At 33.1% G+C, this 60,948-nt stretch overlaps 2 protein-coding genes across 2 annotated transcripts; both read right to left on the bottom strand.

Annotated features, from left to right (window-relative positions):
- Positions 1-983: 983 nt before the first annotated feature.
- Positions 984-3,879, bottom strand: LOC143053588 (uncharacterized). The gene is made up of 3 exons (XM_076226384.1): positions 3,627-3,879; positions 3,339-3,366; positions 984-1,577 (listed from the first exon to the last, which is right to left on the bottom strand). Exons 1-3 carry the CDS (start codon positions 3,816-3,818, stop codon positions 1,189-1,191), a joined length of 609 nt encoding a protein of 202 aa, XP_076082499.1. The 5' UTR covers positions 3,819-3,879; the 3' UTR covers positions 984-1,188.
- A 13-nt stretch (positions 3,880-3,892) lies between these two features.
- On the bottom strand, positions 3,893-27,657 carry LOC143053757 (uncharacterized). Its single transcript, XM_076226535.1, has 6 exons — positions 27,431-27,657; positions 25,006-25,548; positions 24,276-24,382; positions 22,845-23,298; positions 6,427-7,202; positions 3,893-3,898 (listed from the first exon to the last, which is right to left on the bottom strand). Exons 1-6 carry the CDS (start codon positions 27,642-27,644, stop codon positions 3,893-3,895), a joined length of 2,100 nt encoding a protein of 699 aa, XP_076082650.1. The 5' UTR covers positions 27,645-27,657.
- Between the last annotated feature and the right edge of the window lie 33,291 nt (positions 27,658-60,948).

The raw sequence follows: 60,948 nt of genomic DNA, 5'->3' as shown, positions 1-60,948 counted from the left end.
TTCAGCTTTCCAATTGTGAACTTTCCATTGCAGCACCTGCATACGGGGTATATATCTCCCAATTAATACGATATTCCCGTGCTTGCATTTCCTATCATGATTTTCTTGATAGAGGGTTGCTGCTCACAAGGAAGCTATTAAACCAAGAGTTCCAAATGGTGAAGTTGAAATCATCCCTTCGTAAATTTTACGGACGCCATCACGAGTTGGTTGACCGTTATGGAATAACCGTTTCACAAATGATATCGGATATGTTCCTTACGTCGTAACTACAATCCGTTCCCTTTCATAAATATGACCTACCGAATTAGACTATTTACCGGATTTGTAATTACATAAGCAACACGACGGGTACCACATGTGGAGCAGGATCTGCTTACCCTTCCGGAGCACCTGATATTACCCCTTGTTTTTGGTGGGGTTCGTGTTGTTTATTCTTTAGTTTTCTATGTTGTGTCATGTGTACTATTGTTTTTCTGTTTGTCTTTTTCATTTTTAGTCATGGCGTTGTCAGTTTGTTTTAGATTTATGAGTTTGACTGTCCCTTTGGTATCTTTCGTCCCTCTATTATAGTGTTTTCAGAAAGCATAGGTCTTTTTCACTCGCAAAACCATATTGTACTTATCGAAATTTAAGGACAGAAAATGTTTAAAAAGAATTGTTTCAGTCTATATAAAACATAGACAAATAATTATCTGTAAGGATGGGTTGAAATGTTTATTACAAGCAATGTTGAACTTTGATTAAAAAAGACATTTTCGATATACAAAAAAAACATATTTCAACTAATTATTAGTCTACTAAATGGTACAGTTAAAATAGCTATATATACTTTGTTCATCTCTGCTGTACAGTATCAATGTTTATCCATTACCAAGCATCTGATTTAACTTTATATAAATTTTTCAAAAAATATGTAATTTACTAATATCCAAAAATATCTGAAATGGTGATCAAACTGATAGCAGGTAACAACTGGGAAAACTTCAATGCACAAAAATGCAACATTTTTGATGATGAGAAATAAGATATTTCTTTTAATCTTGAAACCAAAATGTCATGGATCATTATACACTTTAGAAACAAGGAGGCCTCATTACAATTGCAAATTCTCTTCTCAGTTATATTATAGTGCATATTTCGTCCAGATTGGATAGTTGTTCTAATTAAATTTTGCAGTAGTTGCTTTCAAGCTATTGCACAAACTGTTGACGTCTTTTGTTTCTGACTCTGTGGTTTCTTAGGAATTGCACCCATTTCCCCAGAATGTCTAAGAGTATTAAGATCTACGTTCTTTAGAACTTCTTGTAAACAATATGCTCCTCTCCCAATGTTTACTAAAGCCTGTACCAGTACCCGTATTGTAGGTTTTACTGTTCTGTCTTCTCTCCATGCGAATAATACCTCTCTATTCTGAGCTGCTAGATCTCTAGGATTATTGCTCTTAATATTTTCAAGGGTTCCAATTGACAAGCCAACTTCAGCGCCAAGTTGAAAGAATACCAGACCAATTTGTGGTGCTAATGCATCTAAGATCTCTTCTGTTGGAATAAAATCTAGGTATTCCAAAGGAATTTCTGAAATGTCAGTATTGTAAAAACAATTTGAAAATTATTTTGAAATAAAGCCTAGCCTGAAACTTTGTAAAATACTATTTGCCCTAAGGAACCACAATCCCACACCAGGAAACCTAGAGAAATTTGCCAATTTGTTTTTTATAATCACTAATTTCAAAATTTTTCGCAACCTATATGTTTTAGCCTGAAATGACTGCAAGGTATAACAAATATCTCTAAGCTTTAAAAGCACTGTTTCAAACTCTATCGATGTGTTGATTTTTGCTTAGCGTTTGTTTAGATTGTAAATTGCATTGCTATACGACGTGTCGCAGTATTTATCCATCCAGCATTCATGCATTTAGTTATGATGTTTCTTTTGTAAATAAAAATAAGATGATGTGGTGTGATTGCCAATTAGTCAACTCTTCCCAAGAGATCACATGACGTAGAAATTAACAACTATACATGTAGGTCACCGTACTGCCTTCAACAATGTGCAATGCACATACCGCATTGTCAGTTATAGAAATGACAAATGTAAAATAATCCAAACGAGAAAACTAACGGCCTAATCTATGTACAAAAAATGCACGAAACAAATACTAGCATGCAACACAGCAACAAACGACAACCATTGAATTACCGGACAGACACAAACATACAAAATGTAGCGGGTTTAAATATGTTAGCGGGATCCTAGCCCTCTCCTAACCCGAGACAGTGGTGTAACAGTACAAAGTCGGAACGCATTATAAAATCAGTTAAAAGACTAAACTCGATCATCAGGAAGAAATACATCTTACAAAAACACAGAGAGGACGTGGCCAGGTACTTGTACATCCCATCAACAAAAAGACACTACAAATCTGAGAGAACTCTTAGATATTGTGTTATGTCTTATCGATTGTGGTGAAAATTCTGTATTTTTGGTATATTTCACATATGTCTTATTTGTCATTTTTGCGTTTGTTTGTACTGTATTCTGATCACACGATGTTGTCATTCTAGCGATACTTTTAACATCGCCATATAAGTTGGAGGCCGGTTTGCATAGCCATACAATGAGGTCAACCCACTTTCTTTTTTTAAATGTTCTTTACCAAGTCGGGAATATATCAGTTGTTATCAAATAGCCCGGTTCTTCGTAAATTTTACGGACGCCATCACGAGTTGGTTGACCGTTATGGAATATCCTTTTCACAGATTATATCGAATATGTTCCTTATGTCGTAACTACAATCCGTTCCCTTTTCACGAATGTGACCTTCCGAATTAGACTATTTACCGTGTTTGTAATAACATTAGCAACACGACGGATGCACCATGTGGAGCAGGATCTGCTTACCCTTCCAGAGCAACTGAGATCACCCCAGTTTTTGGTGGGTTCGAGTTGCTTAGACTTTAGTTTTTATGTTGTGTGGTGTGTACTTTTATTTGTCTGTTCGTCTTTTTCTTTTTTTAGCCAAAGGGTTATCAGTGTATTTTCGATCTATGCATGACTTTAAACGTCCCTCTGGTATCTTTCGCCCCTTTGTAGGCGTTTGCTTTTGTTGCAGGTCAGTGTTTCTGTTGGTCCGTGGTTTCCCTCTTATAGTTTATGTGTTTCTCTCAGTTTTAGTTTATAACCCAGATTCGTTTTCTCTAAATCAATTTATGAATTCTGTATACTACTGTTTCCTTTGTTTAATGTTGTTGGTATCGTTTGTTTGAATGTTGATGTATCGTTATTTTTAATGTTTTTGTCACTGATTTGTGTTCCTATTGTTATAATACTAGTACCTGTTTTTGCTATCCTGACTCTTCTAACCTACAAAAATAATCACTAATCATGAAATTTCATTAATACATGTAATAACTTAAACATTTGGTGAAACTTTTAAGAAACAATGAGCCAATTGTTGTCTTCTTTATAGTTTTTATTTACAAATTACAGTTTTGCACAATTTCTATAACTGTTTCTCCCGTGTATTTTGTATGGTAAATGGTATTACAACAATGTCAATACATATATCATATAACGCATTTTCTAAGGATTAGAATCTTGACACAGTAGTTTTAAAAACTTACTTGGCACAAGACATGTGTTGATATATCCATATTTGTCAGTGCTTCTGCCAAGGCTTTTAAATTGCAACCATCTTCCATCTCTCTCCATTTTGATAGAACCAAAAACTTAGCTACTTCAATATTTTCTGGGTAATTTTGTGTGATATCATTCCATTTTTCATACATATTAAGATATGAAACTAATTCATACATTTGGTTTGAAGGAAAATTAGTAGAAAAACGCAATAGTTCAATATCACTTGGTCTCTGGTTTAAAGCATCATCACTTAAACCTGAAAATAATCATTGTTACAAAACAAAGCATAACACATACCTAGAAGCATACATTTCCCAATTCAGGAGCCTGTAATTCAGTGGTTGTCGTTTGTTGATGTGTTACATATTTGTTTTTCGTTAATTTTTTATACAAAATAAGGCCGTTAGTTTTCTAGTTTGAATTGTTTTACATTGTTATATCGGGTCCTTTTATAGCTGACTGTGCGGTATGGGCTTTGCTCATTGTTTAAGACCGTACGGTGACCTATAGTTGTTAATGTCTGTGTCATTTTGGTCACTTGTGGACAGTTGTCTCATTGTCAATCATACCATATCTTTTTTTTAATATTTAATCTATAGCCTACTATTTCATCCCCTTTCTAAACATGTCTACAACATTGTCAGAACGTTGCAAAATGGACGAAAGAGCCAATGAATATATGGAATAGAAATCAGCTTGACATAAAATAATACTCTGTAAATTTTCACATGGTTCTCAACGAAAGATATTTTTTACAGTTTTTACAAACAAGAATTTTTCAATGTGTATGCTCTATATCAGATACATTTAGATCAGTGTATTTTGTTAGTTGCTGTCTACAGTATTCAATATCTTCAGATAACAGTGTTGCCTTGCAAATAGACTTCTCTTTTAGATTGCTTCACATTTCGTCACTATATCCAATAAAATGCCTGTGCTCATGTGTTAATGCCGTACGATAATCTGTAGTTTTTCGTATCTTTATATGATTTTCATAATGTATTCATTATGCATCTCCTAATTTCGACATATGCAAAAAGATTATACTTAAATGATTACTACTTTCTTGTGTTTTTTTTTGGTCAAATCTCTTAAACACAGATCAAAATTAGGTACCACTTTTGAGATACATAAATACAATCACACAACTAACGAGTTTTCTCGTTTAGATTGTTTTACATTTTCATTTCGAGGCATTTTATAACTGACTAGCGGTATAGGCTTTGCTCATTGTTGAAGGCTGTACGATGACCTATAGTTGTTTTAAAATTTTTGTGTCATTTTGGTCTCTTTTCGAGAGTTGTCTCATTTGCAATCATACCACATATTCTTTTTTATTAATTATACTTACCTGGACAGTTCTCAACACACTGTTCGTTTCTCTATAGAAATGAAATATATACAAATTATTATAACTTTGAAATTCAAAATGACAAAGTGGAATTGTACAAGATCAGATTATAAAGGTTGAAAAAATAAAATATAAGGCATTAGTACATAAAAACAATTACCCTGTCAAAACGGTTTAAAAATTTTTAGCAATATAAAATTGAAACACCAAAAACAAACCAACAGAAAAACTATCAATGATTATGGTTGTTTTAGACACAGAAACCACTTCTCATGTAATACGGTGACCCATGGTTGTTAACACCTATGTCATTTGCTCTTTTGACGAGAGTTGTCTCATTTGCAAGCATACCACATCTTCTTTTTATAATATGAAAAAAAGTTTAAGAGGTTATACAACTCAGTCTGAAAATAAAACTAACGTTTTATCATTAGTTTATAATTGGTTATGTTTCCTACTTACTTCTTGTTTGAAACCGGAGTCTCTTATTGTTGTATTTTCTTTGAATTGATATGGAATTTGTTTAATTTCTGGCTGTTCCAAATATTTAATATATATATTTATCCTGCAATTGGGTGTCCTTCTATACAGATACAGCCCTACAGATATCGCTATGCTGTATCTGTATACATACTATACAGATATCGCTTTAAAGCTCCGCCCACTGCCGGACTGAGTATTGTTTGAACCTGTGTGACCTCAGAATGTGTATTCCAGTTGCATTCCAATGACGATGACAATTGTCGATTTAAACTTGAATGTGTATGATTGTGTTACAAAATCAACCATGTCAATTTCAGCATCCATAAAGCTCTTCAACGATTTTCGGTACTTATACATCTTCGGATTTCAAATGTTTGGCTTTGAGCGTTCCTGATGAAGGTAAATCCAGAAAAGCGCTTCGGACGCAATAAATTATAAAACGTGTTGTTTTCCATTTTTTAAGTGAATGTCAAGTCTGAAGCGTAGGACAACTCGTACACTTCTGTTTCAAATTTGACAATGTTTTGTTATTTGTTTTTACTGTTGAAATTAGTTGTTATGTTAAAATAGATAATAATTCACCTTGAGCGATGTATTATTGTTGACCATTCGAGATTCTTTTTTTGCGAACCCGTCTTCAGCGTAATGTGTGATTTTGATATTACTACGCGGGCCTCAAGGGATTACAAATCGAAAATAAATGCTAAATATGTTAGTTTTTGTGTCTTTCAAAACACAAACAATATACAGAATTAATTGCAGGATAAAAACAATAACTGTTTAGTGTCTTTAAATATCAGCTGTATTTGTACTCGGCCCGAAACAGGTGTAGTAGCTCGCTAAAAGCTCGCATACACCTTGTTTCCTAGCCTCGTACAAATACAGCTGATATTTAAAGACACTAAACAGTTATTGTCTATATATATGTATGTATATGTATGTATGTATACCTTATCTTGGTACCAAATAACCCAGTTTCCTGCTCTGTGTGTTATGTTATGTTCGTCACAAACCCATTCATTGGTCAGCAAAGCTTCCTCTTCACTGATGAAACATTTCAGTTGGGAACATGAATATTCAATATGGAAAGGTGATTCATGGCCACTTTTTACATGAATTGTGGACCGATAGAACTCTGAAATTCTTTCCATGGTTGAAACCAAACATTCCTTAATTCCAGTGGCAATATCTGCGACAATAAGCCCAGCAGAGGTTCTATGGACTATATAAAGTATAATCTTGTTGCCTTCAACACACACAACAATATCATGTGACTTGTCAACTGATACTACAATAAATCCCGAAAAGAGTAGCTTTCTTCCTTCATATGTCTTCACAGTCCACATGCTCAGACATGCGCTTATCAGACGATTAGGTAATGCTGGTGGTATAACAGAACCTTTGAAAACAAATGCTAAACATATAGCTCTCTCTGCTGTGCACTCTTTGTCCATGAAGCTTGTGGTATTTCTTGTTGTAACCATACAGGGAACAAAGAATTTCTCTACTGGTAACCGACTTCCAGTAAATGTATCATATCTCCGTTGCTCTGTCAAAATATCTAAATGAATGAGGAGGTTGAATATAAACTCTTTGAATGGTAAAATTGCCCTAAAGTCCTTTTGTGCCCAAATCTGATACAGGTCTTCACGGCATATGATTCCACTTTCTGACATTTCTCTGAAAATTTCCTGCATTCTCCTTTTCTGAGGCCAGAATCCTCTGTCTACAAAAACATAAAAAGGTAAAATACTTTCTGAGCAATTAATTTTCATTACTAATTTTTATACGACCGCAAAAATTATTTTTTTTGGGTCGTATATTGGTATCACGTTGGCGTCGTAGTCTGCGTCGTCGTCGTCGTCGTCGTCAGAATACTTTTAGTTTTCCCACTCTAACTTTAGTAAAAGTAAATAGAAATCTATGAAATTTTAACACAAGGTTTATGACCACAAAAAGAAGGTTGGGATTGATTTTAGGAGTTTTGGTTTTAATAGTTTAGGAATTAGGGGCCAAAAAAGGGTCCAAATAAGCATTATTCTTGGTTTTCGCACAATTACTTTAGTATAAGTAAATAGAAATCAATGAAATTTAAACACAAGGTTTATGACCACAAAAGGAAGGTTGGGATTGAATTTGAGAGTTAAGGTCCGAACAGTTTAGGAATTAGGGGCCAAAAAGGGCCCAAATAAGCATTTTTCTTGGTTTTTGCACAATAACTTTAGTATAAGTAAATATAAATCTATGAAATTTAAACACAAGGTTTATGACCATAAAAGGAAGGTTGGGATTGATTTTTGGAGTTTTGGTCCCAACAGTTTAGGAATAAGGGCCCAAAGGGTCTAAAATTATACTTTGTTTGATTTCATCAAAAATTAAAAAATATAGGTTCTTTGATATGCTGAATCTAACTGTGTATGTAGATTCTTAATTTTTGGTGCCGTTTTCAAATTGGTCTACATTAAGGTCCAAAGGGTCCAAAATTAAACTTAGTTCGATTTTAACAAAAATTGAATCCTTGGGGTTCTTTGATATGCTGAATCTAAAAATGTACTAATATTTTTGATTATTGCCCCAGTTTTCAAGTTGGTTCAAATCAGGGTCCAAAATTAAACTTTGTTTGATTTCATCAAAAATTGAATAAATGAGGTTCTTTGATATGCCAAATCTAACTGTGTATGTAGGTTCTTAATTTTTTAACAAAAAATAAATTCTTGGGCTTCTTTGATATGCTGAATCTAAAACATGTACTTAGATTCTTGATTATGGGCCCAGTTTTCAAGTTGGTTCAAATTAGGATCTGAAATTATTATATTAAGATAGCAAGAAATTTATAATTGCACAGTATTCAGCAATAGCAAGAAATCTTCAATTACACAGTATTGTACAATAGCAAGAAATTTTCAATTGCACAGTAGTCAGCAATAGCAAGAAATTTTCAATTGCACAGTATTGCCCAATAGCAAGAAATCTTCAATTGCACAGTATTGTGCAATAGCAAGTATTTTCAATTGCACAGTATTGCGCAATAGCAAGAAATATCTAATTGCACAATATTGCGCAATAGCAAGGAATTTTCAATTGGAGTTATCTTTCTTTGTCCAGAATAGTAGTTGAATCAACTTAAATTACTGTTTTATACAATATACAATGTATATTCACTTTTACTACCACATGATAAATTAAAACAATCTTTACCATTCAGTGATAACAAGCACTTTTTTTACATTATAATATTTTATGATGTATTTAAATGAGTAGTCAATTTTTCTCATTTCAGATTTCATAAATAAAAAGAAAATTTCTTCAAACATTTTATTGAGAGGATTAATATTCAACAGCATAGTGAAATGCTCAAAGGCAAAACAAAAATTTTAAGTTCATTAGACCACATTCATTCTGTGTCAGAAACCTACATGTATGCTGTGTCAACTATTTAATCACAATCATAATTTAGAGCTGAATCCAGCTTGAATGTTGTGTCCATACTTGCCCCAACCGTGCAGGGTTCAACCTCTGCGGTCGTATAAAGCTGCGTCCTGCGGAGCATCTGGTTTAAATTTATAAAGAAATTTACTTGACTTAGATATAACAATGTACTCTGGTAAAGTCAACAAAAGCAGTTAAAACTTGCGAGTTATCTTCTATTTTATTTGAGAAACTCATAAATCATCTATTTATGGTATGTCCAAGTGTCACTAGCTACCTGATATATAAAAAATATAAAGTTTGATTTTTTTTGTTCAATCATTAATAAATAGAAATAGAAAAATAATTATTCCTTTTTAGCAGCCAGAATGGTTAAATTTTGTCAACATTAGCGAAGAAACCTTGATGGTGAATTATTCACTTGCGTATTCGTGTGAACTTCAATTTAACCCCTTAGCTAACAAAGGTTGATCATTTGATGGACTGATTCGATCCACAAAAAAAATTATTATACAAGTGAAAACGATGAAAAACATATATTTTTAATCTATAATATGAAATTAAACAGACCATGAAAAATTGTACGAGTTGCTTAATCTATTTATATCTATAGTTATGTTTATATTCCTTATATGGTTATCGGTGGTATTCGGGGGTCAATTCGATAGATAATTAAATGGTATCTAGACTAACATACACACGAAATGAAGCTACATATTATCAAGATTACGACCTGTAAACTGTTTATTTAAGACTTTCAATAGTTTGGATACATGTTTTACATTGTTATAAATCCAATATGATTATTTTAGTGAAATCAGTGAACATGAAATTGACAGGTAGTGTACCTTTAAGGCAACACGCTTGTTTATGTTCATTTAATATTGTATTGACCTATTATGCATGCAAAATTTAATGCAAGTTTCTTATAATTACTTTGTGATTACTTGATAGTCATTAATTAAAACATATTTTTTCATGTTTATTTTTCTGGTTCAAAGAAAAGCGTATGGCTGAATCAGTTGGACGACAAACGCCTGAATCTGACAGATAAAGGTCAAGTTGTCGACACAAAAAGGACCCGTATGTAAAATGTTTACGCCCACAAACAGCGCCCCCTATATTTTTTTCTACGGCATCTTTGAGAACGATGTCCCGTTCTGTAGTAAATTAAAGTTAACTAAAACATAGAAAAGTAAGTGTAAAAAACAATTGAAAGATATATTTGCAGATGACTGGTTATGCATGATACGCTGGCAATGTGCGCAATGTCCTTTAATCTAAGATTGAAAATTAGTTTGTTTCCTACGTCAAAATGGCGGATTTCAATGTTTACATTTTTTCCTCTATTCATAATCTGACACAATTTCGTATCCAATCATTTATTAGCAATTTTATTATTGATCTTTGAAGATCATCCAATCACATTTACCGTTAGAAAGTGGCTACACGTTACCAGCCATCGTTACAAAGAAGCCATGTGTTTTGTGGGGATACCTTGGGAATGTTGTGTATTCAAAAGTTACGGTAAAAATCAATGTTTTCTTCATTAAATTTCCATGCAATTCACAAGTCATAACAGCAAATCCATTCTTAACAGACCTGATAAGGTAAACAGACATGTTTAACTGTCTGCTTTAGCAAAAAATCGTGTAAATAAGCCTGATGGGTCGTTTTGAATTCAAGCACAGCAGACAAACACGTGGTAGATTGTTTATGTTTGATAGTTTATTTACCTTAATTGCACGTTGATGTTACTATATACTTACAACCTTTATCGTGTTATACTTTCAATAGTTATATAATACATCTTGCCTAAGAAACACGTCTAGCTAGGTGCAAGGACTTCCTTTACTAGGACTTTAAATAATGAGGGTGTAATGATGTTTACAGATTACCATATTTACATTACAGCATTTTCTTTTGCATTTGATATATTTCATATACATGTACATTGTATGTACACAAAGAACAATAGAGTAAATGAACATACATGGGTTTAATTTCCACCCTAGGTATAAATTTTGATACTCATTATAGGTTAGAACAAATAGAGCAGATTGCAATTGACCATAATGTAATGTCTAAAATGCTGATTTATGGGGCCAAGTCCTCAACATCATTTTTTCTAAGTATACAGCAGCTCCTATAAGGATTAGTAAGGGACGTAGCTACCCGGAGGCACGACAGCACGTGCATCCACGTCGTTTTCACAAAAAAAAAAAAAAAAAAAAAAGCAGAAGAGAGAGATGAGTTGGTCAATCGGAATCGGAGACTGTTGGTGTCTTTTCCGTCTATCCCGGATATTAGTTTGACAACCTAGTTACAAGTGTTGATGAAGCTGTTTATTAAGAAAAAGATCGTAGCTCCGAAGTTGCGTGCACATTGATTCGGCATGCAAAAAAAGAAAAGGCAAAATAAAAATTTATAAATTGAATGTTAAAGGAAACACCTATGTTGTCACTTTTTTTAATTGATGAAATATCATTAAAAAACGACATTTGGTTTCAAAATATTTTTTTTTTTTGAGATTATGACAAAATCGGAAGGTTACTTGTATCTTTTACAAGATTTTTACTTTTGAATTTGTAATACTCAGTCTAAGATATGTAGTTTTGGAGCACATTTTACAGTGTACAGTTCATCAGTTTGGAATGAGATGTACCAATCGGCATTAGAATTATCAGATCCCTTCGATATCGTTGAAAATATGCCGAGGCGATGTGGTTGACAGACTACCGGAGCCAATCACCCTGCAACCACGCCAAAACAGTATTGGAAAGTCTCATTATTTTTTGCGTTCATAGACCATATGATAAGGCAACTGGAGAGTGGAGTCGCGTCAAGTTATCAGAAAATCGCTTCTTTGTGTTGTATCTGCTTCATCGTGTTGTAGGAAATATCACAAACGAACAAATCTCAATATTGTCTGAAACATACGAAACTGACCTAGCATGTAATTTTGACGAATTCAATTGGGAGGTCGCTCGATGCCGAACACGTACGCTGGTTGATAACATCTCGCAAGTGCTACCATGCCATGATGGCCCTGAGATCTATCACGGTCACGGTACTACGTATGTAATTGAAAACAAATGTACGATCAACAATGAACAACGAAAGATACATAGCATTACTGCATATTCATCGGGATTTCAGTGTGAATGTTGACAAAGTAATAGAGAAGTTTGTTTCTGCCCAGACCCGAAGAGCAGATTTTGGACAATTTTGAGTAAATTCTGTATCACAAATATGTGTTGTTTATGTATTACTATATTCAGAAGATTTATTAATAGTTTTACATTCATAAATTTTTATCTACATATAGCTCCTCTTTTAACCGTCCTATGACCGAAAACCGAAAAAAATAAAAAATTCTGCATAATATATAGGGTCCCAAAATTTTTTCGCATCGCTCCGCTCGGCGGTAGTTGCTTCCACATCGTTTCTTTCTAGCTACGCCCCTGTAGTCCAGTGGCTTAGTCCTGTCTTTTTTGTCTCTGATATTTCCTTATTTATATTATCATTTCTATTATTCTCTTGTACATGTAGTAAGACAAAAGCTATTGTTACTCTTATATTCCTCATTTGCCTGAAAACAACGGAATTTATTCATTGTTGATGTACATTTATGTAAAGTGACTTGTAATTTAACTGTCACTGCTAACAGACACTTGGACTCTGGTGATAAGTTTCTAGACTGTTATCTCATTGGCAATTATACCATATTTATGTCAGTTTCCCCTTTATAACTTTTTAAGAAAAGAATTTAATGATAATACAATAATAAGTTGTAAAAATTTTGAAAAGTTAAGCACAAGTGCCAAATTTAATTGGCTTTTTATTCAAGAAAACCTAGAGGTATTGAAAAGTGTTGCAATTTAAAATAAATTTTTTAAGCTCAGAAAACTATCAATAAAGTGCAGATATTGTTTTAATTAAGACTTTGAGAATATTTGCCTGTTAATACATGTAGAATATATAATTGTTATGTGCCTTTTTTCTAATATATGTGTGGCTCTGATCTGGCTGTGGTTTAATATCTAAACATGGATTTGGTTATATTCATATTTATCTGATTTATATCAACATTATTGTGTCAATTATAAAAATCATTAAATACATTACTTTGCTCTTCATGGGCCTTTTAATTGGAATAACATAACATATATCTTATCTTTTATTACCACATCTCTTTATTTTAGTACTGACAGGTTAACTTTTAAAAGCATTTAAAGTAAGTGAGATGTTGACAAGCTTAGTCAATGATCATGATGATTGTAAATCCAGATAATATCATGAGATTTTTTTATATAAAAGTAAATAATGTGATTAAATTGATTATCTCAATTCTAAGAACTGAAATTCTGATTTGATACTATGAGATTATTTCTGATATCAGAATAATAAATATCTCATTGTTGTCCTTTAAAAAAAAAAAATCTGAACATACTGTATTTAAGTCAGTTTTGTTTTTGTCTGAGACTACTATAACATGGGAAGTGACCAATCTCTATGTTATACATTGTAGTAGTCTCAGGTTTTTGTTTTTGTAGTTCAATTGACTGTGCATTTTAGGGCAGGAAAATATGAATTTGGATTAAATTTGAAGTTGATTCAGTATATTTTATGACATAATACCACTATTTTATTTTAACAAAGCATTTTCAAACTTTATTTACTGGTTAGCTTAGCTTATTATTCAATCAATAATTTAATTGAAAGGACTCAACAGTTGGTTAATTGCAGGACTTTTGAATTCAAATGTAAGAAGGAAAAAAAAATGAAGCAAAACTTGAAATAATACAAATGATAGAAATGATGAGATCTGCATGATCTCAGATTGCAATACAGCTTTTTTCAGTTATCTTTGTGTTGATTATAATGTTTTAAATCCCTTTGTGGTTCTTTGGGTGTTCAGATTTTTTTCTCTTGATTAAGGCAAGCTATAGAACTTGTACATCTTATATAGTTTCTTATCTCAGGGTGAATCCAGACAATTTTAAACATTGGTGGTGGTATTCTCAACCACTGTTCTCAAACAAGGATAAAAAGGAGGGTTCCAACTATATGATCCTATATGATCCCATTCAAATGCATTAATATTCCATAAAAAGAGGAGGTTCCAATCTCCAGACCACCTGGGATCCACCACTGTATCTTAAAGCAGATATGATAAAACAAAAATTGTACATGTACTTCTGTCCACTGCAAATTGATTTTATTTTCATTCAATGGTAATGTTCACAATTTTGAAGACCATGTTTCCTTTTTTCCATATTTTTGTTTCAATGTAATGAAAAGTTCAATTCTATTGTTACACAGGTTCTGCTGACAAATGACTGATAAACCCTTCTTGTATCCTTCTATCTACCAAAAGGTGTTTGAGAATATACAATAAGTCCAAGTTTCAGAGAAAAGTCAGTTAAATGTATAATTTTCTTCTTTGGAAGTGTTCAATAACCTGTAAGTACTTGAACAAAATGTTATATTCAACCTTTCCATAACTATTTTAATGTTACAACAGTAGAAGAACATGGAATATTGAAAAATTATTCAAGAAATCGTCGAAATATATCTGCAATCATTAATTTTACTCGAATTTACTGTTGTGAACTTGCAATATCCAACGATGCGCGTACCGAGTTATCTCCCTTTGATCTCCGCTTCGCCACGAATAAGCTGACACAATTGCGTATCCGGGGTTCAGAATTGACCACTTTGGTTTTTTATTAATGTACGTGACGTGTACAAATAAGTCAATACGAGTCCAAAAACCACGAGGCATGCACGTTTACAAAACAATCGTAAACTCTGACCTTTTATCACGTGACCAATGTCTTGACCTTAGAAGCCATTACATCGTTTGCCGTCCAACTGTGCATTATTTATATTCTGGATCACATTCGCAATTATATTTACTATAAAGTCTATTGGATTGAATTTTCAGACATTCATATTTTCCGGAAATAATCTGGACTTATCCGTATTTTCACTACCGTTTACTTTCTTTTCCTCGCCTGTCTATTGCAAATGGATGCCACGACAACACTGCTCTTGTGGATATTGTGACAAATCACCGTCAAGTATGTTTCAAATCGATTATAAACTGTTAAATATATATTCCGTTAACTTGACAAACACGTTTATTCAACAAATATGAACTGTAATTGTTTATTACGTTGAATTGAACTGAGAATTCTACTTTCGTTTTTGACTGGATATTATTATTGCATTGAACTTTCAAATATTTCTTTCGTACATATTGTAAATATTGTATTTTTATTTCTTTCAGTTTACCAAACAATACACACTCTGTAAAAACTCCTGTATCATTTCTGGTGGAATTATGATCTACAATCTTCACACACAAGTTGTTATTCTTTATAATTTGCCGAGCTTGCGATACAATCACATGGTTATACTAGCTGAGTCAGGCTCAGCATAGTAAATTGACGACAACCTGTCTTTACATATCCAGACAAGGAACGACAACGTAGCAACGTACATACCTTCACACTGACAGTGGACTACATATCCTGTGTGTACTAGGCAGCAACCTAACAACGTTGAGTCAACATGGATCCCAGTCATGTGGAACAACAAGAATAGATTCAGCCCCCAGAGGGAGATGTCCCTGAACTATTAGAAAATCCGTCTAATACAACACAGTCAGATGAAAATCCCGAGGCTAGGCGAGTACGTGACCTCACGGAAAAAGGAAAAGGAGCTTTCACTGAAAAACGTGACAAGTTCTGTCAGGAACAAGAGGCTCTCTGGACAGACATTGAATCCCAGTTATTGGAAGTCACAATGCCTCCTAACGAGCTCCAGCAACTCCTAACAGCCCAGGACAAACTTGTTAAAGCCTGTAATAATTATCGTAGGCTCACAGATGAATACCTAGACTTTCTGAAAAGGACCAGAACATTGGAGAGTCAAAAAGAAATTGATGCATGTAAACTCTCTTTGGATTTTCGTCTGTCCAAAGTGGAACTGGTTATGGAAAAACTACACGAGCATCGTCTCGCCCTAACAAAGGCCAAATCCACTAAAACAAAGACCTCAAAGGGTAAGAAAACCTCACACAGGGGTAGCTCTAACGTGTCAGACATGTCAAGTCTAGCACGGAGGAAGCGTGCCAAAGCAGAGGCCGCTAAATCAAAAATAGCCTTTGTTGAACAACATTCACTTATCCTAGCTACAACAAGAGGCAATGTTAGAGGAACAAGCCCTGTTCAGACAATCTAAAATGGAACAGGAAGCAGCACGCAAAAAGGCTGAAATGGAACAAGAAGCAGCACACAAAAAGGCTGAGATGGACCAGGAAGCTGCACGCAAAAGAGCTATAATTGAACAAGAAGCAGCACACAAAAAGTCTGAGATGAACCAGGAAGCTGCACGCAAAAGAGCTATAATTGAACAGGAAGCCACACTTAAAAAGGCCGAAATGGAACAAGAAGCCGCACGTTCAAAGGCTAAAATGGAACATGAGGCAGAACAAGAGGCCATACGCAGAAAAGCACAAATCAAACAAGAGGCTGCACGTGTAAGCCGAGAAAAAGTCGAGCTAAAGGCCAAGTTAAACCTTCTAGAAGCACGCAGAGAGTCTGCAGCCGCAGAAGCCGAGGCTCGCATCCTGGAATACGATGACAGCCAAGCGTTTAGCGATCTCCCTGACAAAAAGGAAGACCCGCTCCAGCGTGTGCAAGATTTCGTCAATAAACTTCCTGTATCAACCGCTGTAAAGGAAGTAACAGGACCTCAAAAGAAAAAACAAATTCCTGTTAAAATTGAGCTGAGTCATGAAGCACCAGCGTTCGTGCAATCCGTGGCGCTGAACTTGCCGTCACAGACATCTGCTGTCTTGCCTTCCGATACTAAGTCACCGGAAGTTACCTTTATCCCAGATCTGGGAATAGTAACCGGCATACAAAAACTAGGCCTTTCAGATGAGATCCTTGCTGAAAACAAAAAGCAAGGTGTAAAAGAAGAAATCCCTGTTGCACACCAGCAACAAATCAACCCTACATCGGAGATTACTAGATTTCTCCTGCGTAAAGACCTGCTTTTCTCCCAATTAACAAGCTTTAACGATCGGGCAGAATCCTTCCATACATGGAAAGCAAGCTTTAAAAATGTGACAGACGAGTTACAAGTATCTGACTCGGAACAGATTGATTTATTGATCAAGTGGCTTGGTCCTGAGTCTGCTAAACATGCCATAAGCATAAGAGCGTCGAACGCCAATAATCCTACAATAGGTATACAAAGATTATGGAAGAGGCTTGACGAGCGGTATGGTGCTCCAGAAATGTTGGAAGCCTCTCTCCGGAGTAAACTTGACAAATTCCCAACCTTGACGAATAAGGACAACGCACGTCTTTATGAACTATCTGACATTCTATCAGAAATAGAATACCAAAAGGAAAATCCCAAGCTGGGATGTCTGCTAGCTTATTTTGAATGATTTACCGACCGGAATAAACCCTGTCATTGAGAAACTACCATATGGACTTCATGAAAAGTGGATTACAAGGGCGTCTAGATACAAATCTAACCACGGCTCTGCCTTTACTCCTTTTACAGCTATCTGCATTCATCAGTGAAATCAGTAGAATTAAAAACGATCCCGGATTCATCTTTGGGTCAAAAGTCACACCAAATACAAAAGGTGCTGCGCCAAGGTTCACGTCTTACCCCAAGACTAAAGTTGGTACTCATAAAACAGCGGTTGAGCAGCAATCTGGAGACTCCAGCAAACAAGGTCTTTGTATCCTGCACAATACAAATCATTCCTTAAATGAATGTCAAGCGTTCCGAGCCAAGTCAATAGAGGAGCGTAAAGGTCTTTTAAAAGAAAACAATGTATGTTACAAGTGTTGTGATTCTACAACACACAGGAGCCGGGAATGCAATGCACGCATAAGTTGTAAAGAATGTGGAAGTAAACAACACACTACCTGCAAGTTCTCAGTATAGCTCGTCTAAGCCAGCCTACGGCGGGGAGCCAACAGAAACCGTTGAAACTAAATCAACCTCAGTGAACTCTACCTGTACTGAGATCTGCAAAGATACATATAGCGGGAAATCTTGTGCTAAAATACTTCCTGTGAATGTTTATCACAAAGATAACCAGGACAAAGTTATTCGCATGTACGCCATCATTGATGACCAAAGCAATCGGTCACTAGCATCGCCCGAATTCTTTAATCTTTTCGATGTCAAAGATAAACCGGAGAACTATACTTTATCAACATGCTCCGGCAAAGTAGTAACTTCCGGGAAAAGAGGAAGAGGTTTTGTCATGGAATCAATCAATGGTAATGACAAGTTTGACCTTCCTGTACTGATTGAATGTGATCATATTCCAAATAATAGGGACGAAATACCTACTCCTGAAGTAACAATGCATCACCCTCATTTAAAAGAACTTAGGGGTAGCATTCCACCAATAGAGGAAACTTGCCAAATTTTTCTCTTAATTGGCAGAGACCTTATAGAGGCACACCATGTCCTCGACCAGCGCATAGGACTACCCAGAACTCCATATACACAACAATTGAAACTGAGTTGGGTAGTGATAGGAGAAACCTGCATTAACAAGCAGCATGTGCCTCTTGAGTTAAATGTCAAAATAACCAACATTTTACCTACAGGACAACCTTCAGCCTTTCAACCTTGCACAAGCAAGTTTGACATCCGGGAAAACTACACAGACCCTGTAACGAAAGATTTACAATCGCCACTCTTTGAAAAAACAAGGGACGATGATAAGCCTGGACAGTCATATGAGGACAAAATGTTCATGAAGCAGATGGACAACGAATTTGTGAGAGACTCGGAAGGAAGTTGGGTAGCACCGTTGCCGTTCCGAGTGCCAAGACAACAATTGCCAAGCAACAGACAACAAGCTCTTCATCGTGCTTATATGTTAGACACCAGTCTGAATAGAAACCCAGTTAAGCGGGAACACTTTCTTACATTTATGAGTAAGATCCTAGACAATAATCATGCAGAGCTCGCTCCACCATTGCATGAACATGAGGAGTGCTGGTATTTGCCATTGTTTGGTGTTTATCATCCTAAGAAACCCGATCAGATAAGAGGTGTGTTTGATTCTTCCGCCAAATGTAACGGAGTTTCACTTAACAGCGTCCTGCTTACAGGTCCAGACTTGACCAATGATCTCTTGGGAGTACTGCTGCGTTTCAGGAAAGAAATGGTCGCAGTAACTGCAGACGTTCAACATATGTTTCACTGCTTTGTGGTCAGAAAAGACCACCGAAATTACCTGAGATTTTTATGGCATAAAGACAATGACCTACAGGAGAACCTTGTCGAATACCGCATGAGAGTTCATGTTTTCGGAAATAGTCCGTCACCTGCCGTTGCTACGCTTGGACTCCAAAAAGCCGCTCAAGCATCACAACTAGAATTTGGCAGTCACGTGACTAGCTTTGTTACAAGAGACTTCTATGTCGACGACGGTCTAACGTCATGTCCTACTAAAGATGAAGCTGTTAAGCTCATGAAGGACACACAGCAAGCATTAGCAAAATATGGAAACTTACGTCTTCACAAGTTTGCCTCTAATTGTGCGGAAGTTATGTCTGCATTTCATGTCAGTGATTTGGCTTCAAATCTTAAAGATCTAGACTTAGAATGCGACAGCAAATTCTACAACGTAGTCTTGGTCTCAGCTGGGACGTAAACACTGATAACTTCTTATTTCAATTATCATCAGAAAACAAACCGATCACTCGAAGAGGAAGTTTATCAACGATAAACAGTCTCTACGATCCTCTTGGATTTTTGGCTCCGGTGATTATTCAAGGGAAACTCCTATTAAGGAAAATAGTATCAAAAACCGTCGATTGGGACCAACCTCTCTCTGATGAAACAGCAGCGGAGTGGAAATCTTGGAGAGATACTCTAATTGCTATCGAAACATTACGTATTCCACGTACCTACGTGCCGTATCTCAGCAAAACCGCCACAAAGGAGTTACATGTATTCTCTGATGCATCAGAAAAAGCCATAGCAGCTGTTGCATATCTACGCACGACCGACAGTAGTGGTGAACCAAACATAGGTTTCATTCTTGGGAAAGCTTAAGTTACACCAAAAAGTGGTCATACTATTCCACGCCTTGAACTATCTGCTGCAGTTTTAGCAGTCGAGATAACACAGACCATCATGGATAATTTAGATTTACATATAGACACCGTAAAATTCTACACAGACAGTAAAGTAGTCCTAGGCTACATCAGTAACGAGACAAGAAGGTTCTTTATCTATGTCGCCAATAAAGTAGAGAAAACAAGAAAATTTAGCTCTCCAAGTCAATGGAATTATGTACCAACTAACCGTAATCCCGCAGACTCGGGAACAAGGTCCGTACCAGCCCATAAAATTCACAGCAGTGAATGGTTATTGGGACGAAAACATCTTCTTTCCTCAGAACAGAATTCTGAGGACATATACCATCTAATAGACCCAGAAGAAGATAGAGAAATCCGTGCTACTGTTAATGTTGCAAAAACATTTTCTACACCAGAGTATAAAGGTATTGGAACTGATAGATTCAATCGATTCTCCAACTGGACATCACTTGTGCGAGCGATAGCCTTTTTGGAACGTTTCTCCCGTTTACACGGGTCAAAACAGGCATCATCAGTGACTTCTCTGGATAGTTTTTCGAACGCCAAAAATTTCATCTTAATATCTGCACAACATGAAGTTTATGGAGATGAAATCGATTGTGTAAAACGTCAGACACAGATTAATAAGCGGAGCCCGATAGCTAACCTTAATCCGTTTTTGGACGAACAAGGACTATTACGAGTAGGAGGCCGCATTGCCAAATCTGACTTAGACCTCCGTGAAAAGAAACCATTGATCGTCCCAGGACGCCATCATATAGCGACATTATAAGTTCGACACTACCACAACAAGATAAAACATCAAGGTCGCCATTTCACAGATGGAGCGATTCGATCCGCAGGATTTTGGATCGTAGGAGCAAAACGCTTGATCTCATCTATTATTCACAAATGTGTGACATGCCGCAAACTCAGAGGAAAAACCGAGTATCAAATTGATTTGCCAGAGGACCGTCTTGAACCTTCACCTCCGTTTACTAACGTTGGAATAGACACCTTTTGGCCCTTGACAACTGTTTCACGTAAAACACGTGGTGGATACGCCAACTCAAAACGTTGGGCAATTTTATTCACATGCTTAGTGACAAGAGCTATTCACATCGAATTAATCGAGTTTTTCAGCCTTCATAAACGCTGTCAGGAGATTCGCCGCTATAAGAGGCCAAGTTCAGATTTTTCGCATTCTCCCACATGGGTGGAGCCTGGGAAAGAATGATTGGTATCACCAGGAGAATTTTTGATTCTAAGCTTCTTAAAGCAGCCGGAAGAAGCCTAACACATGACGTGCTCAACACACTAATGGCAGAAGTTTCAGCAATAGTGAACTCTAGACCTCTGGTACCGGTATCAACAGACCCAGAGAATCCGTTAATATTAACTCCGGATATGTTATTGACACAGAAAACCGACTACATATTCACCTCAGATCATCTTGGAGAATTCGATAAACGAGATCTATGTCTTGCCGAATGGAGACGAGCACAGGCTCTTGCCAGTGTTTTCTGGTCCCGTTGGAGGAAAGAGTACCTGCCGTTACTACAACAACGACGAAAATGGACCGAAGATCGCCGTGATCTCATCGAAGGAGACGTCAGTCGTCTAAAGGACAAAAACATTTGCCGTCCCAATGGCCCGTTGGAATTATAGTGAACTCATTTAAAAGTTCAGACGAGCATGTCCGAAAAGCAGAAGTGCGAGTAATCGTTAATGGGAAAGCAACAACCTACACACGCCCTATCGTGGACATGATTCTTCTCATAGAGAACAACCCAGTGTAATTATATGTATATATTTTGGATTAATATAGTGACATTCATATGTGTAATTATACTTTCTGGAATAGTGATATCAGATAGATTTCAGACGGGGAGTATTCTGAATCACATTCGCAATTATATTTACTATAAAGTCTATTGGAATGAATTTTCAGACATTCATATTTTCCGGAAATAATCTGGACTTATCCGTATTTTCACTACCGTTTACTTTCTCTTCCTCGCCTGTCTATTGCAAATGGATGCCACGACAAAACTGCTCTTGTGGATATTGTGACAAATCACCGTCAAGTATGTTTCAAATCGATTTTAAACTGTTAAATATATATATCGTTAATTCCGTTAACTTGACAAACACGTTTAATCAACAAATATGAACTGTAATTGTTTATTACTTTGAATTGAACTGAGAATTCTACTTTCGTTTTTGACTGGATATTATTATTGCATTGAACTTTCATATATTTCTTTCGTACATATTGTAATTATTGTATTTTTATTTCTTTCAGTTAACCAAACAATACACACTGTGTAAAAACTCCTGTATCATTTCTGGTGGAATTATAATCTACAATCTTCACACACAAGTTGTTATTCTTTATAATTTGCCGAGATTGCGACACAATCACATGGTTATACTAGCTGAGTCAGGCTCAGCATAATTTATGTCATAATATAATTAGTAAGAACATATTACATCTAGTTCGGACAATAGTAAACTACAAGAGGGGAGGATAAAAGTTCTGTCCGAATTTGTGGGACAATTAAAAATTAAATGAGGGAACCATATGAATTACTACAAAACGCACAATGGAATGCATAAGGAAATCAGAATAAACGAAATCCAACATGAAAACAGACTAAAAAAGCAAAAAAATGGATCTTACCCTATGCACAAAACGTAAGATCGTAATAAAATTGAATAATATATAATGACACAAATACCAACAATAGACAAAAAAATAAAAGATTGCTTCTTAATTTATAATTGATATATACCTGTCACAAAAGATCGCATAACTTCCACCATGAGAAGAGGGTTAATGATAACATAATCTCTTAGTTGTATGCTATCAAAGTACACAATCTTCCCCAGCGAATGCTGAAAATGAAGGAAATCTTTAAGTTGTCCCGGACTCAGTACCGACACCTTGCTGATGCCATTTAATTCTTCAAACTCATTTAAAGACAGAATTTGCTTCCCTTCAGCTACTAACTCAGCTATCTCCAATTCAAGGGGGACACAAGCGTTCGGCATCTTCTCCCCCCAACACGGATGGTCGAACGTGAGCTCAGTGATGGTTTCCTTCAGTACTTTGAATTCTGGGTCTGTTTTATCAGTTGCATTGATAAATATTTGTTTGTCATAGACAAGATGATTTCTTCCTTCGTGGTCCTTAAATAATTCATCTACTTCACCGTACAACAGTTCACGTCTGGTCTCTATATCCTCCTGTCAATATAATAGACCAAATGAGGAAATAATCTTTATATGGCATGACATCAATGTAATATGAACCAGCTTTAGGACATTATGTGTTAGAATATTTTTTATCATAAAATTGAGAATGGAAATGGGGAATATGTCAAAGAGACAACAACCTGACCAAATAGCAGACAACAGCCCACGGCCCCAATAGGTCATAACCTTTGTAGGTTTATGTATTGGTTGTGTTTATAGCCATATATGAACCCTTTCTCAGAACATGGAGATTGTTATAGATTTTTATCTATACAAATAACACTTTTTGTTTAAAAGTTATAAATACAAAGTACACTTTATGCTAAGTGAATTTGTTCATTGTAGAATATGTTATGGAAAATTGCAAGCATAATCAAAACAAATTATTCATTTGATTCCTTACCCATATACGTTTTTGTTTATTTATAGCTTTTTGTATTTTTTATAAGCTTTTGATTTAAAATTATATTGGCCTCTAGCATCACGGAATAGAAATAGAATTATGGTTGAAATACGATTATGATACGGAAAATTGGCACCGTTAATATAATTATAATACAATGTGTTCTTCCCTCAAATAATGTATATTATAATGAAAATATTTTTTATTAATAAGGAACTATTACTTAACAAAATATCGAAAAAGTAATTGTTACATAAGGACATTTCAAAAAGAATGAGGTTCAGTCCCAAATTCACAGCAGCGGCCTTTGAATGAAATAAAGCCGAGAAATATCTCAGAGTTTGAAAGACCATTGATAAATTGCTTATCAATATTTTCATAAACAACTTCATTGACCTTGGCTAATGACGTCATACATTTTTATTCTACTCGACTGAATATTTTTTTTTATAATAGAGTAGCACAAAATGGAATATAATCACAAAAAATGTCAAGGGAACATTGGGAAAAAAGCTAATATGTCATGTATTTTAGATGATTGATTATTTATGTCTAGGTCACTTACTGTTGGAACTTTGTCTTTATGGGTGGCCACAAACAAGATTTTCGGGATGCCAGCATACACCACCTTACAATAGGTCAGGATTGAGTTCACCCAGTGAAGTAAGAAAACTGAAAATAGAATAGAGCTAAAATACAAGATGTAGTTATAAAAATACGTATACAGTTTCTTAATAATATCTTAAAATATGAAATATATTATGATTATTTTTGTATAACTCTATATCAAGTCAATCGCCTTGGTAAATAGCGATATTATCAAAATTTGAACTACAAAACATAAAAAAAAACCCAAAGAAAACTGATTTCGTTAAGATAAAAAAGAAATAGGATAAAATTACTAACATTCCACAACATACTATATAGAAAACAAACAATTGATCAAGATGAACCTCCAAAAAACAAATTCAGAACTCAGGAAGGGTCAGCCGTTCCTTATAGTGGCAACAACTGTGTTACGCATTGCTATTCAAATTTAATTGCTTTGACAATTTTTGACAGATAGTTTTATTCTTTTAATGCTGTTTGACAGAGGTAGCATTTTCATTAGATGTTTTAGAAATTTAACAACCATAAACTTCTACATTTAAAAATGCCTGTATCAAGTCAGGTATATGACAGTTGTTGTCCATTCGTTATTGATGTGTTTTGGCAATTGATTTTGCCATGTGATTAGGGACTTTCCGATTTTAATTTTCCTCGGAGTTCAGTATTTTTGTGATTATACTTTTTACCTGCCGGTGTTGGTGTCATGTGCTGCCCTGGAAAACACAGTACATCAGGAATTTCTTCATTCAAACCTTCACTACCATTAAATACTACTAGAAACAATGCCCTGAAAGTCATGAATGTCTGGTGTGTTGTATAATAGACATACTGTCCACCAAAGTCCCAGAAGATGAGTCGGCCAACCTTCATTTTATAATTTCCACTTTTGAGGACTTTTTCCATTTTCTTTCTTATTTCTTTTTTGGTCATTTTCGTCTTCATTTTCTGTTTATTTTTTTGTTTTTTAGGCACACTAGAGGTCGACTGGGATGCCAACGATGAAAATTCTGGTTGTTTTGTAGAGGGCTCACAGGTCAAAATTGACTTGCTAGCTTTTGGTTGTGAAGAATTGTCACCTTGGATGTTATCTTTATATTGACCATCTACAGATGTCTCGTCTGATATTCTTCTAACTGGTTTGTGTGGTTTTTCTGTTCGTTGACTTTCATCTTCTTCTATAGTGGTCATTAATACCTTATTATACACAACATCCATGGCATCATACGTTTCTGTATAAAATAATATTATATCTTTTTTGTTATTATTAAAAACATCTGCAAACTCATGATATATGGATTAAAAAGATCCGACACTATTAAAGAGTTTCGGTATTTTAAGCTTAGAATTGTCATCTCAAGATGTCTTCCTTAATATAATCAAATATAGAAATCTGTGAATGGTTCCACAGAACCCTGTGTCTCGCCTGCAATCGCTGCTGTCAGTGTGAAACTGAAATGTTGACTTAAAAAGTAAGCCCAATTTATCAGTAAATAACAGATTTTAATAAAAATTAGGAACTTTTTCTTCAGATGCTAGTTCATGGTCTTGTAAATGAACTCCTGTCAAATTTTCATTTCAATTAACGAAATTTTACAAATTTATCACGTCAAAAATGTTTAACTCGAGACTGTAAATGTTAGCAATAAAACAAAAATAAGTTCATCTATCAGGAAAATATTAAGAAAATGAAAAAAAAATATTTATGTTTGCTTCAGACATTATCATTTAGTCCTACAAAAAATTCTGCCAAGTTTCATAAATTCTAGGAGAGTAGTTGATGTGTAACAATCTTCAACATCGGACTGTATCTACTTGTTAAATGTAAAAAAAAAACAAACAACGTTAAATACACGAAAAATAAAAAAATTAACATTTAAAAAAAAAATCTGCTCTAAACTAAAATTCTGACCAAATTTCCAAAAATTCTATGAAGGAATGACAATGTTATTGATGACTGAAAAAAGTTATTCACATGGCAATTTCTGCGTGTTAATTATAAAAGAGGCTAACTTAGTCCATTTATCAGTAAATTACGGGAAACATTTAGCTGTCTTTTGGTATTAAGCAAGCTTCTGCCAAAAATTTGTTGTAAATGTCATAAATTCACAATTGAAATTTCGTTTTGATAGCTTAACAAAACTCTTTATTGCATGTGCAGCTCTTTTGCAAACTATCTTCATTTCCCATTCTCTCATACTGTAGAAATGGAATTTTGGCTATTTACAATTTATTTCAAAACGTCGTTCAGTTCATATTTGGTGATTCTGTTAGGTATGTGCCATTGTTAAGATTATATTTGGTGGCTGATGCATTTGAAGGTTTACACATAATATAAAACTTGAAAAGCGATCCATTCACATTCATGTGGGTTAATAGGCGGGAATAATATAGCAGCTATAAATTAATTTTGTTGTTTAAAAGTCGCATTTGTTGTGGTGGAATTAGTTAAAAATGTACCAGGTGATCAAGTAATCTTAACTAATCTTAACTCAAGGCTAAAGCTTTGTCCATCAGAACAATGTATTTAACATGTTTAACCCCGCCGCATACTGTAAGTATGTGCCTCTCCCAAGTCAGGAGCCTGTAATAAGGTGGTTGTCGTTTGTTTATTTGTTACATATTTGTCTTTCGTTCACTTTTTATACATAAATTAGGCCGTTAGTTTTCTTAGTTTGAATTGTTTTACAATGTCATTTCTGGGTGTTTAATAGCTGACTGTGCGGCATGAGCTTTGCTCATTGTTGCAGGCCGTACGGTGACCTAAAGTTGTTAATTTCTGTGTCATTTTTGGTCTCTTGTGGAGAGTTGTCTCATTGGCAATCATACCACATCTTTTTTTTTATATTTATAGCGTTATATATTATTCATTGATGAAAAAGTTTGAAAATCATGAACATATTATTATGCATGCTATAAATATTGTTATCAAATTGAAGTGTTATCGAGTTAACAATGACCAACTTTTAAACATTATTTGAACGGACAGTCATGTTTGTGCTTGCATGTTAAAAAAACATAAACATGATGTACACACACTACACATGCATTGGGGGGAATGAACACACTTAACACACTCAAGTCAAATTTAATTATTTGACTGAGTTTTCTTACCTGGATCAATCGTGATCCAATTTCTGGTTTCTATATCCAGACCACATCGACCTTCAACGAGGGAAATGCCATCCGTGCTGTATCTTCCTTCTGGGATGACAACACCTGCTAAAAGCTTGACTAGACTTGATTTTCCAACACCGAACTGCCCAGTCACCATACAGCGCATGTCAAATGATTGATAGCTTCCACTACCAAGCAATCGGTTGTACATGACTGATCGGAGAGCATCTGAAAATTTTCCGAATATAAACATGCAAAAAGTATAGATGTGGTGTAAATGATGTCTAATAAATGTGAGCATACATCATAGAAATACTACCATTCATCAGACATAATGGATGTTTTATGCTATTTCAAATGTTTTTCTTGTATTTTATATTATTGTTGACCAATAATTCCAAATTGGTACATTGTTCCCCGGATTCACAGCGTGTTGCAGAAGGCCGACAAAAACAATTTTGTTTTTCTAAAAACGTGTTCAATGCAGAACCCCCTCCCCAACCTAACACGTCCGAAAAAAAGTTTACAAATATTCACATTTACCATGCACTGCATGGTGAGATAAGCCATTTCATTTTATATTTTATAGTGTGTCTTTCTATGTTGTTACGTTACACTATTGCTTCAGATAAGGGTGAAGAATGGTACCTATCAAAACTTTTAAACTTGCTGCTTTTGTTTTTACCTGTCCGAAGTCAGGAATCTGATGTTCAGTAGTTGTCGTTTGTTGAAGCGGTTCATAAGTGTTTTTCGTTTTTCGTTTTGTGTAAAGATTAGACCGTAGGATTTCCCGTATGAATGGTTTTACACTAATCAATTTTGGGGCCCATTATAGCTTGCTGTTCGATGTGAGTCATGGCTCCGTTTTTAAGACCTCACTTTGACCTATAATGGTTTACTATTACATATTGTGACTTTGAAGGAGAGTTGTCTCATTGGCACTCATACTACATCCTCTTTTATCTATATGTGTTTGAACGGATAAACGACATTTTCAACTCAAAAATATATTTTGATTTTATACACATAGAATAAACGAGTCGAATATTTATCGATAAAACCAAACTATCACTGCAATACACGTACATTGAGTGGCACTAGTAATGTAATTTACGGTTATTGCCGATAATTTCTTTCTTCCAAGGTTAAGCAAACAAACTATTTTTAGTCTGCTCTAATTAAAAACAGGTATCGATTTTAAACTAGTGTGTAAACTAATCTAGTTACTTTCAAAACCTATTATATATATTATAAGCTATAATCAAAAGAAGATTCTGGCAAATATCAGAAAGCCCAAATGTGTGAAAATGTGTATGGTGTATGTGTATGGACAGTCATCATGGTCATATGTAAATTTTAATTTTACTAAAATTCGACATTGCAATTCAAGGATATGTATGTCAACGACAAAGACTTGCAAAAGAAAACTGTCTTATATTTTGAAATATAGCATAACTTAAAAGTGTTTCTCTTTATGATTGTTTGAAATAAAGTTAAAAGATCAATACCTTCTTTTCCTAATTCAGTAGTCACACTTGAAGGGTTCTGAAAAGATCAAAGATGGACTGGCATTATATTCGAACTCATCTCGCATGGTGAAATACATCTACACACTCATTTTTCTATAAGATGTTTCATAAATAGTGACTGAATTCACATAAAAAAGTTATGTGTGTTTTTTTTTCTTTCAATTTGTCAAGTAGTTTAATAGAAGACTTTGTGTTAACTTCCTTATAGGTGAGAAGTACATTTGTTTAGCCAAATACTTGAAATTTTGAATAATATGTTAAGACACTAGGTTCTATTATTTTGCCTAGTAATTTTAAAATAAGATTTTTATAGGAAATTGGAATAGCATGTGAAGATACTAGGCATTATTATATTACCAAGACCTGTTCCTCGGAGCTCAGTATTTTTTTTTTTGCAAACGGATATTGCTTATCATACAAAAAGTCCCTAATCAAATTGCAAAATCAAAAGCTCAAAAAGATGAGGAATCCTTTTTAACCCAACTTTCGTTTTCCAAAATAATATCTTAATTGCACTTTTTTATGCAGTTATGACAATTACTCGACCTACAGCATTTGTCCTAGTATCCCTGTGAATTATTCTCTGGATAACCCAGGAATAATTTAGTGAATTCATATTTATAGATAATTTGCTAGTTTTACATACTTATTACAAACATTTTTGCAAATAACATTGTCTCATAATTAAGGAAACTGTACAGTTTTGTCCGATTCTGTTTCTAAAGATCAGAACTTTGTGATCATTGACCTTAACCTATTGTTGAATATAAAAAAGAAGATGTGGTATGATTGCCAATGAGACAACTGTCCACAAGGACCCAAAATGACTCGGACATTAACAACTATAGGTCACCGTACGACCTTCAACAATGAGCAAAGCCCATACCGCATAGTCAGCTATAAAAGGCCCAGATATGACCATGTAAAACAAGTCAAACTAGAAAACAAACGGTCTTATTTAAATTAAAAAAAAGAACGTAAAACAATTATGTAACACAAAAACAAACGAAAACCACTGAATTACAGGCTCCTGACTTAGGACAGGCACATACATAAATAATATGGCGGGGTTAAACATGTTAGCGGGATCCCAACCCTCCCCCTAACCTGGGACAGTGGAATAACAGTACAACATTAGAACGAACTATAAAAATCAGTTGAAAAAGGCTTAACTCATGAGATGGACAAATATACAAGTTGACATGGCCGGGTACTTGTACATCCCGACAACAAAAAGACATTGAATCAGAGCTGAGAGTACTTGCAGTTATCTGACAGCAAGTGCAAAGCCACTTACAACTAATTAATAGAAAAAACATGCATCTAAGACTAAATTATCAATCCGTACACATCCAACATCCAACGGATTTAGTGTAAAGTCGTCATAAACAGTCAGAGAAAAACATGACCTTGTGCAATGCCAGTTACAGGTATCGATAGATTGTAGATAACATGAATGTGTATATATGTATATAACATACTAGTAATATTTAGTTTGCTTTTAATTTACTAATAACAAAATTAATATTTATACCAATAAAAACAATATTCAATGATCGTATTACAGTGTTGAATTGGTAACCTTTTAGAATAAGTTTATTCAAAGGAGCGATAAGTTTACAAGGATCATTTCTAAATTTCCGGGCACTGTTAACAACATTTCCGTAAAAATGAGGATGTGCTATGAAATGAAAACCGTAAAAGTTGGTTGATCAGTGGTCCTGAATTATTTAAACGTTTTATTGATTTTCACGAACAGCTTAAACTTTTGTTAAATGGTGTATGTGGTAAGTCTCGACATTCTAATTGAACATTCATTTGATTAATTATACATCAGTGAGTTTGGAGACATTCTGTACATTCGTTTTCAGTAAGCATGCTGTTTTGGTTAAACAAAAAGTAAACTCATAAAATACTAAACTTAGAGGAAAATCTAATCGGAAAGTCCATAATCACATGGCAAAATCAAATAACAAAACACATCAAAAACGAATGGACAAGAACTGTCATATTCCTGACGTGGTACAGGCATTTTCAAATGTAGAAAATGGTGGATTAAACCTGGTTTTATAGCGCTATTCCTCTCACTTTGATGACAGTCTCATCAAATTCCGTTATATTTACAATGATGCGTGAACTAAACAGGCATAATAAATAAAATAGTCAAACTATGGGTACAGCAGTCAGCATCGTGTAACAATTCTATAACCTCGTGTTCAGATACATTATAACATTTTGCTAAATTTCCCTATACATGAAAGTAGTTTAAATCTAGCCCACATAGTAGAAAGGGATGGTTGTAACAAGTAGGATTACAACCAGACATCAATGCATACTTATTTTGTTAACTACGACCGTGTTAAAACCGTGCATTACTAGTTGAATCTGTATATGTATTTCTCTAAACGCCATGATTTCAATGTGAAATTTAAATGATTTTATTGAAATTTTATGAAAATATTTTTATCTTCGTCATTTACACAAGTGTGAACTTTAAAACAACAAAGTATTAATATGCATCACTGTTTATGGTGTCCTGTGATGTCGATAATGTAAGAATTTCGTTTTATTGTGCATTATATGCATTATTTATTCATATATGCATTTCTCTGTTCTGAGTGCTGTTTCGTTTGTTTGTACTGTATCCCGGTTACTTAGTGTTTAGCGATATTTGTTAACATTGTCATATAAGCAGAAGGTTTGACTAGTCAGTTACCGAGGTTCAACCCTTCACTTTTTCTTAAAATGTCCTGTACCGATGCAAGTGAGGAATATTGTAATCGTAATCAAATATTCAGTTTCTATGTGTGTAATAATTTATTGTTTGTTTTTGTAGCTTGTCAGTGTTTCAATTGTTCCGTTGTTTTCCATCAAGTCAGATGGAAATACGGCAAAATTTATTCCAGGCCGGCTTGTGTAGGATCAAGCAGACGTCAAATGTCAAATGTTTTTTTTTCTCATAATTCATTAATAAACTGAGGATAATATGTTCTTTGAACTTTACATATACATATTTCAATAATTCCACCAATTTCCATTGTCTGATGAGCGATCAATCATTTGGCATTATCTAAGGCTAATAATGTTGGACTATGGTTTGTGAAAAAAGGTTTACATTTCAACCCCATGTCACTGTTTCTTTTCAGAATTTAAACCAAAGCAGAACATTATTTATTGGAAAAACAACTTCTTGTTAGTCTTCTGAATTCATTTCTTGTGTTTCAGATATGAGAGTGAAAACTAAGTTCATGAAAGAATATATGAGAAGGCTGTTATGACAAAGTATATCAAATGACCAAGTCGTATGCTGATGACAAGGCTAAATCAAATTGGCAAGGTTTCACCTAATAGTGATGTAGATAAACTCATCATAGAAACCAGGACTAAATTTAGTATATACGCCAGACGCGCGTTTCGTCTACAAAAAAGTACGTAGTAGAAAGTAAAATCACAAAAATACTGAACTCTTAGGAAAATTCAAAACGGAAAGTCCGAACCTGTCTTTAGTTAATTATTATCAATGAAGTTATACAAATAAATTCAATTTTATCTTAATGTAGTTTTCCTCTTTTATAGTTAGATAGTGAAAGACTTTGGTTTGAATATTTGTTAAATAGTTTTATATTCGTTTTAGCTTGCAATTGGTGTTTTAGAAATTAACTACTATTTTTAGTTGTGTTACTCAGATTTTAGATTTGTAAACCTTTCTATGTTTTGTCTTGTATGATCAAGATCTGTACAACTATCGTCTGTTAGGTTTACTACCCGAGCGTTATGTTTGTATACCTATCAATTTGATAAAATGTTTTTTCCAAGCTTCATATATGTTCAAATTGAGAATGGAAATGGGGAATGTGCCAAAGAGACAACAACCCGACCATTGAAAAAAACAACAGCAGAAGGTCACCAACAGGTCTTCAATGTAGCGAGAAATTCCCGCACCCGGAGGCGTCCTTCAGCTGGCCCCTAAACAAATATATACAAGTTCAGAGATAATGAACGCCATACTTATTTCCAAATTGTACACAAGAAACTAAAATTAAAATAATACAAGACTAACAAAGACCAGAGGCTCCTGACTTGGGACAGGCGCAAAAATGCGGCAGGGTTAAACATGTTTGTGAGATCTCAACCCTCCCCCTATACCTCTAGCCAATGTAGAAAAGTAAACCTATCTTCGTATTGAATTGAATTGCCAAGTCATGAAATCGCTTCCCAAACGGTGACATTTTGCGGTCATGCCCTGTAAAATTTATTCTAGTCCAGCTTGTGAAGGGATGAAGCAGACATCAAATGTTGGTTTGTTGATTGAACATAATTCAGATAAAAGAAGAATGAAACGATCTTTTTTATTTTCCTTTTTTTACGTACCACAGATAAACTTTTTGGGTCATAAAATTAACATGAAGATTAAGTATTATAAATCATTTCTTTTTTGATACCCCCTTTAATACATATAAGGTTATTATTATCATGGTTGATTCGTTGTTACAATTAAGATTTACCGAGTCATATTTTCTTCGGAGTCTGGTATTTTTGATATTTTTTCTAGTTTATATCAGTTCACATAATCTATATCAAAACTACTAACTACGTGTCATTCAGTGTACTTGATTGCACACTGATTACCTTGTTTGACTTGAAGTGCAGAATCTAAATACAGCTGATTTAGATTTTAGACCTCGTGAACCTTAATTTGAATTATACTATTTTAAATCTCAAATGATCAAGTCTTTTACATAATTCAATTTAGTAAGAAAACAGAGAACAAAAAGTCAATAGACAACTGAACTTGAAATGAGACAAATCTTACCTTAAAGAATCCGTCCATCTGTTTGTTCTTTCACAAAGATGAAAAAAAAAGTTGTTATATAATGTTCATTTGTTATTTTTAACGCGAACACATAATACATCTTTCATGTTATGGTTAAATCGCTACATATAATGTATTCACATTCAAAATTGTATTATAACATAAGGAGATGTGGTATGATTGCAAAAAAAAATTTAACAGAGTCTGAATAACGAAGAAATAAGCAATAACAATGCACCGTATTGCTTTGAACAATAAGAACACCAAATATCGAGTATAACTATAAAAAACCCCATTGAAGATCTGTTGGTGACCTTCTGCTGTTGTGTGTTCCATGCATGGTCGGGTTGTTGTATCTTTGCCACATTCCCAATTTCCATGTTCAATTTTACCTACTATGGCTAAGTTTATAAAAAATCGAACAAAACACCAGCATCCTGATTTATGACAAATTATTATGAGAAAAATAGCCAAAATACACAGAAACCAACTGACAGCAAAAGAAATACAGACTCTTGACATGGGAAAAATAGAATGTGGCAGGGTTAAACATGTTATTTGAACGCTCCATTCTTCCTCACCTTGGAACAATAGTGTAAAAGTACAACATAAGAACGAAGTGCCTAAAAAGCTGACTCTCCACATCTGCACAAGTCTTAGATTTGTACACTTTACTGTGTATTACCGATGACTCAAAGTTGTACACCTATCTTAAATTTGAGTTGTATTACCAGAGACTCAAGATTTTAATTGCTATCTATTTTCTATCAAAGCTTTAGATGTGTACTCCTTTTCTTGTTTTGGGATGTTTTACGCAAGTTTTAGATTTGGCCGAATTTATTTGTTTTGAGTTGTATAAATCAAGCGTATGATGTACGCAACGATCCTTATATTCTGATACATTACCCAAACTAATGATTTGTATACTTATCTATGTTGAGTTGTGTTTATCAGATTTAACATTTGTACACCGATCTCCTTTTTCTTTTTTTAAATTACCCAAGATTCAAATTCAAACACCAATCTTTGTTTTAGCTATTAAGCCCACGCTTCTGATTTATACGCATGTTTATTTAAGGTTGCATTACTCAGATTTTAGGTTTATACATTTATACATATCTTTGTGTTGTAATGTAAAACCTAGACATTTTTTGTACACCTTTCGTATTTTGTTTTTGGGGAAGGGGGTATAACACCAAGACATCAGAACTGTACATCTATCTTTTATTAGTTATATTGACCACGCTTTACATTTGTATACCTATCCTAACGAAACTATGATAAATGTTTTCGGAGATCACCTGCAATATCAATTTTACAAAATCCAGTGGAGGGATAAAACAGACATCAAATGGTTGTTTGTCAATTGAACATCATTAAGATAAAATGATATAACGAGAATAAAACGATCTTTTTGACTTGACATTTTCTATATCACCGACACATTTTCTGGTCATAAAAGTGAAATGAAGAGTAACTAATAAACACAAATAAAACCATGTTCAATTTAGATACACCTCAACAAAAGTTACTACATTTTTTTGAACTACCAACGCTTACTCGTTGACAGCTTACATTTGCATGTTAATGTACTTAGTTAATAATGTATCAATTAATATTAGTTCTCAGAATTAATATAAAATATACTGAGTATGACATCGTCATGTCATTCAGTGTACTTGATTGATAAATGATTACCTTGATTGACTTCCGTTGCAGACTCTAACTACTACGAATTGAGAGCTGAATCCTCTTGAATCTAATTTGAAATTCTACTAGTTTTTATCGCAAACTATTAAGTCTACTACATAGTTTTCTTTCTTTACGAAAGTAGAGAACACACGTGACAAATGACAACTGCATGTCAAGTGAGACAAAATCTTACCTCGCGTGTTGTTATCTCCTCCTAAAAATATAAAAAATATCCCTAAAATGTCCTATTAAGTTATAATTTGTACTGCAAATTTAAAATACACTCCCTTTCATGAACTGGTACAAAGTCTACATATGATTTATTCAGATTTATATAAAAGGAAATGTGGTATGATTGACAATAATTCAAATAATAACGGCCTTGTTTATAACAAATACATAAACGAAAAACAGATATAACACACACAGGTTCCTTTCTCGAGACAGACACATTTAAGAAAGTAAGTGACAGGGTAAACATGTCGGTAAGTTTTCTCAATTCTCCCACAACCTAGGACAATAGTGTAACGATACAGTAAAATAACATTCTTTTAAAATCAGTTGGAAAGAGATCAACTATCAAGATCTGAACACAGCACTTAATTTGGCCACCTATCTTTGTTTTGTGCTTTATTGCCCAAACGTTAGTTTTGCACACCTGTCTTTATATTGAGTTGCTTTACCCAAGTTTATAATTTGTGTTTAATAAACAGTACATCTGGACTGTACTACTATCTTTATTATAACCAATTTTGCAATAGTATTAAAACATTATAATTTTCTACACTGAACACAAGTATTCCCAATTGAAAACTAATACACAAATACAAAATAGTCCTGCTTTGTTTCACAAAAGATAGAATGTCAACGTATATACAAGTATCTTGTCATAGAGAGAGATAAGTCTTACTTTGTATAAAAAAAAGTTTAATTCAAACAAAAAATTCTCTTAAACTGACATTATCAAGATGCTTGATTTCGTGATTGACAACACATTTGTTACGTATAAAAACGTGTTTTTCAATGAATGATTGGCATTTCCATAAGGGAACCAACTGCATCCCTCTTCCTACCGACTTGTTCCTTTATTCATATGATGCGGACGTTATACCGGAATTTATTTGGAATGAAAAAAGAAGTATAAAGTCTTTCCCTAATATAGATGATGTTCCCTCACAAAATTCGTATAAAATATATTATGTACGATGGGTGCGGTATTTTTTGTCGCTGCGTTGAAGACCCATTGGTGGCTTTCGGTTTTCATCATCTATTTAGCCGGGTTGTTATCTCTCTGACATATCGTCGCTGGGCTTCTAAAATGTCGTATATGACTTTTTTGGCTAAAAATGCTTTTTGACACCAATGGTCTGGGCGGGAGGAAATCTTTAGTATCACAAAATAGCATACAGTTAGACCAATCAAAATGTGTGAAATAAGACATATTACAAAATTGCCAATGTCAGTTGTTTGTAAAGTTTGCTTCCAAAATGTTGTATGAAAACTTGAAAATCGTTGTAGAATGGCTTTGGGAAAAAAATAATTGTACATTTCTTTATTTTTGTGAAAATAATTTAAGTTCTTGGATGGTCCAGAAATGTCAACGTTTTTATTTCACTGCTATTTACAAAAATGTTCAAGTTCACATACGACATCTTGGAAGCATGCATTTTACCAAAATTTTCAAAGCCTGTTTGTAAGAAAAAATATCTTGAAAAATTTGTAATATACAACATTTCAGAAGCCCAGCGACGATATTCCTCATTTCCATTCTCAATTTTATATCATGATTTCTGACAAATAATTTTAAGATAAACAACTATAACAAACAACAACAAACGGACAAACATAGAGCAACAGACTCCTGACTTAGGACAGTCACATAGAAAATGTCGCAATGTTAAACATGTTTTGGGCTCTCAACTCAGCACTATACTGCAACAATAGTGTAACGGTACAAAACAAGAACGAAATGTTAATATCAGTTTGATATGGCCTGACTCTCCAGATGTTGACGAAGTTTTAGATTTTAATGTGTTACCCGTGCCTCAGATTTATACACCTGTCTTTGTTTTGAATTGAATAACTTAGACTTGATATTTTAAAACCTATCTATTTTAGCTGTATACCAAAGAATTATATGACTTCTTCTATCTCTGTTTTGTGATGTAATACCAAATTTTAAAAATTGTTCAGCTTTATTTATTATGAGTTATTTTACCAAAGCTTTTGATTTACGCATCGATCATTGTATTGTGATGTATTACTTTAGCTTTCGATTTATACATCGATCATTTAATTGTGATATATTACCAACACATTTGATGTATACACCGATCCTTTTATTGTAATATACTACCCAAGCTTTCGATTTTTACATCGATCATTGTATTGTGGTGTATTACCAAAGTTTTTATTCATTCACCGATTCTTGTATTGTGATTGTGACATGAAAATTCATTAATATAACAACAAATCATAATCAAATACCCGTCCACCAAAAAGGTTTTTACTATCAATGTTAATTTGTTGACATTAAGGATATTTACTTGGTCACATAAAATAACAAATTACTAGTAAATACAACTTCATGTCAGCATTCAGTCATCGTCATCATGCCATTCCTTGTTCTTGATTACTCAATGATTACATTTATTGACTCCAATTGCAGAGTGTAAATACAACTTCTTGAGATTAGAGCCTTACTGAACATTTTGAGAATTATAATAGTATTTATCTCAAATAATCAATACTTATGCATAATTATATTTTCAGTAAGAATATAACAAAAAAACAAAGAGACAAATGCCAATTTCACTTCTAATGAGATAAAATCTTACCCTACGTTGTTTTTGCCTCTCCTACAAAAAAAAAAATACACTATTAAGTTATAAATATAATTGCCAAATGTAAAAAAATATAATTCTCTATGAAGTTGTAAAACGCCAACACATGATGTATTCAGATTTAAAATGTAATCCAATTATATACAAGTTTATGTCAGTATACAGTACAACGTCCTCATACAATTCGTTGTTCCTGATTACTAAATGATTAAATTTATTGACTTCATTTGCCAAGTGTAAATACAACTTCTTGAGATTTGAGCCCTATTGAACATTTTGAGAATTATAATAGTATTTATCTCAAATAATCAAGTCTTATGCATAGTTATATTTACAGTAAGAATAGTAACAGAAAACAAAGAGACAAATGCCAATTGCACTTCTAATGAGATAAAATCTTACCATACGTTCTTTTCGCCTCTCCTACCAAAAATAAATGATATTAACTATTAAGTTATAAATATAACTGCCAACTGAAAAATATCATCCTTTATGAAGTTGTAAAATGCCTACATATGATGTGTTCAGATTTCAAATGTAATCCAATTATTTACAAGTTTATTTTAGTATACAGTACAACGTCCTCATGCCATTCGTTGTTTCTGATTACTAAATGATTACATTTATTGACTTTAATTGCAGAGTGTAAATACAACTTCTTGAGATTTGAGCCATATTGCACATTTTGAGAATTATAATAGTATTTATCTCAAATTATACAGTCTAAGGCATAGTTATACATGTTATATATTCAGATAGAATATTAACAGAAAACAAAGAGACAAATGCGAACTGCACTTCTAATGAGATAAAATCTTACCATATGTGCTTTTCGCCTCTCCTACAAAAAAATTATGATATACACTATTAAGTTATAAATATAACTGCCAACTGAAAAAATATCATCCTTTATGAAGTTGTAAAATGCCTACATATGATGTGTTCAGATTTAAAATGTAATCCAATTATTTACAAGTTTATGTCAGTATACAGTACAACGTCCTCATGCCATTCGTGGTTCCTGATTACTATATGATTACATTTCTTGACTTCAATTGCCAAGTGTAAATACAACTTCCTCAGATTGGAGTCCTATTGAAATTTTGAGAATTATAATAGTATTTATCTCAAATTATCAAGTCTAATGCATAGTTATATATACTGAGTGCCAATGAAAACGCAACACTTTTGTTTTAAAAAAAACCCTCTTATAATCTTTATTTTATTTATATTAGAACTTTGTATTGTTGGTTGAAAATGACTTTTAAGACAATTGTCGAAAACTTAACGGTTGAATGATTTTTAGAACAAATGCGAAGTAAGGGTAATTTTGAACGGACATAAACCGAGTTCACCGCTTCTCAACATACGCACCATTTTCACAATTTTGTCATTTAGAGCTTGGCTAATGTCATGAATTTTCCCACCCTTATTGTTAAGAAACTGCAATTAACATCTGAGTAAATGCCAAGACTTTCTGACATTCAGCGACATGCAGTATTTGGCATTATCTAATGAAGCATTTCTGAAGTTGTAGCCTCTACAATAACCCAAATCATCCACAAATTCAACCAAAATGAATCATTCAATGATAAGCCATATCCAGGGGTACAAAAGCCATAAACCCTCAGCAAGACCGATACATTTGGTCTTTAACATATCCAATATCGACTCTGATGGCTGTCCGAAGATCACGAGTGTTCAATGGTGGCCACGGTAGAACCTTTGGAGCAATTTCAGCAAATCACCATTTGCGCAGAAATTGTTAAAGAGCACCTCAGTCTTTCCTTAATAACATCTAAACGGCCGTCTGGCATGAACATCGAATTCTGTAGACCAAAAATCATTCATTATGTACCAAAAACCGTCAGTGATGGTTACATAGAAATTTGGCACCCGCCTTGGCCAAAAGTCATGATTTTCGCCGGATTTTGGTCCGATTGAGCAGATTTTGCACCAGATTTTATATGGTTTAGACGACGAAAAAAACACCAATATCATAAAGTCAGCTCGGGATCACATTAAACGTCCGGGATGATCAATTCCATGGCGCTGTCGAGATTGCGCTGCACCACGGGGTTGTATCATTTTTTGTTAGGACTATGAGTTTGTAATTCGACATTGGATGTTTCGTTTACCTATTGCGCCCGAAAGATGACAATGAAACATTTTTGTTTTATATCGATCTATTGTTAAAATTGTTAATTTTCCAGAATAAATTATTTTGATAGATTATCATTTCTAATATAAATTTCAATTTTGAATAACCAAGTGTTGCATTGCATTGGCACTCAGTATATACTAGTCAACAAAAGAAACGATACACGACTTTGAAATAAAATTTATCAAAAAGTATGTGATATAAAACAAAATGAGATACACTATTTTTAAAAGCTTCCATTTGCAATGTATGTTCATGTGATAATGACAATCAAAATCAGTCGGAAATGATCTAAATTCCGTGTAAACGATCATAGGGGGCAAATTAGTTTTGCGGAAGCGGAAAGTTGAGAAAAAATCTACACGTAATTTTCTAAGCACTAAATCAAATTTTAAATTTGTTTAAAAATATTCAATATGATAATCAAGTTATGTTCAAAATATTGATTTTTCAATTTTTTAGGAAAAAAGTGTTTTTTGAAATCTCAAAAATGCCAAAAATTATTTTTTTCATTTTCGTCTCAAATCAATGCTTTAGATATGAAAACAACACACAATAAATTTGGAACCTTTCTGATTAGTTTTATAAGAGTTCTACCGCTTTTTGAATATCACTTTACAGATACTGTCAATGCTAAATCAGTTGATAATGTATACATTTTAACAATTTCTCGTGGGACCGAATTTTGCTTAACAAATAAACGAAGAAACTATACGATTTTTAAAAACAAATTGATGGCAAACGGTGTCTTTACCTTTAAATGAGAGGTTGGCATCATTAGTTGGCAATATGTTTTTTATATTGTCGTTTTATGTAAATTTTGTAAAACATAAAAAAAATCGCGAAAAAACGTCAATAAAGCCAAAAAAAAATTTTTTTAACAGATTTATATTTCCATAATGATTAAGTAATACTACCTTCAATATTGGGCCAATGAACGGAAAACTTTATCTTTAATTTGAAAAAAAAATCTTGTATCGTTTCTTTTGTTGACTAGTATATTAAGTAAGAATATTAACAGAGAACAAAAAGTCAAATGCCAATTGCACTTCCAATAAGACAAAATCTTACCATATCTCTTTTTTCCAGCTCCTACAAATATAAAAAAACCAACATGATTTTAATTCATGGGTATCGAAGCAAATAGAAGTTGATGTACCGTAAAGTCAACTGTAAAAGGTCGAGACATGAAAAAATGTGTAACAATTCAAACATAAACAAAAAGGCCTGATTTATGACAAAAATATGTCAATCAGATATATCAAACAGCATAAAATGACAACCATTCTATTACATGCTCATGACTTGAGTAGAATGGGGCATGGTTGCACATGTGTGTAAGTGTGCAATTCTCGCATCATCTGGATCATTAGTTAATGTTATAGCAAAAGAACAAACGTATCAAATCAGATGGAAATACGGCAAAATTTATTTCAGGCTGGCTTTTGAAGTGATAAAGCAGACGTCAAATGTTTTATTTTCCATAATTCATTAATAAACTGAGGATAAAATGTTCTTTTAACTTTACATATGCATATCGCAATAATTCCACCAAGTTCCATTGTCTGATGAGCGATCAATCATTTAGCATTAACTAAGGCTAATGATGTTGGACTATAGTTTTCGAAAAAAAAAGGTTCATATTTCAACCCAGTGTCACTGTTTTTTTAGAATTTAAACCAAAGCAGAACAATTTCAATTGGAGTATAAAAATTAACTTCTTGTTAGTCTTCTAAATTCATTTCTTGTGTTTCAGATATTAGAGTGAAAACTAAGTTCATGGAAGAATATATGAGAAGGCTGTTGTGTTATGACAAAGTTTATGAAATAACCAAGTCGTATGCTGATGACAAGGCCAAATCAAATTGGCAAAGTTTCAACTTATAGTGATGTAGTAGAAAGTAAAATCACAAAAATACTGAACTCCCAGGGAAAATTCCAAACCGAAAGTCCGAACCTCTCTTTAGTTAATTATTATCAATGAAGTTATACAAATATATTCAATTTTATCTAAATGTAGTTTTCCTCTTTTGTATTTTGATTGCATATACTTGATATAAATTGGTATTGCTTGTCTGAATTTAGAGTGAAAGACTTTGGTTTGAATATTTGTTAAATAGTTTTATATTCGTTTAAGCTTGCAATTGGTGTATTAGAAATTAACTTCTATATACAGTACAACGTCCTCATGCCATTCGTTGTTCCTGATTACCAAATGATTACATTTCTTGACTTCAATTGCCAAGTGTAAATAAAACTTCCTCAAATTTGAGTCCTATTGAAATTTTGAGAATTATAATAGTATTTATCTCAAATTAGCAAGTCTAATGCATAGTTATATATTAAGTTAGAATATTAACAGAGAACAAAAATTCAAATGCCAATTGCACTTCCAATCAGACAAATCTTACCTTACGTCTTTTTTCCAGCTCCTACAAATATAAGAAAAAAACATGATTTTAATTCATGGGTATAGAAGCAAAAAGAAGTTTATGTACCGTAAAGTCAACTGTAAAAGGTCGAGACATGAACAAATGTGTAACAATTCAAACATAAACAAAAAGGCCTGATTTATGACAAAAATACGTAAATCAGATATATCAAACAGCATAAAAAGACAACCATTCAATTACACGCTCATGATTTGAGACAAATTTGTAGAATGTGACATGGTCGCACATGTGTGTAGGCGTGCAATTCTCGCATCATCTGGATCATTAGTTAACGTTATAGCAAAAGAACAAACGTTTAGAGTCAGATGGAAATACGGCAAAATTTATTTCAGGCCGGCTTGTGCAGAGATAAAGCAGACGTTAAATGTTTTATTTTCCATAATTCATTAATGAACTGAGGATAAAATGTTCTTTTAACATTACATATGCATATCGCAATAGTTCCATCAAGTTCCATTGTGTGATGAGCGATCAATCATTTAGCATTATCTAAGATTAATAATGTTGGACTATGGTTTTTGAAAAAAGGTTCATATTACATCCCAATGTCACTGGTTTTTTTTTAGAATTTAAACCAAAGCAGAACATTTTTTAATTGAAGTATAAAAAAATAACTTCTTGTTAGTCTTCTGAATTCATTTCTTGTGTTTCAGATATTAGAGTGAAAACTAAGAATATATGAGAAGGCTGTTGTGTTATGACAAAGTATATCAAATGACAAAGTCGTATGCTGATGACAAGGCCAAATCAAATCGGCAAAGTTCTACCTAATAGTGATGTAGTTGAAAGTAAAATAAAAAAAATACTGAACTCCGAGGAAAATTCAAAACGGAAAGTCCGAACCTGTCTTTAGTTAATTATTATCAATGAAGTTATACAAATATATTCAATTTTATTTAAATGTAGTTTTCCTCTTCTATAGGTAGATTTTGATTGCATATACATGATTTAAGTTGGTATTTCCTGTCTGAATTTAAAGTGATAGACTTTGGTTTGAATATTTGTTAAATAGGTTTATATTCGTTCAATCTTGCAATTGGTGTATTAGAAATTAACTACTATTTTTAGTTGTGTTACTCAGATTTTAGATTTGTAAACCTATCTTTGTTTTGTCTTGTATGATCAAGATCTGTACAAATATCTTCTGTTAGGTTTATTAACCGAGCGTTATGTTTGTATACCTATCATTTTGATAAAATTTATTTTCCGAGCTTCATATATCTTCGTATTGAGTTTAATTGCCAAGTCATGAAATCGCTTCCCAAACGGTGACATTTTGCAGTCATGACCTTTAAACATTTATTCCAGTCCAGATTGTGAAGGGACGAAGCAGACATCAAATGTTGGTTAGTCGATTGAACATAAATCAGATAACAGGAGAATGAAACGACCTTTTTATTTAACATTTTCCGTACCACAGATACGCTTTTCGGGTCATAAAAGTGACATGAAGATTAAGTAATATAAATTATTTCCTATTTCGATACACACTTTTATACATAGTAGGTTATTATTATCATGGTTGATTCGTTGTTACAGTTAAGATTTACCGGGTCATAATTCCTCGGTGTTTGGTATTTTTGTTAATTTTTCAAGTTTATATCAGTTAACATAATCCATATCAAAACTACAAATTGGCTCTAGTTGCAGAATTTTAATACAGCGAATTTAGATTTTAGACCTCGTGAACCTTATTTTGAATACACTAGTATCCAAAATAATCAAGTCTTTTACATATTTTCATTTTCAATAAGCAAACAGAGAACAAAAAGTCAATAGACAATTGGACTTGAAATGAAAAAAAGATCTTACCTTAAGGAGTTCTTCTTCACTTTTCTACAACATTTACAAAGATGAAGAACAAAATATGTTATATCATGTTCAGTTGTTATTCTTAGCGCGAACAAATAATACATCTTTTATATTCTAGTTAAACCCCTTCATTAAATGTACTCAGAATCACAATGGTATTATAACATAAGTAGTTGTAGTATGATTAAAAAATATCCAACAGAGTCTGAATAGTGACAAATTAAGCAATAAAATGCACCGCATTGCTGTAAACAACGAGAACACCAAATATCGAGTATAACTATATAAAAGGCCCTACTATGGCTTAGTTTATAAAAAAAATAAACAAAACACCAACATCCTGATTTATGCGAAAAACAGCTAAAATACACAGAAAACAACGGACATGTACAGCAACAGAATACAGACTCTTGACATGGGAAAACACATTAAGAATATTGCAAGATTGAACATGTTTTTGAACGCTTCATTATTTCTCAACTTAATAATAGTATAACATAAGAACGAAGTGCATAAAATCCAAAAAACTTGACTCTCCACATCTGCACAAATCTTTAGATTTGAACATACTACTGTGTTTTGTCATCTATTACCGATGACTCAAACTTGTACACCTATCTTAGTTTTGAATTGTATTACCAGAGACTCCAGATTTTAAAAGCTATGTATTTTACGCTGTATATCAAAGACATAGATGTGTACTCCTTTCCTTGTTTTGGGATGTTTAACGCAAGTTTTAGATTTGGCCGAATTCTTTTGTTTTGAGTTGTATAAATCAAGCTTATGATGTATACAACGATCCTTATATTCTGATGAATTACCAAAGCTTATGATTTGTATACTTATCTATGTTGAGATTTGGTTGTCAGATTCTACATTTGTACACCTATCTCCTATTTTTTTAAATTGAATTACCCAAGAATTAAATTCAAACACCAATCTTTGTTTTTAGCTATTAAGCCCACGCTTCTGATTTATACTCATATTTATTTAAGGTTGTATTACTCAGATTTAAGGGTTATACAATGTAAAACCCAGACATTATTTTGTACACCTTTCGTATTTTTTTAGGGTTATATTTCCAAGACTTCAGAATTGTACAGTTATATGAGCCAAGTTTTAGATTCGTATACCTGTCTCCGTTTTAGAATTGAACAACTAATTCTGGATATAGCAAAACAATAATATTTTTTGACGAAGATGACCTGGAATATGTATTTTAGACAATCCTTTGTAGGAACGAAGCAGACTTCAAATGTTTGTTTGTCAATTGAACATCTTATAGATATAATGATATTACGGAAATAAAACGATCATTTTGACTTGACATGTTCTATATCACCGACACACTTATCCGGACAAAGTGATACGAAGAGAAACTAGAATAAAACCCTGTTCTATTCAGATACACCTTAAAAAAATTACTATGCATTTCAAATGAGACAATATTTACCTCGGGCATCTCCTCCCTCTACAAATACAAAACAAAAGTTATATACTATTAAGTTAAAATTGTTACTTCAAATTGAAAATAAATCCTCTTTTAACTGAACTGATACAATGTCTTCATATGATTTATTCAGATTTATATGAAAGAAGGAGAGGTGGTATGATTGACAATACTACTACTGTCCAAGATAGTCTAAACCATGGCCATTTAATTTTAAGCGAATATAGTTCATTGAACGGCTTAACTATCAGAAAAACCCGAACCGTAAAGTCAGCTGTAAAAGGTCAGGACATGATAAAAATTGAAATAGATAGAAAGTCAAAATATAACGTCCTTGTTTAGAACAAATACATGTCCTATCGTTAATTATCCAATTTAAGATGGTGACGTTATATGGTCGGGTTGTTGTCTCTTTGACACATTCCCCATTTCCATTCTCAATTTCATAATCGAAAAACAGATATAACACACAGCATTAACAGACAACCAGTGATTACCTGTTTCCTTACTTGAAAAAGGTACATAGGAAACTAAATATGTTAGTAAGCATGCTCAATTTTCCCACAACCTAGGACAATATTAAAACTATACAGCAAAAGAAAAAAACTTTAAAAATCAGTTGGAATGAGATCGACTCCCCAAATCTGCACAAAGCTTTAAATTTGACCACCTATCTTTTTTTTGTGCTTCATTGCCTAAAAGTTAAATTTGTAAACCAGTCTTTTGAGTTGTATTACCCAAATGTATAATTTGTTTACCTATTTTTTTGTATTTCTGAAATTTTAATTTGTAGACCTATCTTTGTTATCATTTGAAATATATGTATACGATGTATTACCCAAGTTTAAGTTCATACACAGTTTTTTTTGTTAAATCACATAGACACCAAAAATGTACGACTATATTTAGTATATACAACTTAAGACACTTTCATCTTGCCATAATATTTAAACATTTGAATTTTCTACACTTTACACAAGCATTCCCCGTTCCAAACTTAAAGATAAATAAAAAAAGTCGGTACAGAGGTTTCACAACATAATAATGGCCAAAGTAGATACAAGTATCTTGTCATAGGGAGGATATATCCTACTTTTTAAAACAATCAATCTGATTCAATGAAAGTATTCTCTCAAACAAACATTGTCGAGATGCTTGATTTTTTAATTGAACACATTTGTTACGTTGGAGAACATGTTTTTCAATGAGTGATTTCCATTTCCATTGGAACAAACTGTGTCCCTCTTCCTGCCGACTATCTTTGATATATGATCTATTTTCAAATCCATATATCTGTACACATATCTTTGTTTTATGATCTTTTTCTAAATCTCGAGATTTGTATAATTTTTATAAATTTCCTGTGTACAAAACTTTGAAATTTCCAAAAAAATGAGGATTTTTTTATCCCAGGCTTTGATTACCTAGCCGTATTCGGCACAACGATGTGGAATTTTGGATCCTCAATGCTCTTCAATTTTGTATTTGTTTGGCTTTATAATTATTTTGATATGAGCGTCACTGATGAGTCTTATGTAGACGAAACGCGCGTCTGACGTACTAAATTATAATTCTGGTACCTTTGATAACTATTTACACCACTGGGTCGATGTCACTGCTGGTGGACGTTTCGTCCCCGAGGGTATCACCAGACCAGTAGTCAACACTTCGGGTTGACATGAATATCAATAGTGTGTTCATTTTTATAAAATTTCCTGTGTACAAAACTTTGAAATTTTCAGAAAACCTTGGGTTTTCTTATCCCAGGCATAGATTACCTTAGCCGTATTTGAAATTTTGGATCCTCAATGCTCTTCAACTTTGTACTAGTTTGGCTTTATAATTATTTTGATATGAGTGTCACTGATGAGTCTTATGCAGACGAAACGCGCGTCTGTCCTACTAAATTATAATCATTGTACTTTTGATAACTATATATAAAAAGTAAAAACACAAAAACACTGAACTCCGAGAAAAATTTAGAAAAGGAAAGTCCCAAATCAAATAGCAAAATCTATAGTTCAAACACATTAAACGAATGGATAACAACTGTCATATTCCTGACTTGGTACAGACATTTTCTCATGTAGAAAATGGTGGATTGAACCTGGTTTTATAGCTAGCTAAACCTCTCACTTGTATGACAGTCGCATCGAATTCCATTACATTGTCAACGATGTGTGAACAAGACAAACAGACACAATAAGTAAAAATGTCAAAATAGGGGTACAACAGTCAACATTGTGTTATCATCTTAATCACTATAAAAACAACAAATGTATATATATTGTATACTTTTTTTTATATAAATTAGACCGTTTGTTTTCCCGTTTGAATGGTTTTGCACTAGTAATGTTGGGTCCCTTTATAACTTGTTGTTCGGTGTGAGCCAAGGCTCCGTGATGAAGGCCGTACATTGACCTATAATAGTTTACTTTTTTAAATTGTTATTTGTATGGAGAGTTGTCTCTCTCATTGGCACTCACACCACATCTTCCTATATCTATCTATGCTTTATGATCTATTTCCAAATCTCTAGATTTTGTACACCTATCTTTGTTTTACTATATATTTCCAAATCTCCAAATTTGTACACCTATTTTTTTTTTTGATTTTTTTTTTATCTATATCCCAATCTAAATTGTACACCTATCTTTGTTTTGTGATGTATTTCCAAAAATGTAGATTTTGTACACCTATCTTAGTTTTACTATATATTTCCAAATCTCTAAATTTTTAACTTTTTTTTTTTTTTTTTTTTTTTTATCTATTTCCCAATCTAGATATGTACACCTATCTTTGTTTTGTGATCTATTTCCATAAATGTAGATTTTGTACACCTATCTTTGTTTTCATTTAGATAACTAATACTTCGTTTAGCTACCGACACGATGATATTTTACGGACATGACCTGAAAAAAACGTTTTTAGTCCAGTTAGTGTAGATATAAAGCAGACATCAAATATTTGTTTATCAATTGTATATAATTGAGATAAAATGAGAATGAAACAATCTTTTTGACTAGCATTTTCCATATCACAGACACCCTTTTCAGGTCAGAAAAGTGACATTAAGAATAATTATTATACAACCATGTCCTTTTCAAATACCATCTCATCGCAATAGTTATAAATATCAAGGTTGATTCGTTGACAGTTAAGATTTACCTGTTCATGTAACTTTACTATTGATATTTAAGTTAATATCAGTTACGAAAATCCATTTAAAAAATATTATGCACGACGTCTTAATGGCAATTATTGTACATTATTGTACAATGGTAACTTTGATTTGCCTCAGTTGCAGAATCTAAATACAAATTAATAAGTCCTGCATGGTTTTATTTTTAAAATAAGTTCATTTATTTGTTTTGTAGTTCAGTATGACGTCCATTATCAATGAGTTAGTACACATTTTTATTGAGTGGCAAGCTGATGCCCACCTCCGGGTGCGTTTTTTTTTCGCTGCGTTAAAGACCCATCGGTGGCCTTCGGCTGTTATTTGCTCTTTGGCCGGGTTGTTGTCTCTCTGAAAAATTCTCCATTTCCATTCTCAATTTTAAATCATGAACTCTGACAAATAATTTTAAGATAAACAGCTATAACACACAGTAATAAACGGACAAAAATAGAATAACAGACTCCTGACTTAGGACAGTCATATAGAAAATGTCGCAATGTTAAACATGTTATGGCTATGGGCGCTCAACTCTGCACTATACTTCAACAATAGTGTAAAGGTACAAAACAAGAACGAAGTATTAATGTCAGTTTAGTATGGCCTGACTTTAGATTTTAATGTTTTACCCGTGCTTCAGATTTATACACCTGTCTTTGTTTTGAATTGGATTAATTAGACTTGATATGTTTAAACCTATCCATTTGAGATATATACCAAAGAATTATATGTGCTCTCCTATCTTTGTTTTGTGATGTAATACTAATTATTCAAATTCATTCATCTTTATTTATTTTGAGTTATTTTACCTAATCATTTGATTTACGCACCAATCATTGTATTGTGATGTATAACTTTAGCTTTTGGATTATACGCCGATCATTTAATTATGATATATTACTCATGCTTTTGATGTATATGTTTCGGACCATATAAGTATTTGGACTATACGCGTATGGTCATGACCATATGGACAAGTACTCATATGGTCCGACCGTACGCGTATAGTCGTGATAATTAACACGTTCACTTTAAAACTTCATAAGGTTTGACCCTTCTATATTTGTCACTTCATTAAAATGACGCTTTCAAAGGCCATTATTAACTAAATAAAAATTAACAGTTTCATACAGTTTCTTTTACGCACTAGTTAAAACTTAAGTAAACATATTTTATACATATGGTCATTACCGATTTGTTATTTCAAGTGCATGGTAATAGGTCGACGTGGGAACTTCAAAAAATATCTTAATGAAGTGTCACACATAGTTTACTGTTTTACTAACTGTCGAAAAGTCGACAGGATAAAAACTCTAATAATTAACAATAGAGAAGGGGACAGAAAACAAATACACACAGATTTACACAATATGTGACACATATTGTAAAACAAAGTTTTGTTAAGGAACGACCATAAACGTCAGAGGGAAAAGGGGGTGTTTACGTTATTTTTCCAAAAAAAACAACGGAACCACATATAACAATTTGATTATCAAAAAAAATATTCTGGTCAAGCAGAGGAAAAAACAAATATTCGAATCCTGATATGCCCCTTATACTGTTGTGTTAAATTTTGAGAAATTTTTTAATTTTAATTGATACGTAAAACTAAATAAATATGTAAAAAGAAAATCTTACTTTCTGCTCTATTACTTTACGTATACCAAAAGTTGACTGGACGTCTGGTGATTCACCACGTTTATTGTGTATAAAAAAAGGTTGGGTCAGCGACAAGGACCATAGTTTATTTAAGTTGTGAATTTGGTGTACTGCGTTCATGTTACGATATTAGAGATCTAGAGCTTCCTAAAAAACATTGACATATCGGAATCACCAAAGACCTTGGTATCTTTGAACGAAGCTACTCAGAAGGCTAGCTTTCAACTTGTAAAGGCGTAACTGCAAGGCATCGTGGTCAACAAAGAAGTGCAAATGTAGAAAAGCTATGGTACCGCGCGGAAGTAAATGTCACCCTAAGCAAACATATAAGAATACAATTAACGATGAAAACTAACTACGGCATCAATATTCAATGGGTATGAAGCCTTTGAATTATAAAATAATACATTTTCATGTAACTATCATCGTATTTTTAAGATAAGTTTATTATATTGTTGAAATGTTTCTAATGTACATTTGAAAAAAATACCTATACGGTCCAAATACTCAAATGGTCCGGCCCGTTAATAACCAAACGAGTATATATACTCATATGGTCCGACCAGACGCTTTCGGTCGGACCATACCCGTATGGTTGAACCAAATGAGTATACGCATATAGTCATGACCATACGCGTATGGTCCAAATACTCATATGGTCCGGAATATATACACCGATCCTTGTATTGTAATATACTATCCAAGATTTCGATTTTCACATAGATCATTGTATTGTGGTATATTAGAAAAGGTTATAGATCATTGTATTGTGGTATATTAGAAAAGGTTTTTATTAATTCACCGATTCTTGTATTGTGATTATGACATGAAAAGTAATTAATATAAAAACAAATCATAATCAAATACCAACCCACCAAAACTGTTTTAACTATCAATGTTTATTTGTTGATATTTAAGTTTTACTGGTTAACATAAACGAACAAATTATATACAAGTTGATGTCAGTATACAATACATCGTCCTCATTGTATTCGTTGTTCTTGATTACACAACGATAGCATTTATAGACTTCAATTGCATAGTGTAAATACAACTTCTTGAGATTTGAGTCTTATTGAATATTTTGAGAATTATAGGTTACACTTTGTAAATACAGCTGTTTCTCAAACAACGCCTCTTTTGGGAGATCTAGAATATTTATAGAAAATAAATTTTGTTTACATTCTGGTTCCCAGTTATGCTCTCTTTGTTCCATCTCTTAGAGACATAACTTGGGAATGTTACCAGTAAATATACATGTGCATATTGTTTACATTGAAATCTGTGGTAACCCTTCTTTCGAGGTAGGGGTAGTTTTGTGTAAGGTTAAACTCTGAAATGTTCAGGTCATATAAACGTTGAAAATATGCCGAACAGCCCTATATGTTGACCTTTGATAAAAAATTGTAGTGCACATGAACTTAAAAAAACTAGAATAATTTTTTTTTTCAAAACTTAAAAGTAAAAGTGGTACAGTTTTAGCCATAAAAGGAGTTCTTATGGAAATTGCATTATTTACAAAAATGCAACCTTATAATAGTATTTATGTCAATTTATCAAGTCTAAGGCATAGTTATATTTTCAGTAGAATAGTAACAGAGAACAAAAAGACAAATACCAACTGCACTTCTAATGAGATAAAATCTTACCATACGTTGTATTTCCAGCTCCTACAAATAAAAAAAAAATCATGATATACACTATTTAAGGAAAGACTGTAATATTGTTTCATTCTATGGAGAAATACATAAAAAATGTGGTTCACAGTAAATAACCCATGTAGCAAGTGATTTTAAAGTGTGCACCACATTTTTTATGTTATTTCGAATAGACAGAAAAAATATTACAGTTATTTCTGGTAATTTAAAAGTTGAATTATAGTTTACACATGTTTTGATAAATTCCGTTGGTATGAACTTCCCCTGGTTTTATTTTCATTAATGATAAGGTCAGCTTGTAAGCTTGTCAGCTTGGCAGTTTTGTTTTAGTTAAGAGATTAATGGAAAGGTAATAGATCATAGATAGGAAACAGCTTGATGACAGCATGAGTGTTATCAGAAAAACATCTGTATATAATTTTTATAGGATGGTCAGTTGTTGCTTGATCATTGATAGCATTGATATTTTTACTTGTGGATAATTAATTCAGCCCACCCACCGAATCCCTAGCTGCACCTTAAAGAATTTAATATTCTTATTTTAATGTCAATTATTTTTATATGTTTATTTAAAAGGGGCTACTCATAACAATATGTGTTTTGTTCGTTTTAGTTTTATGTTTTTTGTTGTTTCCTTTTCATTTAATTTGGCCCACTTAATTTCACGGAAATTATTTTCCCCCAATTCATTGATACATTTTATAAATTATTTAGGCTTTGTTTTATTTAAGGGTGATATTTAAGTTATTTGCTTGTACCTGTTGGGATCTACCGCAAGAATTCTCATCTTTCAAATTTATACTTATCTGGGCTCTGCCAGTCAGGTTCGAAAAGTACCTGTTGGTATCTACCGCAGGAATTCTCAGTTTTCAAAATTTATACTTGTTTGGGCTCTACAACTCAGGTTCTAAAAGTACCTGTTGGGATCTACCGCAGGTATTCTCATTTTTCAAATTTATACCTGTAAGGACTCTACTAGTCAGGTTTCTAAAAATAATTTTTCACCTGTCAGGGTTCTACTGCAGGTTCTTAAAATTGCATAATTTAGACAATTTACTTTCTTTTTTTACGGATTTTTCACGGACGTAATACGTCCGTAGCTATTTCACCTGTGTAACAGAGAACAAAAAGTCAAATGCCAATTGCACTTCCAATAAGACAAAATCTTACCATACGTCTATTTTCCAGCACCTACAAATATAAAAAAAAAAACCAACATGAATTTAATTCATGAGTATCGAAGCAAATAGAAGTTGATGTACCGTAAAGTCAACAAAAAAAGGTTGAGACAAACAAAATTTGTAACAATTCAAACAAAAACCAAACAGCCTGATTTATGACAAAAATACGTAAATCAGATATAACAAACAGCATAAAAAGACAACCATTCAATTACAGGCTCATGACTTGAGACAGACATATGTAGAATGTGACAAGGTTGCACATGTGTGTAAGTGTGCAATTCTCACATAATCTGGATCATTAGTTGACGTTATAGCAAAAGAACAAACGTATCAAATCAGATGGAAATACGGCACAATTTATTCTAGGCCGGCTTGTGCAGGGATAAAGCAGACGTCAAATGTGTTTTTCATAATTCATTAATAAACTGAGTATAAAATGTTCTTTTCACTTTACATATGCATATCGCAATAGTTTCACCAAGTTCTATTGTCTGATGAGCGATCAATCATTTGGTATTATCTAAGGCTAATAATGTTGGACTATGGTTTTTAAAAAAGGTTCATATTTCAACCCAATGTCACTGTTCTTTTTAGAATTTAAACCAAAGCAGAACATTTTTAATTAGAGTATGAAAAATAACTTCTTAATAGTCTTCTGAATTCATTTCTTGTGTTTCAGAAATTAGAGTTAAAACTACGTTCATGAACAAATATATGAGAAGGCTGTTGTGTTATGACAAAGTATATACAATGACCAAGTCGTATGCTGATGACAAGGCCAAATCAAATTGGCAAGGTTTCATGCAATAGTGATTTAGTAGAAAGTAAAACCACAAAAATACTGAACTCCCAGGAAAATTCAAAACGGAAAGTCCAAATCTGTCTTTCGTTTATTATTATTAATGAAGTTATACAAATATATTCAATTTGATCTAAATGTAGTTTTCCACTTTTGTAGATAGATTTTGATTGTATATATATATAAGTTGGTACTGTTTGTCTGAATGTATAGTGAAAGACTTTGGTTTGAATATTTGTTAAATAGTTTTATATTCGTTAAAGCTTTCAATTGGTGTATTAGAAATTAACTACTATTTTTAGTTGTGTTACTAAGATTTTAGATTTGTAAACCTTTCTTTGTTTTGTCTTGTATGACCAAGATCTGTACAAATATCTTCTGTTAGGTTTATTAACCGAGCGTTATGTTTGTATACCTATCATTTTGATCAAATGTATTTTCCAAGCTTCATATATATCTTCGTATTGAGTTTAAGGAAGCTCGCTTGTCATGTTTTGGAATTTTGGTAAGATTTTCGGAATCCTCTGGTTTTACCAATTTGAATGCATTAACAAATTTTGACCGGTGACCCCCATTTTTAAAACGAAAAACGGTGACATTTTGCAGTCATGACCTGTACAATTTATTCCAGTCCAGCTTGTGAAGAGATGAAACAGACATCAAATGTTGGTTTGTCTATTGATTATAAATCAGATAACAGGAAAAAGAAACGACCTTTTTATTTAACATTTTCCGTACCACAGATACGCTTTTTGGGTCATAAAAGTAACATGAAGATTAAGTAATATAAATCATTTCCTATTTCAATACCCCCTTTTATACATAAGAGGTTGTTATTATCATGGAGGATTCGTTGTTACAGTTAAGATTTATCGGGTCATATATCCCTCGAAGTCTTGTATTTTGTTAATTTTTCAAGTTTATATCAGTTAACATAATCCATATCAAAACTACTAATTACGTGTCATTCAGTGTACTTGATTGCACACTGATTACCTTGATTGAGTCTAGTTGCAGAATTTAAATACACCGGATTTAGATTTTATACCTCATGATCCTTATTTTGAATAAACTAGTTTCCAAAATAATCAAGTCTTTTACATATTTTCATTTTCAGTAAGCAAACAGAGAACAAAAAGTCAATAGACAATTGGACTTGAAATGAAAAAAAATTACCTTAAAATGCTTAAGGAGTTCTTCTGTACCTTTCTACAACATTTACAAAGATGAAGAAAAAAATATGTTATATCATGTTCAGTTGTTATTCTTAACGCGAACAAATAATACATCTTTCATATTCTAGTTAAATCCCTACATATAATGTATTCAGATTCAAAATTGTATTATAACATAAGTAGTTGTAGTATGATTTCAAAATATCCAACAGAGATCCACAGAGTCTGAATAACGACAAATTAAGCAATAAAATGCACCGTATTGCTTTGAACAACGAGAACACCAAATATCAAGTATAACTATATAAAAGGCCCTACAATGGCTTAGTTTATAAAAAAATCAAACAAAACACGAACATCCTGATTTATGACAAACTATTATGAGAAAAACAGCGAAAATACACAGAAACCAACGGACGTGTACATCAACAGAAATACAGACTCTTGACATGGGAAAACACATTAAGAATGTGGCAAGATTAAACATGTTTTTTTATGCTCCATTCTTTTTCAACTTGGTATAATAATATAATGTAATAGTATAACATAAGAACGAAGTGCATAAAATCCAAAAAACTTGACTCTCCACATCTGCACAAATCTTTAGATTTGAACATACTACTGTGTTTTGTCATGTATTACCGATGACTCAAAATTGTACACCTATCTTAGTTTTGAGTTGTATTACCAGAGACTCCAGATTTTAAAAGCTAGATATTTTACGCTGTATATCAAAGCCATAGATGTGTTCTCCTTTTCTTATTTTTGGATGTTTAACGCAAGCTTTAGATTTGGCCGAATTCTTTTGTTTTGAGTTGTATAAATCAAGCTTATGATGTATACAACGATCCTTATATTCTGATGCATTACCAAAGTTTATGATTTGTATTCTTATCTATGTTGAGATGTAGTTGTCAGATTCTATGTTTGTACACCGATCTCCCTTTTTTTTTTAAATCGAATTACCCGAGAATTAAATTCAAACACCAATCTTTGTTTTTAGCTATTAAGCCCACGCTTCTGATTTATACGCATATTTATTTAAGGTTGTATTACTCAGATTTTAGGTTTATACAATGTAAAACCCAGACATTATTTTGTACACCTTTCGTATTTTTTGGGGGTTATATTTCCAAGACTTCAGAATTGTACAGTTATATGAGCCAAGTTTTAGATTTGTATACCTATCTCCGTTTTAGAATTGAATAACTAATTCTGGATATAGCAAAACAATAATAATTTTTGACGAAGATGACCTGGAATATGTATTTTAGACAATCTTGTGTAGGAACGAAGCAGACTTCAAACGATTGTTTGTCAATTGAATATCTTATAGATAAAATGATGTAACGGATCGTTTTGACTTGACATGTTCTATATCACCGACACACTTATCCGGACAAAGTGATACGAAGAGTAACTAGAATAAAAAAATGTTCTATTCAGACACACCTTAAAAAAATAATAACTATGCATTTCAAATGAGAAAATGTTTACCTCGCGCATTTTCTCCTCCCTCTACAAATACCAAAAAGTTAAAATTGTTACTTCAAATTGAAAATACATCCACTTTTAACTGAACTGATACAATGTCTACATATGATTTATTTAGATTAATATGAAAGAAGGTATGATTGACAATAATACTACTGTTCAAGATAGTCTAAATCATGGCTATTTTATTAGAAGCGAATACAGTTCATTGAACGGCTTAAGGTGGTATGGGAGTCTAAAATAAAAATGATAGAATTTGTTCATACTTTGCCAAAACGTAGTATCTATTGATATATGCTCAAAAATATAATAAAAATGATAGGTCACCGGGCATTTTCTCAAGCTACAGGTGGTGACAAAATGACACATTTTGTATGGATTATACAGGAAAAAACCCCATTTTGTGGTTAGAAGCTAAACTAAATGATAGAATTGTAAAATAAATTACAAAAATATAGCTTTCAGACAATGCTTTGAGGATATCAAAAGAAAAGATAGGGTCACCGTGGGTTTTTCCCGGCTACAATACAAAATAGGAAAATTCCATGTAGATTCCTTCAGAAAATGCACTGTTTTAGAGTTACCTCCCCTTAAAATGCCAATTTAAAAACATTTAAAAACAACCAAAAATAATGTACACTTGTAAAAATATTAATATGTATCAGTTATATTCTTATAAATTTGTTCTTTTTAATGAAAATTCACATTAAATACTGCATTCCTGCATCAAGTTGTGCTAACTTAATAGAAAATCTGGACCTTAGGTTCTCTGTTTTTTACAATCCAAGATGGCGAAAGACACCCATACCACCTTAACAAAGAGAAAACCACTAACCGTAAAGTCAGTTGTAAAAGGCCAAGACATGATAAAAATTAAAAATAGTTAGAAAAATCAAGATATAACGGCATTGTTTAAAACGAATACATTTTCTATCGTTAATTATCCAGTTTTAGATTGTGACGTTCCCTTGTCACTATCTTACGGTGTATATACACGGTGGGTATGGTTGTCCTGCGAGAGAACGTACTGTGCTGGTGATTCGGTCCTGACGGGTGCTGGTGATCAATGAAAAAATGTAAACAAAGACGAAAATGATGATTTTTGACGTTTTCACTCATAAAAAATGGAAGAAAACAGTTGAGATTTTTCAATTTCGTTTCTTATGGGTTCATATATAAACCATTAAAAAATTGACCCTCTAAACTGTTTCAGTAAGCGTAACACAAAAATGCTCATTTTCAGAAAATCTCGAACTGAAAAAATAAAACAAAAATGCTCATAGAGTCCGCTTTCTATACCGCAATCCACACGACAAAACAATTTTGTGAAAAAACATTGCAATTTCTTAAAATTTAGCATTTTCTCAATTTATGCATGTCCTGATACTGTGCTGGTGGGTCCTGACATTGTGCTGGTGGGTCCTGATACGGTGCTGGTGGGTCCTGATACGGTGCTGGTGATTTTGGATAAGAAGTTGGTCATTTTTGAAACAAATGTTACAAAATCAATAAAATTGGGCAGATAATTGTTGCCAACAGGATCTATGACTCCTATTTTAGCTCTTGTGCATCCATTTGGCTGTTTAATATGTGTTTTCAAATGATCTTAACTTGTATTACATAATAACATAAAAGGGTAACATCTTTCGTCCAATATCAGATAACAATATATAGTATCTAAAATAAGTTAAAAATTCCACAATACTATATAATTCATTTTATGTGTCAATTTGTTCTAAAAAAGTCGAAAAGAAGAGAGTTTTTAAAAGTTAATGTCATGATTATCTGTCGCTTTCTAGATCTATGCTTAGCATTTATTTCAGATGACATGGACTCCTCACCCTGATGACCCTGCTGCCTTTCATAACTTCATCCGTATACATATATTAATAGATAAACGAAAGGCTGCAACTGGTATTTTTGTATTTAAAATGATTCGTTGTAACGAGAATATTTGTGGTGAATGGAAACTGTGAGGGTCAAAATCTTAAATTGCTTATAAATGTTGCTGGAACTAGTTTCGTTATCTGATCCGAATTTTCTGAAATGTGCAAGGTAGATAGACATTTTGATTTGTTTACTCGGTAATGAACCCTTGTGTTGATCCCATGGTAAACATAACAAAAATCTCTGTACAAAGGTCTGTGAATTTTCTACAAAAATAGTTATTTTTATTTTCACTAAATTCTCTTTTTTCTACTAAATACAATAATGAACTATAATAAATAATAATGCTTTGCAAGAAGTTTCCCCTTGATATATGCACATTTCGTAATTGACATTGTCATAAACCGTACACGAAAAGATAAAATATTGATATAAGTACTTAATTTACATCTTAGAACCCCCACCCCGGCTTGTTTTTTAGGAGCCTGGGGTGTCTAAAAATGGTCGATTACAGACAGCCGAGTACGCATTTTACTTTCCAGGCGTGTTTGTGTTTTTTAAATATAAATTAAGGCTACATTTTAATATAATAATTTTATGAATTCACAATATAAAAAAATGCAGAAAAAAAATGAATGAAGTGAAATATCTTAGTAAGGAGTCATAACTACAGAGATGGTGTGTTTGACACACAAAACTTAAAAGCTTAGTGATATTACCAATATTAAAATAAAAGTGTATTTTAGTTGGGTATTTTTTCCATTTACTCATTTTCAATTATAATCAAGGCACATTTAATTTTTATTCATGAAAAATATTTAAATATAGAAAAGTAGGACACATTGTTCACTTCCTTCCCCGTAATTCTTTATCAAAAATATTTATTTTGAAATGAAAAAGCTAAGAAATCTTAGGTTTTTTAGTGTTTTCTAGGTTATCTCGTCTTCATTCTCTGACATATTCTAGCTTGCCCTTTCATAAAATAGTGATTTTTTTAGTGTTTTATCGAATTTTCGAAAAACAAATACCTGATAACCGCTTAGACAAAAAAAAAATATGTTGGAAAAATCTTAAGCAAGTGATTCTTAATAGCTATAGCCTCGGTCACACCTTACCGGATAGCTCGAACGGATGCCTAACGGATAAAAAAAAAGTTATCCGTTGACAAAATTTGTATCTGTTGGGAGTCCGTTGGTGTACTAACGAACATGTAACGAATGCCAAACGGACACACAACGGACACTGAACGTACGTGAAACGGATACGTACCGGACAGAATGGACGTCGAACGTACATCCAACGGACGAGTACCGGATAAAACAGACACCGCTATGGAAGCGTAACGGATAAAACGGATGAACAAAATAATCTGAAAATTAAAGGCAATAAACCATCTAAAAATTAAAGGCAATAAACCATGAGAAATTTCAATTGGCATTTGTCCATTTTACATCCGGTAGTCATCCGTTTTATCCGTTATCCTTCCGTTAATATCCGTTTTACATCCGTTTTATCCGTTAGGCGTCCGGTAGACATCCGTTGGTGAATTGGTCTACCGGATCTCCAACGGATGCATAACGGATACGTAACGGATACAAAACGGACGAGTACCGTACATAACGGATGCCTAACGGACGTTCAACGGACATTTTATCCGTTGGATGTCCGTTCAAAGTTTGAACATGCTCAAAATTTTCCACCGGACAGAACAGACGTCAACGGATAAAA

Source organism: Mytilus galloprovincialis, chromosome 12 (assembly GCF_965363235.1).
Source record: "Mytilus galloprovincialis chromosome 12, xbMytGall1.hap1.1, whole genome shotgun sequence".
Lineage (NCBI taxonomy): Eukaryota > Metazoa > Mollusca > Bivalvia > Mytilida > Mytilidae > Mytilus > Mytilus galloprovincialis.
This window is presented reverse-complemented; position numbering and strand designations above follow the sequence as displayed.

Bases quoted from the DNA above. Each gene is read 5' to 3' on its own strand.
- LOC143053588 (XM_076226384.1), bottom strand. From the start codon at position 3,818: ATGTATGAATTAGTTTCATATCTTAATATGTATGAAAAATGGAATGAT. The intron at 3,367-3,626 runs GTAAGTTTTTAA...TTATTTTTGTAG, and splicing joins CAACACATGTCTTGTGCCAA to GTTAGAAGAGTCAGGATAGC. The intron at 1,578-3,338 runs GTACTAGTATTA...CTGACATTTCAG, and splicing joins AGTCAGGATAGCAAAAACAG to AAATTCCTTTGGAATACCTA.
- LOC143053757 (XM_076226535.1), bottom strand. From the start codon at position 27,644: ATGTACAACCGATTGCTTGGTAGTGGAAGCTATCAATCATTTGACATG. The intron at 25,549-27,430 runs GTAAGAAAACTC...TATTTTATACAG, and splicing joins TTGGATCACGATTGATCCAG to AAACGTATGATGCCATGGAT. The intron at 7,203-22,844 runs GTATATATCAAT...ATGTTTTTGTAG, and splicing joins TATGCGATCTTTTGTGACAG to ACAGAGGATTCTGGCCTCAG.